The sequence below is a fragment of the Cibotium barometz genome, chromosome 61 (genome assembly GCF_041138505.1).
Source record: "Cibotium barometz isolate CiBa-2024 chromosome 61, ASM4113850v1, whole genome shotgun sequence".
Taxonomy (NCBI): domain Eukaryota; kingdom Viridiplantae; phylum Streptophyta; class Polypodiopsida; order Cyatheales; family Cibotiaceae; genus Cibotium; species Cibotium barometz.
The window spans coordinates 16650123-16722211 of record NC_141106.1 but is presented as its reverse complement, the minus strand read 5'-3'; the positions used below and the strand labels follow the sequence as shown (position 1 = coordinate 16722211).

The 72089-nt window shown below is 44.3% G+C and overlaps 2 protein-coding genes and 1 pseudogene across 6 annotated transcripts; 1 reads left to right on the top strand and 2 right to left on the bottom strand.

The window, feature by feature from the left end:
* Nucleotides 1-19247: 19247 nt before the first annotated feature.
* LOC147604606 (uncharacterized) lies at nt 19248-67721 on the bottom strand. 4 transcript variants are annotated; one of them, XM_086794520.1, is made up of 5 exons: nt 66830-67721; nt 20244-20647; nt 19953-20133; nt 19817-19856; nt 19248-19729 (listed from the first exon to the last, which is right to left on the bottom strand). In XM_086794520.1, the coding sequence occupies exons 1-5, from the start codon at nt 67516-67518 to the stop codon at nt 19709-19711; spliced, it is 1335 nt and encodes a 444-aa protein (XP_086650646.1). In that variant the 5' UTR covers nt 67519-67721; the 3' UTR covers nt 19248-19708. The 4 variants fall into 4 exon arrangements, with proteins under 4 accessions (XP_086650646.1, XP_086650645.1, XP_086650644.1 ...); XM_086794519.1 differs by having other exon boundaries at nt 20241-20647; nt 66830-67708; XM_086794518.1 differs by having other exon boundaries at nt 19507-19856.
* On the top strand, nt 41361-46921 carry LOC147604607 (uncharacterized; annotated as a pseudogene). Its single transcript, XR_015265359.1, has 2 exons — nt 41361-42188; nt 45196-46921. The product of XR_015265359.1 is annotated as an uncharacterized LOC147604607 (transcript).
* On the bottom strand, nt 42244-44569 carry LOC147604608 (uncharacterized). The gene has a single exon (XM_086794711.1). It carries the CDS (start codon nt 44414-44416, stop codon nt 42473-42475), a length of 1944 nt encoding a protein of 647 aa, XP_086650837.1. The 5' UTR covers nt 44417-44569; the 3' UTR covers nt 42244-42472.
* Nucleotides 67722-72089: the final 4368 nt, after the last annotated feature.

The following is a 72089-nucleotide window of genomic DNA, read 5'->3' as shown; positions in this document are numbered from 1 at the left end:
TGACATTTGTGATCTATTGCTCACCCATAACAATCACGCAGCTAGCGGCACACCTCAAAGCAGAGGAGGAGAGAGCAAACCACCTACAACATGAAAGGGAAAACCAACAAGGCTCATGCTAAAAAAGACTAGGGTTTCCTTGAAAGTATATCTAGGGCCATTAGAAGAAGCCATTAGAGATGAACAAAGGTACTTGATGGTCTTGAGGGTTGTAAGGAAGAGAACAACAAAGTGGGAGAGAAATGCAATGAGAGGGCGAGGGAGGCAACAAGAGGGAGAGGAAGGCAACAAGATTTGGAAGTGAGGATTATAGTAAGAGGCAGGGGTCAAATTTATAGATGCACAAAGCAAAAAGCTACTTTGCATGGTACCCACTAAATTCAGAAAAGTAGATGCTTGGCTTTTCCCTAAATTTAGAAAAGTAGATGCTTGGCTTTTCCTTAAATTTAGAAAAGTATATGCATGGCTTTTCCCTAAATTTAGAAAAGTAGATGCATGTCTATCCACTTTTTTTTAAAAAAAGTAGATGAATGGAATGAACATATTCAAGGCATTGACATATAACCATGCTGAAACATAAAAAAGAAGAAGAAAAGTAAATAGTCAGACATTTTATTATTGTAACATATAGGATCTTTTCAAAACTATAGTACAATGTCATGAACAGTACTAGGTCCTTTTCACATTGTTCTCCTACTCTGCTGAACATGCTCATTAGGTCCTTCTTTTTTATAGTGGGTTGATGTATAAACATATTATGGTTCGCATCTAACCCAAAGATACGCAAATATACAAAGTAAAGGTGCTTGCATGCACAATATGGTCGCCCACCAACACCTACCCTGATTTGAAAATTGAGACATGTGCATGATGGGTTCTTTCTCTTTGTCACTTGGTATTTTTCATTGCGCACTAGTGATTCCTTAGTCTCAATTACAAAAACTTCCATGTGCCCAACTTTAATGACCAAATGCTCAAAGACCGTAGCTGTACTTGAGACTGCTGAATCTATTCGCTTGGCTGCCATATCTAATATGCCACTTCTGTACCTTGTTGGCCGTTGGCCCACATCATTTGCTTCCTGATGTTGTCCCTTTTGCAACACAAACCCACCAACCTCCAATTCTTGAATCTCATCCACAGTCAGTTTGTACCTCGTCCCGTTTTGCTGTGGGGGCCAAACAACCCAGGGTCTAGTAGGTAATTGACAAATGGTGTTACATACTCTCCAAGTATGAGATCCATGCTACTGCTACAAAACCACATGAAGAACTGACGCCTTTGCTTCCCAGACCATTCTCTCATACCATAGAAAGAAGTTGTTGGAACACCTTGCTCGCAATTCTTGATGCTCTTTTTGCACTTGCCATCTTGGCCACCTAACCAACCTTGGCAAGTTACCTTGCTGTGTAAAGATGTTAAATGTATAGCCCACATTGAATCGTGTATGTCACTCTCCACAATTTCCTATAGCTCTGCTTCACTTGTCTCTCCCTCTCTGCATTTTTTTGACCACCTGTAGTTAAAGGAATAGGGGGTGGAAAGCTTAATCTCCTACCTTGTCTCTCCCTCTTTGCATTTTTTTGACCACCTGTAGTTAAAGGAATAGGGGGTGGAAAGCTTAATCTCCTACCTTGTTTCTTACGTGGCTGGTTTTCTGTGACATACTCTGGACGATGTGATGAGTTATCTTCCTCAAGATTTATAAATGTGGGTTTTCGACGCCATGGAAGATGACTCAAAAGCACATTGTCTCTTCAATTCTAGAATACTTGACTCTACTTCTTGCACTGAATTGTTGATCCTAGAAGCACGCACCATCCTCCTGAATATACAAGAGAATTGGACCAATTAACAAACTATGTAAATGTTCATTCACAAGAATTACCAAACAATTAAAATCAATATGGAAAGAACATTACCTTTGACATTGAATTAGGGAATGCATGTGTTCTAATAATAGTGACAACTCCATGTTACTAATATTTGATTCATTCTTCGTATGCTTCCTAAAAACTGCATCTAATATGAGTTGTTTGGTGATATCCATTTGTACCTTCCTTGGTAGCAACCTCTGAAACTACCTCTTGCACAAGGTTTCTTATCTTTTGCAATGCCTGCCTTGATGTGCCCCTTTGCACCTCATGCAAATGTTCCCCTTGATGTATCATTAATCTCAACATATGTGGATTAGCAGGCATACAATAGTACACTGTAGCACTACACATTCTTCTATATATAGGTTTTTTCTTGTAGTAGAAACAAGCTAGTGATCCATATTCATTCGTTGTTGTTAAGCTCGAAGAGGGAAGTTTCTGTATGAGCTTTCCTATTATGTGAAAAATTACAAAGTTTTAATAAGTACTCTTATAAATCAAAGTTTAGTGAAATTAAGCCAAGATAATACGCTTACCAATCCATGATGTTGTATTCGGTGTGCCCCGTTCATAGTTCTACTACCACATAAGGCATAAGTGTACTCAAATAAGCCTCACAAGAACTCTTTCATAACCCCATAAAACTTCACATGACTCTCTGTAAGTTTCACCCAATAATGGCCATCATGTGCTTGCTCCATTCCTTGCATTGGAGAGGTTGAAGGATCATGTACATTTGGCAACTCAAAAGCCACATTACCATTATAGATTTGAGGAATCTCTTCTACTTTCTCAATATGTGTGCGTTAATAACAATCTACGAAGAACACCAGCATGATATTCCTCAAACAATAAGTATTTGACCACACTCTTTTGAAGTGGTGTACCTATGGGAGTGTTATGGGCTACCACACACTTCCAAGGAGAGGGAACTCTACACATTCACCTAAAGGATGAGCAATAGATCACAACTATCATAGGGCACTTACTAATGCTTCGAACTTGAGTCCCTTGAGGCCTCCAAGCTTGCTTGCTTGTTAAGCTCCAATCTCCAAGCTCCATCTCCATGCTGTCACCGTAGAGTCACTCGCACCATAGCATAGGCAATCACTCTCTCTCTCTCACTCTCTCATACAAGTAAGAATCACACAAGCATAAAAGAGGAACAATGTTAGAATGCTCTCTCTCCTTTAATCTCTCTCAAGACACAAGGGAGAGTTCTCTATAGCACAAAGGGGATTGTGTCTTTTCATTATATGAGAAAATGCCTTATATACATTTGGTCCTTATTCACACTTGGGTGCCCAAAAACTTACTTACTAGGCCTTGGGTGGCCAATATCTCATAATGTATAACATTTATAGTGCTGTTTCATGACACTTATTAATGTCCTCAATTGGAGGATCATGTTTGTTAATCCAAAATGGGATTAACATCCCCCCCTTCCTAATGTAGGTTCTGTGTCGCAGAGCCTGTTACACCGAGGTCTTAAGACTTGGTCATCGAACTCATGTCGGTAGAAGTTCCTCCTAGATTGGAGCTTCTTGAGTGTGTGTCAGAATGCTGAATGTGATCTCCAGAATCCTGTATCCACCAAGTCTTCAAAAGTGATAGGCATGTAGCCTGGAAGACATCAGAGTTGGTGGTAGTAAAGCATGATTCCCCTATCTGCAGCCTTGGTTCATGTCGAACTTCAGGTTTTCTACTTCTCATAGCCATCATAGGGCTCCTTTGATTGGTCTATCAGCACCACCACCAATTTCAAAAATCTGACGCTAGTTACAATAGCGGGATCTGGAATTCTGTGCCATGCCCGGATCCATGTAAGTATCTGCTGTCTTTGTTTTAAATGGTTGCAAATGTTACTGGTACAAAAATGGGAAAGTTGTAGCACACATGCGAGTCGCACCTCTTGGCTTCCTAAAATTCCAATGGTGTCCATCTTCTTTTAACTAGCATGTATAATGGATCGACCCGCAGTATTGGTGGTGCACTCATATACACCTGGCTGTATTCCAGAATTGCCAAGTACTCCTTCCTCCAGTTTGGTTGTATTTCAAAATCTTGCAGTTGTGGGTGCTCTTCATTGGTGATTATGGTGGCATAGCCACCTCTTGTCTGCACATGATTTGCTTTCCTCCATCTTCTGAAACAGTAAATGATCATGAATGTAACAATCCGTATCTCGAGCAAATCAGCTAAGTGAGGATTTGCCAGCTTCGTATGCTTTACCATATTTGCCCATAATGTACCCTCTCCGGCCCAATGGAAGTAGTTCTTCTAAGTCAAGGCGTGGGCGTGGAGAGGGTATGGAACATTATGCTATTTTGTTGGAGTGATTTTTGAATATGCTTCTAGCATGATTTGGCATGTGGGCTCAAATGGAATGATCTGCATGAGTATCTTGAACATTAACTTTGGCTTCAAAAGAGGATTGCCCGCACGGATGAGCCCCTCATACTCTGCAGCGGACAAAGAATCCAAGATGGTATCATCAGTAAATGCTTCAAGATTATCGTGCAGGATGGTGGATCGTACCTCTTGAGAGTGCCGTGTTGGAGATGGGTGAGGTGCCAGTACCTCCTCGGGGGTGACAATGTTAGTGGGAAAATCTATCTCAGGAGGATAGAAAGATGAGAAAATGCAGTCAGCGCGCCTAAGAGGTGTTAATAGGTGGCTCGTTAGGATATGGGTTAAGTAGCTTACTAGCGACATTAGAATAGACATGGTAGGTTGATTTTGAAAATGAAGAAGAAGATTCTTCTTGGGTGGCTAGGCTTATGAGACTTAATAAAGTCTTGTAAATCTAGAATTTCTTCAGCATTGATAGCGGGATATTCTATGTGGGTAGCATCAAAATTGTATTGCACATTGGTTAGCATGGCTTCTAAATGTCTGTAGTAGATATGACATTCTAAAACTCTACACTAATATCTCTACTAATATTTATGCTTTGGTAATCTATTGGAGTCTTTGAGCTACTAGCCTCTGAGTGTCTTGCAGTTGTTGTGTGTGTAATTTGCGTCACTGTCTCTTGGTGTGCCAACTCTTTTCTGTGTGCTTTTGCCTAGCTTGCACTTATTGTTTCATTAAGACACAAAATGGGCGGAGATGCAAGAGAACATCTCAAAATCACAACAGAGGCCCGCAATATTTGGACAAAGATCCTAGCAGATGAGCCTATTGATTCTGGAGATTTATTCGTGTGGAACATGAAGATTGGAAAAGCACCATTGGTACTTGCAAAGTTTTGGATATATTTCAGAAGAGGTGGAGGAGCCCTTATGGAAGGAGTTAAAGAATAAAGTAGCCCAAAATAGTGTATAGGTGTAGGATCCGTAGGTAGTTATAGTATGTTTTCAATTTTAAACAATGTTAGATTGCAATAGCCCATGTAATAACCTTTTTTTGGAATAAAGCAGCTTCAGCTCTAGTTCGCCGTGTCTTTTGTATTAATTATGGATTTGTTGTTTTTATGGTTAATTATATCAGATTTTAGGTTTATTATATGTTTTGAATAGCAGTGTCATGTTCTTATCTCTCTCACTCTCTCACTCTCTCTCTCTCTCTCTCTCTCTTCCTCACTCCCTCTTCCTCTCAAAGAATTAGGCCATGATCTCTGTCAATAATTAAAAAATTATTGACCCTTAATAAATTTACATTCTTCATTGCTTCTTACACAAGGCATTGTAGATAGCTTGTATGTAATAAGATTTAAAGTATTCACCTTGTTAATTGTACTCACATGCAAAGATATGCTATCACATGTAAAGGCTTTAAATGCTATGAAGTCACTTGTAAAGGGCATGGAGTACCATGCAATCACATGCACATATAATAACATCTAGATGCAATAGCATCCACGTGTAGTAACATCTGGATGAAGAGAATATGTATAGGGAGGGTGGGACAAGGGGAGAGAGAGAGAGAGAGAGAGAGAGAGAGAGAGAGAGAGAGAGAGAGAGAGAGAGAGAGAGAGAAGGAGAGGGAGGGAGGGTGGGAGAGTGAAAGGGAGGGAAGAGGATGGGAGAAAGAGAGAGAGGGTAGTGTGGGACAAGGAGAGAGAGAGAGAGAGAGAGAGAGAGAGAGAGAGAGAGAGAGAGAGGAAAGAGGGTGGGATAAGGAGAGAAGGGAGAGCAAAAGGGAGGGTGGGAGAGATGAGAGAGAGGGAGGGTGGGAGAAGGAGAGAGAGGGAGGGTGGGAGAGAGAAAGGGAGAGAGGGAGAGGAGAGGGTGGGTGCGTGGGTGGGTGGGTGGGTGGGTGAAAGGGAGGGAAGAGGATGGGAGAAGGAGACAAGGGAGGGTGGGAGGGCAAAAGGGAGAGATGAGAGAGAGGGAGGGTGGGTGGGAGAAGGAGAGAGAGAGGGAGGGTGGGTGGGAGAGAGAAAGGGAGAGAGGGAGGGAGAGAGGGAGGGTGGGTGGGAGAGAGAAAGGGAGAGAGGGTGGGAGGGTGGGAGAGTGAAAGGGAGGGAAGAGGATGGGAGAAAGAGAGAGAGGATAGTGTGGGACAAGGCGAGAGGGTAGAGGGTGGGAGAAGGAGAGAAGGGAGGGTGGGAGGGCAAAAGGGAGAGATGAGAGAGAGAAAGGGTGGGAGAGTGAAAGGGAGGGAAGAAGGAGAGAGAGGGAGGATGGGAGAGAGAAAGGGAGAGAGGGAGGATGGGAGGGAAAAAGGGAGAGATGAGAGATGAGAGAGAGGGAGGGTGGGAGAGTGAAAGGGAGGGAAGAAGGAGAGAGAGGGAGGATGGGAGAGAGAAAGGAGAGGGGGAGAGGAGTGTGAGAGAAGGAGAGAGAGGGGAGAGCATCATTGTTGGGGAAAGAGGGTGGAGAGGAGAGGAGGGCGGGACTGTGCTGGGTGGTGGGGAGAGGAGAGATGGCAGCAGCATAGTTCGAGAGAGATAGTTCAAGTAGAGAGAGAGAGAGGACAGCCAAGAAAAGCTCCCTCCACCAAGCTCCCTCAAAAATCACACTCCTTTAGGGCTCTTTGGTCTGGCTCCCTCCTTTCTCTTCTAGCTTCTTTTCCTATTCTTTACAAGGCTTTTTGGCTCCCTCTTACCTTCTGGTTGTTTTTCCTCAGTTGTTTTACCTTGGTTGTAATGCCAATTCTTTTTGGGGCTTTTGTGGCTCCTTCTATCCTAATCATGACATTATCGCCGACAGGTCTCCATTCCTTTATTTGAAACCTTCCTTGTTCATGCTTTTGATCATGTGTATTCATTGCCAAATTTCCTAGGTGGACTTCTCTAAATTCCCTTCTTTTCTTTCCTAGCCTTGTTAGTCTCCGGTCTTAGAGTTTTTCTAGCTTGCACTTTGTTAACCACTTTGTACATGTTTGTTTAAGACTAGAACTAGTGGTCTGCAACTATTTTAAGTTTCAACTGGCCTAATGTTAAAGCTAGTCATTTGTATATAAATAATTCTTGATATTGAGAAATAGAATACTTGTGAGATTTCCTTGGCAATAGAATACTTGTGAGATTTCCTTCTTCTCCCTACCCTCTCTTGCTTGTTTTCTATTGAATCTTTCTTTCTTGATGGATGCTTACTAGGTAGGTTTGATTATAGGATTTCTCTTGCATGAGCTTCTTCTCTCTATCCACCTCTTGTGTTATTGATCCATAGTGTAGGAATCACCTATATATCAAGGTGATTGAAGCTCTACCTTCTCACCCTATAGCCATGGAAGCATTCCGGTGTGTGAAAACGAAAGAAGAAGAACATCTCTTTCCAAGAGGAAGATCCACACCAAGAAGAAAAGCTAGAGGAAGCATTGAAGGAAGACATGGACACGAGAAGAGAAGCTGCCACAAGAAGACTGAAAGAAGAGGAAGACATGGATGCGTGAAGAGAAGCTGCCCCACGACAAGAAGACTGAAGACAAGAGAAGATGTGAGGCTCCAAAGAGTGAGGAGCCATGTGAAAATCTCAGAGAGAGAGAGAGAGAGAGAGAGAGAGAGAGAGAGAGAGAGAGAGAGACCCCACAACCCAATGTAACCTGCCCCAACAAAGTAAAACCACCTCTGAGCCACCGATGATGTAGGCCACGTGGTAGATGTATGTGTGAGCACTTTAGTCAAGGTCGCGGGCACTTGTAGTAGCCTTGGACACATAGAGAGAGAGAGTGTCAAGGACTATGAGTTTAGGGACTTGAGGCACTGGTCGCGGGCTATCAAGTAAGAGAGAAACTTGGTACAGGGTCCAGGTGTGTGCTTAGTTCACTTGAGGGGAGGTGTGCTAGACACTGGTCGCGAACTATCAAGTAAGAGAGGGAAACTTGGTATAGGGTCCAGGTGTGCTAGGAGTATTCACTTGAGGGGAGGTGTTGAAATATACAAGTGAATAGGGTGTGTGCGGGAACAAGCCCTTGGCTAGAGGCTGTAAAAGAGAATGTGTAAATGTGAGAGAACCTGTGAAAAGGTGAGAAGAATCTACTGAGAGAGAATAAAGGGTAGCATGAGAAGATTTAGGAAGTGTGGAGATATTCTAGGAGAGGTGGAGAGAATCAAGCAAAAGAGGTGGAGTGAATCAAGCAAAAGAGGTGGAGTGAATCAAGGAGAAATCAGTGGGATTAGATGCTTGGATGTAAACTCTATAAATTGAGGCATTGGCCTAATGAGAATTTGTTGGTTTTTGATTATCCATGCCTACATTAAGCTATTAGTTAATTACTCAGTAACCACGTCTTAATTATTATCTAATCACTTTGTTAATGATGTTGATTCTAGTATTTGATCCACCATAGCTCATCACATTGCTGTAATTTTAACATGGTATCAGAGCCTAGCCTAGAATCTATCAAGTTTATGAGCCCATTATCTAGTTAATTAGAATTAGTAGATAATTAAGAAATAATCAAATTTTTAGTTATTTTCAAGAAGCTTTCTGTACCCCCAGCCAGTGGAGGAGCTCCCTCTCCTTGCACACTCAAAATCAGCCCAAACCCTTCTAGCCATAGATAGCCAACTCATTTGTGCTCTAGCCAGTCAAATCAGAAGCGCAAACCGCCGGCGCATCTAGGAGAAATCGCGTTTTTTGCAAGCATCGTTTTTCTGCAAAATAGTAATTTCTACTTCATCAAATCAATTTGGTCTAATTCTTCATAGCCCCAGGTGTTTTCAAGCATGCTCTACAGGCTGGTGAAGTCAGAATTTGATTTGATCAAGTCTACAGTGAGATCCAAGCTCTTCATCAAATTTACAGGTGACTTTGGTAAAACAGAGATTAAGCATTCAATGTTTAGTCAAATCTTGTGTTTCTTGGCTTAATCCTCTACTAGACTAATTGATGTTGATGGCCTTGAAAGGATTTGAGCTCATTTGAACTCTAAGGCCTCACATCTGGGCTCCTCGCATACTCTGTTTTCTGCACACAAACCAGAGGATTAATTTGCTAATTAGTACTAATCACTGTATTTTGGTGCAATTGAGGGTTCAAATTAACCATTAGATATCTGATACAGATCCCTATAACTTTAGATTGCAATTCAGAGTTGGTTTGATACTCCAACCATTCCGTACAAATTGGTTACCCTTGATTTAATGTAATTTCTGGTAAAATTATGCTGATAAATTTGTGGTAATCATCATTTTGCATTTGACCCTTGGTTAATGCCTGCAAGTCACACTCAAATTCAAGATTATTCACAAGTTGGGAATGTGCATAAGAATGAATGCTATATGCATTATGTATTGGGCACATTACATTAGTGTAAAAATGGGATCAGATACTGCCCTTGTCCAGAATAAGGCAACAGGTAAGACCTCCCGCATAGATTTGGGTTTGCATTGCATAATGATAAAAGATAAACATCAAAAGCCCAAAAGAACTGTCAACAAAAAATTTAAACATGTTGCTCACATGGAGCAAGAAGAACTGTGAGACGGACAAGCTCATGGCCCCAGCCATGAAAGAAGAAGAACATCTCTTTCCAAGAGGAAGATCCACACCAAGAAGAAAAGCTAGAGGAAGCATTGAAGGAAGACATGGACAAACGAGAAGAGAAGCTGCCACAAGAAGACTGAAAGAAGAGGAAGACATGGATGCGTGAAGAGAAGCTGCCCCACGACAAGAAGACTGAAGACAAGAGAAGATGTGAGGCTCCAAAGAGTGAGGAGCCATGTGAAAATCTTAGAGAGAGAGAGAGAGAGAGAGAGAGAGACCCCACAACCCAATGTAACCTGCCCCAACAAAGTAAAACCACCTCTGAGCCACCGATGATGTAGGCCACGTGGTAGATGTATGTGTGAGCACTTTAGTCAAGGTCGCGGGCACTTGTAGTAGCCTTGGACACATAGAGAGAGAGAGTGTCAAGGACTATGAGTTTAGGGACTTGAGGCACTGGTCGCAGGCTGGTCAAATCTTGTGTTTCTTGGCTTAATCCTCTACTAGACTAATTGATATTGATGGCCTTGAAAGGATTTGAGCTCCTTTGAACTCTAAGGCCTCAGATCTGGGCTCCCCGCATACTCTGTTTTTTGCACACAAACCAGAGGATTAATTTGCTAATCAGTGCTAATCACTGTATTTTGGTACAATTGAAGGTTCAAATTAACCATTAGGTATCTGATACAGATCCCTATAACTTCAGATTGCAATTCAGAGTTGGTTTGATACTCCAACCATTCCGTACAAATTGGTTACCCTTGATTTAATGTAATTTCTGGTAAAATTATGCTGATAAATTTGTGGTAATCATCATTTTGCATTTAACCCTTGGTTAATGCCTGCAAATCACACTCAAATTCAAGATTATTCACAGCCAGAGTTGCATTTGGGAATGTGCATAAGAATGAATGCTATATGCATTATGTATTGGGCACATTACATCAGTGTAAAAATGGGATCAGACACTGCCCTTGTCCAGAATAAGGCAACAGGTAAGACCTCCCGCATAGATTTGGGTTTGCATTGCATAATGATACAAGATAAACATCAAAAGCCCAAAAGAACTGTCAACAAAAAATTTAAACATGTGCACATGAAGCAAGAAGAACTGACGGACAAGCTCATGGCCCCAACCATGAAAGAAGAAGAACATCTCTTTCCAAGAGGAAGATCCACACCAAGAAGAAAAACTAGAGGAAGCATTGAAGGAAGACATGGACACGAGAAGAGAAGCTGCCACAAGAAGACTGAAAGAAGAGGAAGACATGGATGCGTGAAGAGAAGCTGCCCCACGACAAGAAGACTGAAGACAAGAGAAGATGTGAGGCTCCAAAGAGTGAGGAGCCATGTGAAAATCTCAGAGAGAGAGAGAGAGAGAGAGAGAGAGAGAGAGAGAGAGAGACCCCACAACCCAATGTAACCTGCCCCAACAAAGTAAAACCACCTCTGAGCCACCGATGATGTAGGCCACGTGGTAGATGTATGTGTGAGCACTTTAGTCAAGGTCGCGGGCACTTGTAGTAGCCTTGGACACATAGAGAGAGAGAGTGTCAAGGACTATGAGTTTAGGGACTTGAGGCACTGGTCGCGGGCTATCAAGTAAGAGAGAAACTTGGTACAGGGTCCAGGTGTGTGCTTAGTTCACTTGAGGGGAGGTGTGCTAGACACTGGTCGCGAACTATCAAGTAAGAGAGGGAAACTTGGTATAGGGTCCAGGTGTGCTAGGAGTATTCACTTGAGGGGAGGTGTTGAAATATACAAGTGAATAGGGTGTGTGCGGGAACAAGCCCTTGGCTAGAGGCTGTAAAAGAGAATGTGTAAATGTGAGAGAACCTGTGAAAAGGTGAGAAGAATCTACTGAGAGAGAATAAAGGGTAGCATGAGAAGATTTAGGAAGTGTGGAGATATTCTAGGAGAGGTGGAGAGAATCAAGCAAAAGAGGTGGAGTGAATCAAGCAAAAGAGGTGGAGTGAAACAAGGAGAAATCAGTGGGATTATATGCTTGGATGTAAACTCTATAAATTGAGGCATTGGCCTAATGAGAATTTGTTGGTTTTTTATTATCCATGCCTACATTAAGCTATTAGTTAATTACTCACTAATCACATCTTAATGATTATCTAATCACTTTGTTAATGATGTTGATTCTAGTATTTGATCCACCATAGCTCATCACATTGCTGTAATTTTAACAGGTCTCAACCACACCCATGCCTTTCAAAGGTGGTCATGCCCAACGGTTCCAACCACACCCAATGGTCTCACAACAACACGCATGCCTTCCATCGGTCATGCCCAATGGTCTTAACCACACCCATGCCTTCCATTGATCATGCCTATTGATATCAACCACACCCATGACATTCAATAGGCCCAATGGTCTCAACCACACCCATGAGTTTCATCAATCGTGCCCAATGGTCTCAACCAAAAGGAAACCTCCCTAAGAACAAACCCAAATCAGTTTTCACTTACCAGACCCTTGCAAGTTACCGATTTACTTTAAACCACTCTTCACACACATCATATCACCCACTGGTTCCTACATACATAAACTCGATCAATCCATCCAACCTTGTGTTCCATCCGTAGTGCCATTCTATGAACCCATGCCTTTCATCAATCATGCCCAATGGTCTCAACAACACCGTGTTCTAGACCATCTGATATCAGATTCCATTCTTGTAAGCTACATCAATGCACATGCCAATGCTTTGCATACTTGCCTTTAATTCGGTTATCTTGTTTTAGCTTCTTCATTGAGTCTTGTTCTTAATAAGTCTAGCCCTCTTTCTAGCTACCAATCACAATTGTGGCATCTACACACTCGCTAGGGATACTTGCCTTCCATCCGCACAGCGACGCCATGACTTCTTGAAGATGTTCACCAGGGAATCCTTTAAACTTGCCCCAATCAAATGGGCATCCAAATCATGGTCTATGGAGCCTTTAGATCCATGCACCAAAACTAAGATCTTCACACAAAGAGGACATTCAATCAATTAGGCTCCACATCTCCCTTGAAGGCATAAAACTTACCTACAGCTATGCTAATAAAGGGAGGTGGGGATGCCCAAGAGCTCAGACAAGGCCACATGCATGAGGTCAGCATTGTTTGTAAATCTTGAATTTCACCACCCCCAAGCCATGCAAGCTCTTAATTGCTTCACTTCTTTCCACCGACATCTCCATGCTTCAAGCAGAGGGCTGATTAGCCACCGCCTCAACCTTGTTACACATCAATACTCAATCTCTTATCACCATCAACTAGATCCTCCTCAATTTAGTACAAACCTCCTGAGAGCTCTTCTTCAACCACATTTCCTCCATCCAAAGTGCTCTTCTTCAGCAACCTCTTGAGAGATCTTCTTCAACGACATAGCCTCTATCTTAACAGGTGCTCAATAACAACAAATTTGACATTGTGTCTTGCTACAATTCAGAGTCTTGGAACAAGTGTTCCAATAGCATGACTGTGTGCCAAGCCCTAATGCAAGCTAGAAAGGTGTGCTATTAACATCCACCTCTTGTAAGCATAGTGCAGTAGGCCCAAAGAAGAGGGAAACTTGTGCTCCCAATATCTTCTCAATGTATCTATTGTCTTGAGGAAAATGGTGCACAAATTCTTGTTTCTACTCTTGGCTTGGCCATTTGCTTATGGGTAGTGTGGTGTCAACGTTCTATGTGCACCATAGAAATTCCTTGAGCAAGAACTCCACCACTTTGTTTGTCTGGTTGCTCACTATTTCTAGTGGAACACTGAAATGACTAATCACATTCTCATAGAAGAACATGGCAATAGATCCCATGTCATCTTTCTACGTAGCTTTGGCCTTAGCCCACTTGGTGAAGTAATCAACACTATTTTAAAGCACGCTTGAGTTCCCTTTGTGTCTGGACTAATGCCACCCATGAAATCTAAACCCCATGTTTCATATGGTTGTTTGGAAATTATGGGGCTAGGGGCATACGATCCTTCTCTTAGACCATGGAAAACCTTTAGCATTCATCACACAGTGTTTGCTAACAAATTCCAATGTGTCTCCAAGCCATCATAGTTTGGCTTGGAAAATCTTGTGAGCTATCATGTGTTCATAGCAAAATGTCCTCCGCGTATGCTAGAATGGGCTTGCTCAACAAGGACAGACATAAAGTCATCTTCATGAATATATTTCCTTGATGATGTCTCTTGACACTTCTTGTAAACTAGTCCCGCTATCAATTGATAGGGGGCCATATTCTAATGGGGTGTTTGGCTCTCTCCTTTCTTGATGATGGAACGATTGATTGAGAATCCATTGGCCCCAACAAGTGGGTGATGTCTTCACTCCATATTGCAATACATGGCCAATGTGGAACAATGGAGCATCAAGAAGATCATCTTTCACTCCTAGGGTTCTCTTTTTGTATTTTTGGATATGTGATCAACATTGACATACATATATCCCTTTCTTCTCATGGTGTTAGTGAAAGCTAATTCTAGAAGAATTAGCAAAACCATCTAGTGATGTGCTCCATGATGCAAGGATTGTTCACCAAATAAAGCAATGTTTGATGTGCCCCATGGTGCAAGGCTTATTCAAAAAATAAAGCAGTGCTTGATGATCAATAAAGAAAACAAACTTTGTAGCCCCATGAGATAATGTCTATAATTCTTTATAGTATACACCATGGCTAAACCCTGTCTCAAAATGGTTGTATAATGACATTCTCAATGTCATTAAGATGACAGCTAGCAAAGGTCACACACAAGTCCATGTTGTGCTCTCCTAGCTATGCTAACATGCATCTAATAAAAAATGCTGAAGAATCAATATACACATGGAGAATTTCATCCCAATTGGGGGATCTCAAGATGGGTGCGCTTACTAATGCCTTCTTCAAATTTTTATATGTACATTAGCTTTCATCCGTCCACATTTAAAGACAATCAATAGTTTATATGTTTGAATCTCTACACCCCCTTAGATCATGTGGATCTTGTTCTTGTTTGTGGAGATGTCGTTATTGAAGAAATGTGTTCAAGGATGAAACTATGTTTAACCCGCATTTGGCATTTGGGTGGGTTCTACGAGAGTAGAGTCTCCATCTATACTAGGCACAAAAATCAACTTTTTTGAGATAATTCTTCTTCTTACACAGTGGTGAGGTCTTTGGTAATAAATATTGGCTTAGATTCTTTACTCGGGCTTTAGCCTCGATGCGGCCATCATAAGAGACACGAGGATCCCTGCCTAGGCTTCTTTGAGCCTTCTTCTCGTCGTATACCACTTTGTCTCCAATGTTGTAGGACTTAAAGTACTTAGGCAGTTGGCTCAGATCTTCCTCTTGAGGCTCAGTGATCTCTTTGAGTTTGGCTTCCTTCTCTGCCTCAACCTTGACTTTGTTGAGCTAGCAGCTTAGTAGAGCTTGGCTTGATCAGAGCTCGTGGGCTCCTTGTCACCTTTATTAGCCACTATCTTAGCCTAAAGGGTGATCTTGTTTAGGTTAGCTTCCCATTAAGGTCTCATATAATTCCATAGCCTCAACGTAAGTCTGTCTCCATGGGGAGAAGGTACTTCTTAGGCTTTCTATGTGGCTTTTTCCTTCTTAGCCTAGTGAATGTAGGTAATGCAAAAGTTTACCCGTCCATAGAGGAGTCCTCGCTTGATGAATCCGTAGCTTTCTCTAATTCCATGTCACTATTTTCTCACAAAAGGTGTGCTACACTAAGCAAGAGATGTAATTTTCATCCCATCGAGTCTTGTAAACCTTGTTCTAAGCTTTTGTGTAAGATTGTCCATGGTTGTTGCCAAGGCATGAATCTTGTCCCCCTCAGAGTTATCACACTTTGGAAGAGGCTCATAATCATGGTTCTTGTGTTGAAAACACTAAACAAAAACTCAAGTACAGAGGCCAAGGTCCCTACCAACGTAATATAAATTTCTCCTCAATGTGCGGTGGAGATAAAGACCCTAGATGGAGCTAACATGGAAGTGGTAGAGCAAGCTAAAACACTACTATAGACCTCTCACCCAAGCTCCTATTTCCACGTGCAATGGTTACTATACCCTTGGTATAGATAAGGACACCTCGCACCCAAGCATTGTTGTTATCATCACCTTAAATAACTCGTAACACTCTACAATCCTCTCACCTTGATGTAACCACCCCTTTAAACCATTACGGAGATCCAAAACCTCACCAACAAAGATAAAGACCACCACCCAAACATCAACATTGAAGAAACTTTGGCACTAAAGAAGGAGTGGGTACCCAAGAGTACCCTAACTAGCTAGCAATTAGGTAATGATTTTACTTTAATGTCCCAATAATTACAAAGGATAAGATTTTTTCTTGGCAATTGTAGCTAGTTTAAGCAATTTATGATCGGTCTTAAGAGCAAAAGACTTCATGATCATCTCTACAAGTCTAGGCACTATATCTTTGATAAGTGTTGCCCGCCACACGAGAGGCGACAGATCTTGTATAGACAATTTGCAAGAAGACAAGGATGTAGAAGACTTCCACCTAAACCAAGAGATAGAGGATGAATCATCCAAAGCCTCTACGAGCGGCTAGCTAACTAGCACTAGAAAGAGTCCTAGTCAAGGACATGAGCATGGATGAGTTAGCAAAAAATCTACTCAACTAATTAGGCTAGCACTGGCAGGGCCATACCAAAAGTGCAACCTCAAGTCTTGACACCCACACTTATTTCCATGGAGAGATATAGTTTGATGTGTGCAGTTTGTCACCAAACCATACGAGCATGCAGTGTCCATTACTAAGGCCTAGATAACCACCATATTGCTAGCACCACGAGAACCATGATACATCTCATTGTTGGTACAAGGGAAACCCAGTAGGGTGGACTCACCATGATAGATTCTCCCCACACCAAGGCAACCATTAGCCCCACTAGTCATGTCTCACCTAAGGTAAGCTCTAGTGCCTGACTAGCAAAACCCCTTACTAAGAGGTATGTATAAATTGCCACAGTTTCCATATCCACCTCTGGTATTACAACCTCACTCGGTTCCTCCAAGGACCACACCAGTACAACACTACTTGTGGTGACTCTACTTGCAGAGACAAAAACCTAGGAATATGAGAGCTATGAGTCTTATGAACATGAAGACCCATCCGAGTAGCAATATGATCCCTATGGGTATCCCAAACAAGCTCTAGCCATGGTGCAACAAAGAGAGAGACTTAATAATATGGTAGAGAGGCCACCAATGTAATTCTTTTAATGTAAAGGCCCACACCGTATTGTAAAGTCTCCTCACAAGGACCCTATACCAAGTCCCCGAGTGCTCCAAGCACTTCAAATCCTATGCCAAATCCCAATGTTATTCCGTATGGAGACACATGGTGCAACAAAGAGCGAGAGACCTTAATAATATAGTATGGAGTCCATTGATGTAATGCTTTTGATGCAAAGGCCCACACCATACTATAGAGCGTCCCCACAAGGACCTTGCACCAATCCCTCGAGTGCTCAAAGAACTTTGAAACTTGTGCCAAATTCTAATGTTATTCCTTATGGAGGCATATGCTATAAGTGTAGATTTGACCATGCTTATAAGGATTAGCCCATGAGAGTGACAATCGCCCTATTGGCACAAAAATATCAGCAACCACTTCGATGAGCCTTAACTTGTTGAGTATACAAGGAGGACCTATTCATACAATCCCCCTTAGTGCTATCACAAGGTTCCAAGCCAAGATGAGGATAACAAAAGCTAAGGGAACATATAAGGCTACCAATAAGTAGAAAGTTCAAGCTTCAACCTCAAAGTAAGTAGCTAAAGAGCCTAAGAGGTACAAGCTCCAAAGGCTCAGTAGCCCTAAAAAGACTTATGAACTAGAACCAAAGGTCCAAAATAAGAAGAGCTCAACGATCAGGTGTTCACACAATTAGTTATCAAGAACAATGACGTCGTGACATCGAAAGTGGTTCAAACTAGAGCTTTGAAGCTCTCCCCCTTACAAAAACAGTGCGCAATCTCCTGCTCAAACCAACTCTTCCGGAAGAGAAGAAAACCATCGGCTATGCAAACCTTTTGAAGAAACTTAAAGGGTACGCTAGAGAAGGAGTGAATGAAAAAGCTAAGCTTGTAAGGAAGGTGTAGTCTAAATTAGAGCCTTTTCTTGAGCAAGTGGTCAATTATGAACCACTGATTCCACCTGAGCATATCTCTGACCCTATTCCAAAGCCAATCATAGAACTAGTCCTCAACTTAACCACCTCGTCACCCACATCCATGAGCCAACAATCATTAAACCATTCCATGCGAGACCTAACCTTAACGTGGCACACCACCCCCAAACACCCAAGAAGAAGCTGGTGAAAATGATGGAAAGGACCCAAGGGTGTCCTTTTACCTATCCATGAGAAACAACTCACTTATCCACGTAATGTGTGGAACCTCATATTCTAAGGCAACTTCCGAGACAATCTTGATACACCCTTTGATATAGACAAAAGCGGACTAATGAACCAACACATGGACGTGGACGACATGTTTGCCTAGTAGAAGATCACTCACCCACGCACCCTAAAGAAGGCTGGAAATTTATTGATCCAAGGGACTACACAACCACATGTCATCTGAGAGTACAACCCGAGTGCCGCAAGCCTTATCTTCTAAACTATCACCAAATGTGGAGAGAGAACATGGCCGCACCAAGAAAAATCTACATCAACCCAAGGCTCATATTGATCAAAAGGAGGTGGTCTTGTCCACAAGTTCTTGTGCATGGAAGGAAAAGGGCCCAACTTTCTTTACATTAACGGACCCACACCTCACCACCATGGAGATGCAACTCCAAATGAAAATTTTCAATGATCTCTATGAAGATCCTTGACCTAGCCATAGTTGCCACATGCCACTTCTTCCAAGTCATCATCCTCATCCGCAAGGAGGTACCAAAGAACCAATGGACAACAAAAGCCCACTTTTTTACCATCAAATAGACCTCTATCACACAATCAAATACTTCCACGGCCACAAGGTGGTAATCGTTGGCTTTCTCATAAGTCCTTCATCGCTTCATTCTATGAGTTATCTTTGGCACCAAGCGACATCATCGACAACCATCTAGATAAATCTTTGGATGAGAGAGCCATGGTGAGAGATGCTTCCTTATTGAATGGCTAACCAGATAAGTCTTTGGATTGGGGAGGGAGGGGGCATGGTGGGTGAAAGCCTGGTCCATGGTACAACCCATCACCTCAAACTTCTTCAAGCGTGCAAAACCTCCCAACAACATGCTTTCTTACTCCATGGCCAACCAAACACTATCTCCAGTAGGCCCCAAAGCATGTAGACTGATCTCTTTATCAATTATATCCTTCCACCAATAACCTCTCTCACTTCTTTGAGCTCATACCTGATATTAAAATCCAACCTTGCTATATGTTTTAGCACTTCAACTTGCTTGCACAAGTTCCGGTGCCGCCTGAATTCTACCCATCATGAAAGTGGCAAATTTTGAAGAAATGTTTGAAGTAGAATCCATAATCTTTGATTAAAAAGGTAGAATAAAGATAACTAGCCCCTTTATATCCACCAAAGAGATGAAACACAAACTAAAGGGATGGCAAGGCCCATTTTATGAAGTGTTCACTTTTCCAGCACATTTGATGTTTGCTCAGATTTCTCTGAAACAAATTTTGATCCAAAACACAAATGTTAACAAACTAAATACACTTCCTCACAAGGCAAAAACACACATCCTGTTCACACATTTCCATTTAAGCCTTTTTGCACAAGAAATGCACCACTTTTTGATGAGCAGTTACAACAAAATTGTAGCCCCAAGTAGGGAGGTTTCTACAGCAGCCATCAGGCAACCTGCCAAAAAGCAAATTTCTGAGCAAATGTTCCCCATGACATCAAGTGATACTTGAGAAGCAGCAAAAAAGCAGCAGCACTGGATTGAGCAATGTGAAAAAGGCTGTTCTCAGAAATCCCATGCTGCCAACTGCAACACACATAAATTCGTTATGCAACTTAAAACCATAGCAAAGATCTGGGTACATGAAGACATTGGGCACAAAACACTGCAAACCATGCAAGAAGAAAGCCGGACTCCTGGTGTAACAGTGATCCTGCAGAATAGATGGTCTGACCTTTAGCATCTACAGCAGTAAATACTGAGCACCACAAAATATCCCATCAAATGCATGAAGAGATGAGGTGTGAACCTGTGAAGTGTTGGATCCTTTCTTACAGCATCCAACCATACCGCACTTCTTCGTTTCTTCCCACTGGTCTTGCCTTTGGGTGATGAATTCGCCACTACATCGGCTATTGTGTTAATGTCCATGTCACTGTCACCCTTTTCCACTGAAATAGGGGAGCCATCCATGCCTTCATCCCTACAAACTAATCGATCAACCAGAACTACAGGAGTCAGGTAGAAACAGAAAGAAGACCTAAATGCCCATTAAGCCAAAAAAAAACCATGAAGGGGAGTTAAGGGCAGGGCAAACCACCGAGACGAAGGCCAGAACTATCAAGTACTGTATTTGAACATCCTGTTCTCTCCACAACAAAATATTGCTTCAAAACTTCATAAACCCTGACGCTATAATTTCGAGGCAGTCGCTTATCAACTCGCTCTGAAGGACTCAATCTCCAGTACGAAGTATGCTTTGACAGGATTGCACACTCATAGCCATGTATTGTTTTGAAAGGCTTCCACAACCTGTTCCATCTATACACACATTGTTGCCATGTTTTATGCACTCTCAACTTTTCCAGGTATCCTGCTACAAACTCCCAACGCTGTTGCTTGGATTTGAAGGATGTCGACGAAGGGCAAGCCCGCATCTCCTCAGCGAGTTTCCTCTTTCCATCAATCAACGAAAATGTTTCGTGCTCCAACCAATTGCATCCCCTTTCATATCCACAGAGAAGTTTACTATGGTTAAGTGTAAGCTACTCTCATGGCGCTTCATGCATTTGTGTTGTACATGTACATACATGAGACATATGGCCACACAAGAAACACAAAATGAAGACAAACACTTGATAAGCAGAGCACAACTTGAGTCTTGTAGTCAAACAAACAGCTCTCTGGCCAACAACACCATGCCAAAAGAAAACATAATATTGAACAAGAGTCAAACACAAAGTTGTGTACGTGTGTATGCATGAATATAAGACCAGAATTACATGTAACTAGAAAAGAAGTGAGATCTTTCATTCTCTACTCTTTTCCGACTTAATTGAAAAGTACTACCCCTAATTTAAAAACAGTGATGAAAGATTTAAGAAATATATTAAGACCATGCATAACATAACATCTTCTGTGTTTTAAAATCTAGATGATGCTGAAATGCCAAAAATACATATAGCAACAGTCATTCCCTTGTAAAATCCTTCTAAAGTTTCAAAATATTCATTCAGACTACAAGGAAGGTATTGTTGCACCCACCCACACTCTCAACCAAAACAACTGTACGACTTGAAGGAAGGAGGAAAAGGGAAGACGGTTATAGAAGTGCCAATGGGATCAAGTGGAAAAGGTTTAAGAATTGAAGACAAAGATGAGGATCACGATCACAAAAATAAGGAGTGCGTGATGAGTAGGGAGTCATCATTAAACTTACAACTGCGAAAGGCAGCTTTCATCTTTTATCACATCAATCAATACAATAATCATTGAGTCATGCATAGCTAGATCCACACATGCCACATGTCAGTACATGATGCCAAGTGTCCCTAATATATACATCATTACATAATATCCTTAAGAAGCTATTCCCACACAAAAGGACTTACACATTAGCGGTTGTTCACACACACACACATCGGAACCGCTTTATTTATGCTTATTCTAAGTGCTAGATTATTATTGCCACTTAGGGATAGTTCCCGTGCACACATACATGATTCCTTTTACATTGATTTCCACAACAAGCCCTCCCTCAATGGAAAGGAGGCATGAGCTAACAACAAGATCTGATGATGATCAGAGATGGCCGGTATGAGCCCACAAACTTGCTCCAAGGGATGACAAGAAGCCTTCAAGGTATCAAGTCATCCTAATAGGTCTTTGACAAGATCATCCTCTGCTCCAGCCTTTGAATGTGCCATAGGTGAGGATGAGACTACGAACATAATCTTCCCAAGACCAAAACTTCGTAGAAGAGTGGCAAGGGATGGAGAGGATGAAGTGAATGACTTAGTGGCTTTGGGAAATTGGAGTGTCAAAACAAGATGAGTAACCTATTCCCTTTCACGGTATACAAAAAACATAATATACTCCTCTTCCCTGAAATGCATAAAGACCAAGATGTGTGAGATGAACAGGATTTCCTCCCCTCCGATACTTGAAGTAGGACCAACATTAAGAGAACTGGATGTTGATGATATCAGGATTAGAACAGAACAGCAGCAGTAGAACAAGACTTTGACGAAGTACCTTGTGGTACATACTACAGCCCAAGGTAGATGAATGATCTTCGGTTGATGCATGACACCAGTGTACAGGGGTCATTAATATTCACTGATGCCGAAATGCCACAAGAAAAGCTACCCCTGGATTCCTCTGCATATTTTTGACTTATCTCTATTACAAGCAATGGTAAGGTGCTATGCCAAGAACACAAGGCCGACAGGGCACCATGCTAGGACACTCCATACTGGCGCTTTGCCTGTGCCCCTACAGCATCGATGTAGCCGAGCACCTTAGTGCCAATGCCCAAGTGGTGCATGTTGACCTCATCTAGCTATGCAGGGAGGCAAAGGGCAAACTGAAGCACCACAACACCGAGCTGCTAGGCCCTTCCCGCAACCGCCAGCGCAGCTAAACCACAGCAACTAGCGGCGCACTAGAGTTCAGGCAGCTGTGCCAGGTGGCTGCACGTTCAAGAACGTGACGTTTATAGGATCCAGGCCGATGCCACTCATGTCGATCGTCCTAGTTTTGCACCACATGATGTGGGCGACTTTCGACAACTATGACTTGGGCGTTGAGTCCATAGTTGCCAAGCGTTTCATGAAACGTGTTTCATAAACGTTCCATTCATTTTCCAGAAGTTTCAAAAACGTTTCATACAAAAAGGGGGGGTACAAGCCTCAAAATTTATATACAGGTTTATAATGTCAAAAATATGTTGCCTTCCCTACAAAACAATATTAAACATGCATCATTTACACATTAAAACATGTTTACAAGCTAAAACTAAAGAATCTGGGTGACCCAATTACAGTGTGTAACTATTTGGTCCTCCTAGCTCTATTTCACATAATGAAATCCATGTCCGGACACCAGCTGTTTGGAAGAAGACATGGGGACAGAGTCCATAAGGATTGATTAAGAAAAAGCACCATTCTTGGTCAAAAAGCAAGAAAAAGTAAAAAGTCAAACAAGGTTAACCACGAGCCAAGGGCACCATTGGAAAGAGGAGACTAAGCTGGACCAAAAAGCTAAAAGCCGCTTTCTCAAAAAGCAAGGCCCTGTAGTTGTAAAAGCACAAAGCAAGAAGTTTGACTATTATTAATAATATTTAATAAAAAGACAAAAGCAAAGCAAAAGCATTACTTTTTGGCAAAAAGCAAGGCTTCCCCAAGTATAAAAGATGCATGAGCCTCTCTTGAGAATCAAGCTGAAGAAGAACCTCTTCATCGCGTTGCCATCTTCATTCACGCGTGGAGATTATCTTCTTCATCATCATCTATGAACCAAATCATGGAGTTTTTCATCGCTACCCGCTGATTTCAGAGTGCCTCCAACAACTGCAATGCCACGTCACCATCTTTCCGTGCGACTATACGGATCCATACATCTACACGGACTGTACGGACAGAATTTCAAAAACCCTAAAAATTTCAAAAACCCTAAAAACTGCTTTTTGCAGGTTTTCATCGCCCGAAAACCATTAAAACAGGTTGTATATCAATTTTCTTGCCAGAAAGACCTTCTCTAGGGTTTTCATCATTGACAAGGCTATAGGAATTGTGGAGATTATTCATGGTATGAGCGAGTGGATTTAGAGCTTGGACAAGAAACATGAAGCTTGGACATGGAAGCTTGAACTTGAGCATAGACATGAAGAACTTGGACATGAACCTGGAACATAGGGCTTAGACATGGAGATTATTCATGGGATGAGCGAGTGGATTTAGAGCTTGGACATGGAACTTGGACATAGAGCTTAGACATGGAACATGAAGCTTGGACATGGAAGCTTGAACTTGAGCATAGACATGAAGAACTTGGACATGAACCTGGAACATAGAGCTTAGACATGGAGCTTGGATTTTGGACTTGGATTTGGATTCATTGGACTTGGGATCCATTGGATTTGGATATTGGATCTGGTACTAGCCCGGTGAGAGATACTTGTGGGTCATCCCCGTGGTATGCTCGACATCAGAGATCTTGTGCGTCGACATCAACATTGACTTGGATATCCTACATCGGCATATTTGTTTGTTTTGTATTCATTGATTGTATTGATCCAGGCCAGCGTGCCCGTGGATTGTTCCTGAATAAATTCCTGAAAGGGGGCGGGGCCTGTTCCCCGCTCAATGTGGTGTGCCCCATTCCCTTTTCTCTCCCCCTCTCTTTATATTGGACACGTGGTTGAGTCTGTCACTGCACGCCCCACTGGGCTTACACAGTGGGCACCCAACTGAGTCACTGACCAATTGGCATAAATAAACTCGCAACATCAAGAATCAAGATCTGGATTTCATCATCAATAATGGCAACTACTCAATAATGGCACTCAAAGTGATCACAAAAAGTTTGAATCCTGAGCTAATACAAAGAAAGTAAACTAAAGTCTGAAATACACAAAGTAAAGCATGCTGAAGCTTGATAGATGCAATCATGCATGAATGATGACAAATAGTAAACTAGAGGAGCTGATTTGTGCAAGGCAAGAGCTCCTTCAATCAGTTTCCCAATCGCCTGTAGACGTTTTTTTTTTTTTACGTGCTCTTTGGATAGAAAACGTTGAAAAACATAGGTTTTCCCAGGCAGCATGAAAGAAATGTGTTTCATTGAAATGAAACGTTTATGAAACGTGTTTCATTGCAACTATGGCGTTGACACCAACGTGCTGGAACACGGACTGGTGCACACCACCCGGGTCTATCGCTCGCATCGCCTTCCACACGCGTAACGTGAAGAAGGTGAAGGAGAGGCCGGCACATTATGTCACTAGTCTAGACATTTCCCAGTATGAAAGGTGCCTGGTGGTCGTAGAAGCTCTTATAGCTGTGGCTACATGCTACAGATTCAAAGTGGATCTCCTGGACTTGAAGAGCAGTGCTCTTATGGCTGTGGTTGTGTGACTACTGCAGATTGAGTTGTTACTCAATGGCTTCATGCTTGAGCATCACGGAGATGAAGCTTGATTATGCATACTGCATCATATGGTGGTACCATATGTAGTCCCAAAGCATGACAAGTGAAATTAAACAACACACTCGAAGTTACAATTTGATGGGGAGAAACAGTTAGGGTTAGGTCATGTGGGAGACATACACAGAGAAACAAGGGAGAGAGAGAGAGAGAGAGAGTTGTGGGGATAAGTCAACTCATGAGGCATGAGTGTGTGACTCCCCTATCACACATGTATATTGCACTAGTACACATAGTGCACTTAGTACATTAAAAGTACTAAGTGTACTATGTACTATAACTTACGGGCTTGTACACACTATAAGGGTGGGCATAACGCCTTTACCCCAACAACCTCCCACTTAAAGGCAAAGTGCCCTTAAGTAAAGGAAAAGAAAAAATCAGCATGTACATGATAATATACAAGGCCATATCAAGGCTGTCCATTTGGACCATTTTCAGCACCATTTAAGGGCTGGTTTTCCTGCTGTAATGGCTGATTTACAGCCCTTTGTTGTTGTCCATGATGTCCATCATCATCAAAGATGACTCTGCCAGGCTCCTGTTGCCTTGCAGGCTCCTTATACATGCATGTTTCATCAAAAATGACATCATTGCTGCGTATGATCTTTCTATTCATGGGATCCCAAAGTCTATACCCCATTTCACCTCTGTCACCATATCCTAGGAATATGCATTTGTGAGACTTAGGATCAAGTTTGGTGCGCATTTCCCTGCGTATGTGCACGTACGCAACGCATTCAAACACTCTCAAGTGCTTGTATGACGGAGGCTTCCCTGTCCATACTTCTTCTGGCACTTTCCCACCAAGCCTCGTGTTAGGTGACCTGTTTATAAGGTGAACGGCTGTCATAACAGCTTCAGCCCAAAAACCATGAGGTAATGCAGCATGTGACAACATAGAACGGACCTTCTCCTGAATGGTCCTGTTCATCCTCTCTGCTGTCCCGTTTTGTGGAGGATCATAAGGAGTAGAGAGCTCCCTCTTGATGCCTTTAGCATCACAAAAGTCTTGAAACTGTTTGGACATGTACTCTCCACCATTGTCGGAACGCAAAGCCTTAAGTGTTATGCCAGTTTGATTCTCAACAAGAGCAACAAACTTCTCAAACACTGAGAATGTATCACTCTTCAAACGAAGAGGATAAACCCACACCTTGCGTGTGGCATCATCTATAAATGACACAAAATATTTTGCCCCTCCCAAAGAAAGCTGAGGCATCTCACATACATCTGTATGCACAAGCTCTAACTGAGCATCTTTCTGTCCAAGAGCTTTCTTGTGGGGGCACTGTAGTTGCCTACCATATATACAATGCTCACAAAACTGAAAACTTGAAAACTTTAGAGAAGGCAAGTAACCCAAACGAGACAATTGCTCCATTCCCTTGACACTCATGTGTCCCAACCGGCTATGCCACATAGAGATTTCCGGCAGCTCGGTTGCATTTACATTAGCATGGTGACAAACACCTGCATGCATGAAGTAAAGAGTGTCCACCTTAGAGCCTCTGGCAACAACCAGTGAGCCCTTACTAATTTTCCACTTTCCACTACCAAATGTGGTAACATAATCAGCATCATCAAGCTGTCCAGTAGAAAGCAGATTCTTCTTGATCTCAGGCACATGCCTGACATCATGGAGCATAAGCTGTGAACCATCTGAAAATACAAGCCTCACATCACCTCTGCCAAGAATTTTGCATGCATGGTTATCACCCAAATAAAGCACTCCTTCATTGCCAGTAGTATATCTGACAAACAAGTCTCTGCAACCTGTGACATGAAAGGAGGCACCTGAATCAATGATCCATGAGTGCATACCATGACCACCTGTAAGAAGTGAATGGGCATCAAGTGAAGAAGTAAATAGGACCTCATCCTCACTGCCACCTGCATGTGACACATTGATTTCTTCAATCTTGACTCCACTTTTGCCCTTTGGCTTTACATCTTTGGCTTCATCTTTCTCTTTGTCTTTGCCTTTTCCCTTTTCCTTTTGATCATTTTTCCATTTGTAGCATTGCTTTTTAATGTGTCCCTTCTTGCCACAATAATGGCATTCCAAATCCTTTTTGGAGCGAGACTTGCTCCTTCCCCTTTCTTGGCTTTTTCCCCTTTGCTGGGATCTCCCACGTGCATTCATTGCATTTGACTTTCCAACAGAGTTGTTTTTCCTGTTCATCTCTTCTTGAAGAAGAGCACCCTCAACATCTGCATATGACAGCATAGCATTCGAATTGCTAGTGGCTGTCCTAAATGTGTCCCAACTCTCTGGCAAAGTGCATAACAGAAAAGTGGCTTTGAACTCATCGTCCATTGCCAACTTTTGATTAATGACCTGGCTGACAATACCATTAAACTCATTTAGATGGGCTGTCATAGAAGCCCCTTCCTTCATCTGAAGACCTATGAGTTTCTTCAACCAATACACTTTGCTTGAGGCACTTTGTTGGGCATACAAGTCCTGCAATCTCTGCCACATTCCCCAAGCTGTCTTCTCTTCACGAATGCTGAAAAGTAATGAGTCTGACACAGACAACATGATAGTAGATCTTGCCAGCTCATCCATATCTTCCCACTCTTCAGCAGTAAGAGAAGCGGGCATCACACCCCTTTCTTTGATAGGCTTGTGCTACTTTTTCTGGAGCAACACATTGTAGCACTGGGTTTGCCAAATATCATAATTATGCGAGCCGTCAAGCTTCTTGATGTGAAGCAATGAAGAGCTCTCACCTGTGGTTGCCATAGCAATATGCAACCTTTAATGCCTGACTCCCTGCAAATGTGCAAACACTGCACCCCCAAAGCACACAAAGTGCTCACAAATGTTCTCCCAAGCTTTATCTCCCACTGCGGAAGCAAGAATGCAACTTTTCTCCCACTGTATGTGATGAAAACACCAAAATCTGGTTGCTGCAGATTTTGGACAGCACCTTAAATGTGCTCTTTTGCCCTTCCAAAGTACTGTACAGCAGTACCAAGTGCTCACCAATGAAGTACCAAACCTGTACCGGCAAGTACAGCAGCTGAATTTGAACCTTTTGATCACTCAAAACAGTGTACAGCCATGCCAAAACATGCACAAAGCTGTGCCAAATCTGTACCAGCAGGTACAATAGCAATAAATGCTCTCTTGGCTGTCCAAATGAGTGAAAATCAGACTTTTACAGTCCTGTACACTGCATACAACAGTTCCAAACAGAAATTGGGCAAAAGCCCCTTGACTGCAAGCTGATTTTTGAGGATTCAAGGCATAAATGTCTTGCCTGCTGCTTTGCCAAGCTCAACAAGCATAAAAACTTGAAAAGCCCCTTGATTTGAGATCAATTTCTGATCATGCATGGTACATTGACGCACATGAAGGCATCCAGAGTGTTCACGATGCTTCCCCCTGGCCACATATACATCAAATACATGAAAGCCCCTTGATTTACAGACACATTGAGTGCTTGTAAGGCATCAACACATTTTCCACAGCATCAAATGCGATTGCCTGCATGCAAATCAACCAAATCGGCACAAGAGCCCCTTGATTTGCACTGCAATTTGCTGCAATTTTGCCCAAATGTGCGATTTTTCACATCATACAGCATGTATGAGTGCTTAATTGCACAATTACATCAAAAGCCCCAAATTTCGACATCCAATTTCCTGCAAATTGAACCTGATTGTGACCAATTTCTTGCAAATTGATCCTGATTGTGACCAATGTCACCCAATTTTGCCAATTTTGCTCAAAAATTGAGCAATTGGGCACCTGTACCTGCTCAATTGATTACTGTACTTGCTCAATTGCAAATCCCAAAAAAAAAATTGAAGCAGAATACCTTGTAATTTTCTGATTTACTCTGATTTGCAGGCGGGTTGATGAATTTGGTGCTGCTGCAGAAAGATTGATGCTATTGGAGGGCTCTTCAGGCGTGCTGCAGAATTCGTGTGCTGCTTTGTTGAGAGAGACCAGCTGCTGGGCAGGGTGGCTGCACCTGGCTGACTCCCACGACCAGCCCTCCACGCTCAACACCCGGCGGCTGTAGGCACGTTGCTTTGCAGGCGCTGGCTGCTGCTGCTGCTGCTGCTGCTGTGGGCGCTGCTGCTCTGGCTGTGCTGGCTGCATGGCAGCCTAGTTGTGGCAGTGAAGCAGGTGCGCTGCCCGTGAATGTGCTGTTGACGGGCGCCCCCTTCGCTAATGGCCAGGCGCTGTTCACGATGTCACGGTTGCGTGATGATTGAAGCCGACTGCAATAGCCAGCGTCTTCGCCCAACGCTCACGCCTGCGTGTACCAGCCGACGACTAACGCCCAGTTGCCTACGCGCTTGATTGTTTTACGCCGTCAAACGCCTGTAGCCGTCTTCGCCTGATAGCTCTACGCTATCTTCTCCACCTTCGCCTGGGAGAACTGAGGGCAGCTATGGTACCCGCAATGGTACCTCTGGCTTGGGCTATGGCACAGCTGCTGCTGCTCTCTCAACCCACCTGCCTGCGACTGGTCACACAGTCGACCAGTAACCAGCACTGCACAAAGGCGACCAGAGACAAATTCTGATGCAGCACGCAGATCCGTACAGCAGCACACGCCTGTTCTCTGCAGCGACAAAACCCTAGAAAAATTTGCCAAGCTCTGATACCAGTTGATGGGAAGAAACAGTTAGGGTTAGGTCATGTGGGAGACATACACAGAGAAACAAGGGAGAGAGAGAGAGAGAGAGTTGTGGGGATAAGTCAACTCATGAGGCATGAGTGTGTGACTCCCCTATCACACATGTATATTGCACTAGTACACATAGTGCACTTAGTACATTAAAAGTACTAAGTGTACTATGTACTATAACTTATGGGCTTGTACACACTATAAGGGTGGGCATAACGCCTTTACCCCAACACAATTCACTACCACCTTCATCCCCAAACAAACGGCCAAATCGAGAGCATGAACGAGACTAAGATCACAATGTTGCGGTGTTATTGTCAAGAGCATCAAACTCTTTGGGAGTTCTTGCCATTGGTGGAGCATGCCATCAATGATGCAATGCAAGCATCAACCAAGAAGACTCCCTTTGAGGTGGTATATGGTCGTCTAGTTACTAACCCGATCACCTGAGCTCTCAAAACTCCACAAGAAACTATGGTGCAAACTAGGTGGTTCGGAATTTGGACCAACTATTGCAACAAGTTTTGGAAGAAATATGGAAGGCGTCGACAAAGTAAGTCCACAAGGCTGACAAACATCGTCTCGAGATAGTACCTTGAGAGAAGGAGATTGGGTTTATTTGAAGATCATGAAGCACATACTCAAATGATTCGAAGAAGTTGCTTCCAAACTAGCTCCGAAAAAGAAAGGCCCATTCAAGATTATTAAGAAGCTCTGTGTTTTAGTCTTCAAGATGGAGTTACCGAGCCATTGGAGAATGCTTCCAGTGCTTTATTCGAGCAACCTTGTAGAGTATCATGGGCCAGAGCTGAGCGCTCCGCCAGACAAGGATGAACCCAAGTTGGTGGATGACACAGGATTACAAAAGATCTTAGTACCCGAGCACGTTGTTTTGCACCAATACGAGAGGGGTTCTCGTCGAAAGCAGCTCTAGTGTCTCCTCAAATTCAAGAGATACGAAATCTAGTAGGCAATCTAGTTTGATGAGGATCAGTTCACCGATGAGTCTCGCCTGTTGTTGAGAGCTTATCAAGAGGCCATGAATTTAAGGTCTGATCATTGAGGACTTCTAAAAATATGGGGCGGTATGAGAATTGTAATACGTCCTACGTACTTGTGACAGATTGAGAGGCTTGACGATTTATTTTTTTTTGAAGGGGGGGATTCTATACCACGTTTGGTGATTCATGAGCTTATTCTTTAAAGGGACAAACACCTACTATGGAAACTTTTGGGTCTTATATTGGATATTAGCAATAGTAAACGAGTCAATAATATTCTTATAACGAGATCCGTGATAATATGGGAGGTTTATCTTGCTGGTATATTAGGTTTAACTGTGATGGCTAAAACAATGGAGCAGCCATGGTTGAGTGAAAGAGAGTACAAGACAATGATTGCACAAAACTCAAGTACTATATTGATGTGTCAGCAGCATTTAAACAGCATATATCGCATAATTAGCAAGTCGTGTAGCATTAAGAGACCAGCCAACCGGTTCCCTTCATGCGTATAAATACCCAGCGTTTTCCTCATTCATTTATTCATCAAGCATTCAGGTATTCTGAAACCGGCCTCTGATAGAAAACCAGAGTGCGGTAAGAGCTAACACCCGTCCACTTGTAGTCTAGATGAAAAACCAAACACAGATTGGGGCTAGGGTGCCCAAATCTGAATACACAGCGACACCTGTTGGCCCCAAAGCTTGGCGCCCCTTGCGGTATTTCTTTATTCCATTAAAATAATATGTATGGCTGAGTACAAAACAAAAACCAGCCAAGAGTTTACACCTGTAGTCCAATCTGACTGCCCACAAATCCTTCTCAGCACAGAGGATCCATGCACACAGATCTGTGTCCTCAAGCAACACACTGTGCCTCCCTCTGATCAGCCAAGTTCACAAAGCAGGCCAGCCATGGGCATACATCTGGCATAACTCATAAGCATGATACATCTTCTCAGCTCAACATACATGTGCTGTTCAATCCCTGTCTTAATCCCTTGTCAATCTGCTATACTCCTCCTCTCACAAGGAGCCAGATAACACATACCTGTAGCAGACATCAAGCAATAGAAAGAGAGATGGATGAACAGAGTCAAGGCTTACCAAGTTCAGCTCGTGAAACAACTCTGGAGGAAGCAACAGCACCAATCTGTGCCTGCAGGCACTTGAACCCACAATCCTGCTTCACACGTGTGCTTGCACTTGCCTGTATCTTCCTCCTGATGCTCACTCCTATGCTGTCCTTGAAAGTACAGATCTGAAAATCAGCACTGTACTTGATTGTACCGCCTCGGGATGCGTGCCAGGCGTTGTACTTGCAAAAACAGCCTGCTGTCCACTTCTGTACCAGCCTGAATCAGCCTGCACAGGTCTGTCCAGCACTCAGAAAAGCACCGTCTGCACCTGTATGCACTGTATCTGACTGTCCGTACACTGTACGGCAGTCGTACAGTATGGTTTGGGCTGGAAAACAGGTTGTACAGCCTGTTTGGAGCTTCTGCGCAGCAAAAACAGCAACTGTCCTGTGCGCCGCCAGCAGCAGATGAAAGAGAGAGAGAGAAAGCTTGCGTAGTCCTGGCCGTACAGTGCTGTACGGCTGGTTTGCCTCAGAAAAACAGCAGCACAACTTCTCTTCAGCAGTCGCCTCCCCTTCCTGTGCTTTTCCACGATTGTACCCCATGCGCATGAGAGAGGCTCCACTTTTGCTACACGACTCCCCCAAAAAGAGAGGAGAGAGAGTGTAGAGAGAGAAAACCTCCTTCCCAAGTTAATCCCTAGGGCCCCAACTTAATAAGTTCCCTAGGGCCACTAAGGCCTAGGGGCAACTTTTATAAACATTAAAAGTTAATGTTTTAATGTTCCCCCTTCACACCTAGGGTTGTCCACACATCTTTAAACACTGTCCGGGCACCCCCCATGTGAATCATAAAATATTCTGACCCTGCAACCACCATGCCCACACTTGTCCTGCTCCATTTTCACAGGGCCATGACATACCCCCCTCTTGAAAGATGGCAAGCGTCCTCGATTGCATTCTGGTGATGCATCAAAATATCCAAAGTGAAATATACAATATGGCAAGATCAGCGTCCCAATCTCTCTGAGCCATACACATGTATCAATATTCACTGCAAACCAATGGCATAGTAATAGTCCAAGTTGTATACCACTGTGAACCATACATATCCACAAAAATTTCCATGTGACTAGTACACATATATCATAGAAGTCCCATAAACAGATGTACTGTCAGCCTCAGTACCTTCGGATGAGATAAAATCTGCACCAAGCGACCTCTAGATGTCATCTGAGCCTGTCTGTATCAAGGGAGTGGAGGTGCTACCCCCCTCTTGAGCATCAGGTAATGCTCCAGACCCATGCTCTGCTGAACCTGAATGAGCCACAATAAGAGTCGGCTCTAACTCAAAGGCATCGAGATAAAGCTGCAAAACCTGAGGTGAATCTGTTAAGTCACCTTCCTCCATCCACTTCGCATCCATCGGTGAATAGTTCTTGAACTTCACAAGATAGCGACGGGAAACTTTACCTCGTACCTTCCTTTCTTTATGTGCCAGTATCTGCTCTGGAATCAGAACCTCATCAAGTTCCTCAACTTCCGGCTGAGCCTCATCTGATACATCCTCAGGCACATCCCCACGGAAAGGTCTAAGAAGACTCACGTGAAAAGCATTGTGAATTCCTCCAGTGATCTGGTAACTTCAAACGATAGGTTACCTCACCAATCTTTTCCAAAACCTAAAAAGGCCCATAATATCGCATACTCAACTTAGGGAATAAGCGCTCTTTACCCTTCATCTTCTTGAGTCTAGCCTTTTCAAAACGCAAAAGAACCCAATCACCCAATGCAAACTGTAAATCACGTCTGTGACGGTCTGCGGCTTTCTTTTGCTTCTGCTGAGTTTTCTGGAGGGCCAACTTAACTCTCCGATAAGCTTCATCCAAGCTCTCCACATACTGATCAGCCTCAAAAATCTTATCCTTTGTATGCAAAATGGGTGGTATCTTCTTCCCTCCTTCTACAATCTCAAAAGGCGCCTTGCCTGTCGAGCTATGTACAGTGTTGTTATATGCAAACTCCACCAAAGGAAGATACTTTTCCCATTGTTGCTTGTGCTCTGACACATAACACTTTAGAAGATCCAACACTGTAGAGTTAGCCTCTTCTGACTGACCATCTGTCTGTGGATGAAATGACGATGAAAACTTGAGAGTTGTACCCATGTTGTCAAACAACCCTCTCCAAAACAAACTCGTCATCCGTGGATCACGGTCACTAATGATAGACGTAGGCAAGCCATGATACTTGAAGATGTTCGCCATGAACAACTTCACCATATGATCCACTTTAATTGTCTTCCTCACGGGAATGAAATGAGCCTGCTTACTGAACCTGCATATGATTGTCCAGATACCATCATTTCCCGTTTGTGTCCGTGGAAGATCAAATATAAAATCCATGGCAATGCTCTCCCAAGGTCTATCCGGAATAGGTAAAGGCTGTAATAACCCTGGTGTCTTCTGACGGTCAAACTTTACCTTCTGACATACGATGCATTGCCTCACAAAGGCGTCAACATCTCTCCTCAAGGTTGGCCAATAAAAGAAAGTCTCCACTGCTTTGACCGTGGCGTCAATACCTCTATGACCTGCATACGGTGGAGCATGACTTTCAATCATAACCTTGAGTCGCAATGGCCTGGTAACACACAGTCTGCCATGCATCAATAAAAACCCATCTCTGAGAGTGTAATGCTCATGCCGCTGACCCTCAGACATCTGATCATACAACCTTTCAAAATCCTCATCATGGGCATACTGCTCTTTCATTTCATCAAGCTCATGATGATAAGCAAGTGAAACAGCAGAAACCTGTGGCTTGCGTGACAAAGCATCTGCCACTACATTCTTTTTGCCTTCCACATGCACAATCTGGAAGTGAAACATTGACAAAAAGTTTGCCCAACGCATATGCTTCTCTGAAAGCTTAGTCTGCGTGAGGAAATATCGCAAGGTCTGATGATCTGTCTGTACAGTGAAATCAGCCCCAAGCAAGTAGTGTTTCCATGTAGAAAGAGCATGAATTACAGCCAACATCTCTTTCTCATACACCTGCAAATGCTTCTCGGCATCTTGCAAAACTCTACTCTCATAGGCTATCACATGTCCCTCTTGCATGAGAACTGCACCAATGCTACTTCCACATGCATCACACTGGACAACAAAAGCCTTTCGGAGGTCCGGTAACACCAATACTGGGTCCGAAGTAAGCTTTTCTTTGAGCTTTTTGAATGCTGTAATTTCCCGATCAGCCCATCTAAACGGAGTTGCTTTCTTCGTCAAAGCATGAAGAGGCGAAGCAATTTCAGCAAAGTGCCGTATGTAACGCCTGTAATAGGAACACAATCCTAGAAAGCTGCGTACATCATGCACAGTCCTCAAAGCTGGCCAATTAAGTATTGCTTCCACCTTTGCTGGATCCATACGGACTCCATGACCAGACACTATATGCCCCAAGAAATGTATATCCTGCAAGAAAAACTCACTCTTCTTGCCATTAACCACCAATCTATGGTTTCTGAGTTCTGCAAACACAATGGCCAAATGCCTTCTATGCTCTTCCTCAGTTTGTGAATGCACAATCATATCATCAAAGAATGTGCCCACAAACTCTCTATGAGGCCTGAAAATCCTGTCCATCATTCTGTTAAATGTGGCAGGCGCATTCGTTAAACCAAAGGGCATAACCAAGAACTCATACAACCCAAACGTGGTTCGGAATGCTGTCTTATGCACATCCTCGGGTCTAATGCGTATCTGATGATACCCGCTTTTCAAGTCAATACGACTAAAAACTGTGGAGCCCTGTAAGCGGTCCAAGATGTCATCGATCCTTGGTATGGGGAATCGATTCTTGATGGTATTCTTATTCAGCGCCCTGTAATCAATACACATGCGCCAAGAACCATCCTTCTTCTGCACTAAAAGCACAGGTGAGCAAAAGGGTGATGAGCTAGGCTGTATCAACCCCTTATTCAATAGCTCCTGTACCTGACTCATAATCTCTTCCTGTTGGGCTGCACTAACACGATACGGCGGTCTATTCGGTGGAGTACTACCAGGAATCAGATCTATGGCATGATCTTCTGGCCTCTCAGGAGGTAATTCTCCTGGCAATGACTCGGAAAAACAGTCTTGAAACTCACTTAAGAAATCAGCCCTGTCTTTATCTAACATTGACAAATTAGACTTAGACTCATCATCCTGTGCATCCTTTACATAAATCAAGTACGCGGAAAGATGCTTTTTCATTACTGATGAAATCGCCGAAGCGGATACAATAGGAACAGATTCCCCTTTGAGTTTTACATCCAATACATGCTCTTTCCCTCTATGAGTCAGAGTAATTTTCCTATTGTAAGTATCCACCACCGCATGTACCCTGTGGCACCATGGCATCCCCAACAAAACATCACAGCCATCCAAAGGCATGATGAAGAACTCTTCGCTGTCCACATAACCCTGCAAATGAAGCCGAAGCTTCCCAATGATAGGAGTAACAGGTTCTGCATACCCTGGACAAGCCATATTTGCCTCATGTAACGGCCCCATCTCCTCTGCGCGAATCCCCAATCGGCCAGCCAAATCTGGTGAAATGAAGTTGGCTCTAGCACCTGTGTCAAAGAAGATCAAAGCATTCTGATCTCTCACTTTGCCCCATGCCCTGCACAACTCTGTAGCTTCACCACTTAGCTGCTCACCCACAAGATCAGGAACTAAACCTGCAGAAGGCTTTGGTTTCTTTGGCTTGGGCTCTCCTTTATTGTCAGGATCCTTCTTGGACGTTCTCTTGGGACAATTGAATGACATATGCCCCTCTTCAGTACAGTAAAAACACTTTTGAGCATCTCTCAAAGCCTGTCTTTCCTCAGAAGTCCTTTTGGGCATTGGCAACTTCTTATACTTTGTCTCTGTAGACCCTTTAGCATCACGAGAAGCATGCCCAAATTTTTCAGCTTTCTTGCCCAATTTCTTACTGCCTTTAAATCCAGATGAACCACCTGTGAGTAACGCATTGGCTGTCATAGCATTTTCAATCATCTGTGACATGTTCGTTACTCTTGTCTTTATACAGTAATCGCGTACCTCCTTGGGCAGCCCACAACAATACTTCTCTACCTGCTCAGATAATGGCACGGCACGATAAGAAGTCACTGGGAGTAGAGCTTCCCAAAACTTCTTGTTATAGTCTTCCAAACTATCACACTTTGAAGCATCCAGCTTGTGCCATGCTGTCATAACATCCACCTCAAATGTAGATGTGAGCCATACGGAAGAGAAAACCTGTTTGAATTGGACCCATGTGGTGGGTGCTATGCCCTGCAAAAGAAGAGTAGACCACCACTGCAAAGCATTGCCCTTGAGAAAAGTGGCAGCTTTCCTCACCTTCGAGGACTCTGTGTAATTCCCACCAGAAAAAGCAGCATCAAACTGCTGTAAAAAGGTAAGTGCCTTCAATTTATCCTTGGCCCCACTGAAAGTGTCAAACTTCACTGCAGCTCCCCCTTCCTTGTAATCCTTTGCCTTTCCCATAGGCGTTAGATTATCATATGGAAGTGGTTTCGTGAGATTGCTGCCCCCAACATTCATACCCATCATTGGGTCAACATTTCCCATTCCAACACCAGGCATACCATACATCCCAGCCATGTTTCCATACATTCCATGCTGCATACCTGGCTGCATGCCACCAAACATATTGCCTTGCATTCCAGGTTGCATGCTTCCAAACACATTTCCTTGCATACCGGACTGCATACCACCATACATATTCCCTTGCATGCCAGGCTGAAAATTGGCTCCAAAAGGCCCATACATACCCATGCCTCCCTGAGGATAACCCCCAGTCATGGATTGAAACACTGAGCCACCACCAAAGTACCCTGGATGCATGTTCTGCTGAGGAATAGGTGGCTGTCCATAGAAGGAACTCTGTGGGTTTGCACCAAAAGCATGCTGCATGTTCGGAAACTGTGCAGGAGATGGATCCTGTGGAGTGGTACCACTATGACCATGAGAAAGATTCTTCGAACGAACCTTCTTCTTCTTTTTCTGGGGCTCTGTGCGGGGCTCTGAGCGAGATCTCATAAATTCAGCAAATCTCTCGCTCTGTGTGAGCTGCATAAAAGTATCCATAACACCAGCCAAGCGATCTTTGAACCGAGCATCATCATCCTCTCTACTATGCACATCTTCTGGCTGTGTTACATCCTCATAAGGCTCAACATCTGCAGCCTGCTCTCCTGCAAAAATATCCTCAGATACATCTCTTTCAGGAGAAGTCTCTTGCTCTTCTTCTTCTTGATAGAAGTACTCTTCCTCTGTATCAGACATGGTTGCTGAATTTTCAGCGATGGCTTTCTCCAAAACAACCACGAGCTCACCCCCTTCAGAAAGTTGATGATTGGTCCCGGCAACGGAACCTTGAAACCGGCCTCTGATAGAAAACCAGAGTGCGGTAAGAGCTAACACCCGTCCACTTGTAGTCTAGATGAAAAACCAAACACAGATTGGGGCTAGGGTGCCCAAATCTGAATACACAGCGACACCTGTTGGCCCCAAAGCTTGGCGCCCCTTGCGGTATTTCTTTATTCCATTAAAATAATATGTATGGCTGAGTACAAAACAAAAACCAGCCAAGAGTTTACACCTGTAGTCCAATCTGACTGCCCACAAATCCTTCTCAGCACAGAGGATCCATGCACACAGATCTGTGTCCTCAAGCAACACACTGTGCCTCCCTCTGATCAGCCAAGTTCACAAAGCAGGCCAGCCATGGGCATACATCTGGCATAACTCATAAGCATGATACATCTTCTCAGCTCAACATACATGTGCTGTTCAATCCCTGTCTTAATCCCTTGTCAATCTGCTATACTCCTCCTCTCACAAGGAGCCAGATAACACATACCTGTAGCAGACATCAAGCAATAGAAAGAGAGATGGATGAACAGAGTCAAGGCTTACCAAGTTCAGCTCGTGAAACAACTCTGGAGGAAGCAACAGCACCAATCTGTGCCTGCAGGCACTTGAACCCACAATCCTGCTTCACACGTGTGCTTGCACTTGCCTGTATCTTCCTCCTGATGCTCACTCCTATGCTGTCCTTGAAAGTACAGATCTGAAAATCAGCACTGTACTTGATTGTACCGCCTCGGGATGCGTGCCAGGCGTTGTACTTGCAAAAACAGCCTGCTGTCCACTTCTGTACCAGCCTGAATCAGCCTGCACAGGTCTGTCCAGCACTCAGAAAAGCACCGTCTGCACCTGTATGCACTGTATCTGACTGTCCGTACACTGTACGGCAGTCGTACAGTATGGTTTGGGCTGGAAAACAGGTTGTACAGCCTGTTTGGAGCTTCTGCGCAGCAAAAACAGCAACTGTCCTGTGCGCCGCCAGCAGCAGATGAAAGAGAGAGAGAGAAAGCTTGCGTAGTCCTGGCCGTACAGTGCTGTACGGCTGGTTTGCCTCAGAAAAACAGCAGCACAACTTCTCTTCAGCAGTCGCCTCCCCTTCCTGTGCTTTTCCACGATTGTACCCCATGCGCATGAGAGAGGCTCCACTTTTGCTACACGACTCCCCCAAAAAGAGAGGAGAGAGAGTGTAGAGAGAGAAAACCTCCTTCCCAAGTTAATCCCTAGGGCCCCAACTTAATAAGTTCCCTAGGGCCACTAAGGCCTAGGGGCAACTTTTATAAACATTAAAAGTTAATGTTTTAATGTTCCCCCTTCACACCTAGGGTTGTCCACACATCTTTAAACACTGTCCGGGCACCCCCCATGTGAATCATAAAATATTCTGACCCTGCAACCACCATGCCCACACTTGTCCTGCTCCATTTTCACAGGGCCATGACATATTCAGCAAGCAATCACCCAAGTGATCATCTCCCCAAGGCTGAAGCGAATACTTATCAGCTCCTCTATTGCAAAAACGCAGCTTCCCTTTGCTTGCAAAAACACATCATCTCGACCTGCATATTCAGCCAATCATCACTTGGATATTCAGCATCTCACGCCCTAGAAACTGTCACGATTGTGACTTAGTTCATTATACACAGTCTCCTCATGATTACAGATACTGAAGTGACATGATTACAGAGGACCCCTACACTTGGATGGTCACGACTATTCGCTCTAGAGACATGCCTCTTCATCAAGAGCCACACTCCTTCGACGACTGGTCACACCCCTTCGCTCTAGGGTTGCAACTCTTCATCCAATGGTTGCAGCTATTCGTCCAAAGGATGTGTCTCTTCGCCTAGAGTCATGACTATTGGTCATGGGATGTGTCTTTTCATTCGTGTCTCTTGAACTCCTATATAAGGAGCCTGTTGTATCACAATTTCAATCAATCAATCAAACATCTGTGTTCAAGTCTACTTTCAGTTTCAGTCTTAAATACACAGATAGTGGATGAAATACTAAGTAATAACAGTAATCCTCACAATGGTATCAGAGCAAAAAATTTTCCCGGGCCTACGGTTGTGAGCCTCTCACCCTCTCCGCTCTACTCCCCTACCCGGCGTTGTATGGAAGCAGAAGAAAGATGGAACCTACACTTACGAGTATGAGGTAACCCTAAAACTTCTTTATTAATTACACAAGACAAATGCACAGATGTGTGTGTGGCGTACCCGGTGAGTGTGCAGAGATTTCCTGCTGGTAGCCCTTCGTGAGCCTCTTCATCGGGTTGTGCCCTTTCGTGCATGGGTTCGCATCCCTTCACACGAACGATGGCACCAAGAGATGGCACCTCTTCGCATGGCACCCCTTCGCTGCTGAATTTGGAGCCCCCCCCCCCCCCCCCCCCTTCGCCTTGTTTGCTGCCAGCGTGCCTCTTGATTGCTAAGAGTGGCTGCCGGTTGTGAGCCTCCTTAATACATGCAGCGACTGCCGGTGGCACACTGTTCGAAGAGGCGCACCCTCCAGTCGGCGATGTGATCCAGCCTTCGAAGCGGCACATCCTTCTAGTCGGCGAAGCGTCAGCTTTTCAACCCAAAAAAAAAAACGTAACGTTTCACATTAACAAAAAGCCTTATGATTTAAGGCTTATACACTTAAGCCTTTTTTTTTTATACACGTGGCTTCCACCAGCCACGTAAGCAATCGGGCGCCAGCACCCCACGGCCGCCAGCGCAAGGACACCCGCCAGCGACCAGCGCAAGGAAACCAGCCGACCAACGCATTTAAAAATATATATATATATATAAAAGAGCGAATGGGGCCAGCGCAACGAATTCATCCGCCGACCAGCCCATTCGCTTCTCTCGCACGCTGTTCCACACAAGGTGCGCTCCTCTCCCACGTTGCCACGCCAGGGACTTCTCTCCACTCTGGCACACACTCCCCTTCTCAACCAGGTGTCCAATGGAACCCAACAGCAATCAGCCCGCGCCTTACATCTCATACATAGACGAGGTCCCGGAGGCCATATTGCCCGAAAATCCTCGCGAGACACCCCCACCGGAGCCCGCCCCATTACTCGAACCTGTTGCAGAACCTGTTCCGGCTCCAGTTCATGTACCAGGTCCCCTGGACTTTTTATTATACGTCAGTCACCGCCACGCCACTCAGTTCCAGGCGTGGGTGATCTGGCATATTTACTTGACGTGTCCAGCACACCATCTTGCTCATTACGAGTTTATTTTGGGACGGTACCCACATCTTGCATATTTCCTGGACGAGTGCCGTGTGGATGCAGTGAACCGGATCATCTCGCTCCAGCCCTTGGTTCGAGTATACAGCGAGCTCATTGTGCCGGATTACGCTCCCTTAACCCCTACAGAGACACCTCCTCTCGACGAGGTGGAAGACTTCGAGCCTTCGGAGTTAGGCTCCGATTTCTTAGCAGAATTGGGAGACGATTCACTGTCACTCTCTCCTCCAGCAGTACCACATATTTCACCAGCTTCTCCGCGCTACTCCCTCTAGCAGATCCAACATGCCATCTATCTCAGAGGAAGAGGGCCAGCAACAAGACGAGCAAATGCAGGCCATTACATTATTACGCGAGCAGATGGAGACACTTCAGCAGACTTTTTCAACAAGTCTCTCTACCATCAGCAGACGGCTCGACCAGTTGCAGCGGCCCCATCCAGCGCGCACACCAGCCAGTGATCCACAACCATCTTCTTCAGAGACTTCGGTAGCAGAAAATGAAGATGAACCAGATCCAACTGCCGAGGTAAACAATGCAGAACTCCAACTTCTTTATAAAATATTTAATGCTGCACAAAAAAAGAAACTCGATGTCAAACTGCCTGCCCCTTATAATGGTCGCCGCAACAAGCGCGTGCTTGACCAATGGATATTCAAAATGGAGGTATATTTCTGGGTTGCAGGAAACGTTTCCTGGTAGGAAATGGCAAGACCCAGGAAACGTTTGGAAACGCCAAACTCAATTACTAGGAAACGTCGGGGGTAGGCTCAAGTTTAAGGTTAAAAAACAGAAGTACAAATATATCTTTTTACAAAAAAATTAAAGTACATGTACAAATTCAATTATTGATCGGTAAGCACCATTAAAAGATGAAAAACAAAGCAAAACAATGGAAGACCATCATGGCTGAATTTCATTAATCAATCATTCTACAAGATAGAACTTGTTTACATGGGAAGTACACCTTCATCTTCAAACTGATCCTCAAAACACTCATATATAGAATCCTCCTCTAATACATCCCATGCCTGGCATGGACCTGAAGAATACGAGGGCTCTTTCCGTGATATAAGCCTAAGATTACTGTGCACAAAGACCAAGTCATCTGCCTTCGTATGACCCAGCCAGTTCCGCTTCATGGAATGTATGAAGCCATAGGTGGACCAATTTCTCTCACATGCTGAAGCGCTAGATACTTGAGATAAGACACGAATAGCCAATCTCTGTAACATAGGAGTACCTGTACCATAGTTCTGCCACCATGCAATAGGAGAAAGCTTTTGCATGTCCGCTAAAGCTGAAGACTCTGCAAAATCCCCCTGTAGTCCAATGTACTGTGACAATTGTGCTTTGTACTCTGTCTTCTCATCTTCATCTTTGCCCACCCTATCCAACGTCTTTCTCCACCCTTTCATCACATCCTTGTCCTTGTATGGTCGCTTCATAAACCACATTGGGTTGAGGACATAAGCTGTTGCATGAAGAGGAGAATGAAGCATTTCCCAACGCTCTTGTGCAAGTACCCGAATCTCCTCGTACTCGTCGTTGCCATCTATGTATTCTTTCAATATCTCCTTGATTTTCTCTAGCATCTGATCAATGCCCTCATAAACCGTACCCATGACCGGTTCATCTCTATCCACCATACGAAGCATTGCCATGACCGGCCACAAGACCTTGACATACTTCTCTATGTCCTCCCAAAAAGGAGTAGACAAGAGTTGCATCTCTATGTGCAAAGCATACTCGTTGTTTCTCTTCCATGCATCCCACTCCTCGCTTGTGACCAGCTGCTTCAAGGGACTCTTCACCTTCACCAATCTCTGCAACATCATGAAGTTTGAAGCAAATCGAGTATCACCTGGCCTAATGAGCTTGAGCTTGGAGTGTTTGCTGAACATGGCCCTTGTTGCATCATGATTCGAAATGAACTGCTGGACTTCTTTGCCTTGGGTGATAGCTCGATCCATCCACTCGATTAGGACCAAGTCCTTCAGTAGAAGATTCAAGCAATGAGTTGCACATGGTGTCCAAAAAATATGGGGATATGCTTGCTCCACCAAGTGACCTGCAAGCTTGCAATTGGCAGCACTATCCGTAATTACTTGCACCACATTGTCCACACCGACCTCCCTAATGATGTCCAAAAGAGCTTCTGCAATAAACTCCCCTGTTTTTTGGCTCCCGGATGTATCAATGGATCTCTTGAATACCACACCTCGAGCACTGGAGACAATAAAATTAATCAAGGGCCTCTTTGCGGTGTCTGTCCATCCATCAGACACAATGGAGCACCCAAAGTGTGGCCATGAAGCCTCTACCCCCGAGAGACGACTGCAAACCCTGTCTTTTTCCTTGTCCAAGAGTGTGGTACGAAGCTTCTCATAGTTTGGGGCTTTGTAACCCTTACCAAAAGACGCTATTGCACCCACCATGTCATGAAAATAAGGAGACCGTGCATAATAAAACGGCATACCACATGCATAAAAGCATCGAGCAACAGCCTCATCTACTTCCTCTCGAGATGCATTCTTGAATATACCTTCCACGGACGGTTGCATTGTAGGCTTCTTGTTGACTAGATTGTTGCCAGTCTTTTGCTTCTTGATAGCGCTCTCATGGTCTTCTCGAGTCATGTTTGCTCGATTTTCAGTCGACACCTTGCAGCACACTTGGATGTCTTGGTTCTTGATGCCGAGTAAATGGGCCCGTACTCGTGGATAGGAGCCTGCAAAATTTGTTTTGCAAAAAGAACATTCCCATTTCTTGCTGCCCCCCTTTCCGAATGCTGCATTCTCAGTCACATACTTCCACAATGGCTCGGGAGCATGAGGTGCTTTAGGCTTGAAGGGCGTGATTAGGGGGACCACAGAAGAAGAAGAAGAGAACATGGTTGAAATTGGAAGTTAGCAAAAAAGAGGGGCTCTTCTCCTTCTAAGCCTGCAAGTTTGCTCCAATTGAAGCTGTTTCGAACAAAGCCACTCAGGGACAGAAACTGAATTGATGCATTTGCATTTTAAGGCTCTATGGCGAATAGCATCTGCGAGAGTAAGGTGGTATTTAGGATCAAGGGGACATTTGCAAGGCTCGAAAATGATCCTTCTTGGCGCACAGTTAAAGCAAATGCAAGGAGGTTGGGGTGCACAGTTTAAGCAAAGGCAAGGGGGCTCCTCCTGTGCTTGCATGAAAAGGGGTGGGAAGGGGGGAAAGAGAGAGAGAGAGAGGGGAAAGGAGAGAGAGCTGTGTGCGCCTAAGTTTCTCACAGAGAGCTAACTACGTTGCAGGCTGAGCTAACTTTTTTTTTTCTAATTTTATTAAAACGGTGCTTTTTAAAAAAAACCCACAAACGGGCTTTTTAGAAAAACGGGCTCCTCGTTTTCATTAACTCTAGCGTGGAATGCTCTGGCGCACTGTGGGCTTGTGGGTTCATTAACGCTGCGCAGAGTCTATGCAGGGAGGCGAATCGATTTTTATTAATATTGGGCCCCGTTCGTTTTTTTTTTTTAGTTCGCAGCAGTTCTTTTCGCTTTTTGGCCTGCCACGTGTCTTATAAATAGAACACTAAAATCAAACGTTTCCCAGCCGTTTCCCCCTATAGGAAACGGCTGGCAGGTGGGGAAACGTGGAAACGACGTTTCCACCCCTTCATCCCACGTTTCCTGCAACGAAGGTATATTTGACCAATACCGATTTGGTCGAAAGCAAGAAGGTGGCTTTAGCCAGTTCCCTACTCAAGGATACAGCACTTCTATGGTGGCAATGACGTGTTGCAAATGGTAAACACACTCCTACTTGGGATAAATTCCGGCGCGCCCTCCGCAAGGCCTTTGAACCTGCCAGTGCGGACTACCATGCCCGGTCTGCTCTCTGCTGCCTGAGGCAAACAGGATCCTCAGCCGCATATATCACAGAGTTCCAACGTTTAACTCTGGAAATTGAGAGCCTCAGCCCCGCTGACAAGCTACACAGCTTCATCGATGGGCTTGAACCCAACTTACAGGAAGATGTGCAGAAGTTTAACCCTCTCACCATAGATGCTGCCATTGCCTACGTAGAGCGCCTTGGAGATCTACGACGACAACCCAGGACATCCTTCTTTGGCAATCGGTCCTCAAACAGTGCTCGTTTCTCCCAGCCCAATCGCAGAGGAAATTTATCTCAACCTGAGTCTCAATATTCCCAATCCTCTGGTCAGCAATCTACTCGGCAACAGCCCTTTCGGCCTAGATTTTCAGGTCAGGCAGCAGCCTCACAAACAGGATCCTCTTCCAACAACAACAATCGGAATCGAGGACGCAACTGGCAAGGTCGCCGACCCAACAATCGCCGCAATTTTCGCCGCAATACCTCAGCAGGTCAGCAAGCCTCTACATCGGCACCTTCAACCTCTCAAGCCAACCCTTTAGGTCTTTGCACAATTTGCAATGGACCACACAGGTGGTATGAGTGCCCAAAGCGTAATTCTCGCCAGAATTCCAACATGGAATGTTTTCCAGAAGGTGAACATGGACATCATCATCCTTCTACGCCAGAAAAAGGCAAGCAGGTGGTTCATGCAGTGCGAGTTTCTAAAGTTGTCAGTGCTTTAATGTTAAATGCCTACAACCATACTTCAGTGCCTGTTAACCTTTCCAATCAAGTTTTGAGCTTATTGGGATTTATTGGCCAGCATCCTATCAATGTTCTTGTTGATAGTGGATGCTCGACTAATTTTGTGGGAACTACTCTCGTCAGCAAGTTGCAATTACCTACTCAGCAGAGTGCGGAAGTTTTCCAAGTGGAACTTGCATTGCAGTAAACGGATTCAGCAGTTGCATTTTCAGATTCAAGACTATCAAGATCAGCTGAATTTCTCTATTATGCCTTTGTCACACTATGACATGATCCTTGGACAGTCTTGGTTATATGAGTATGATCCTTTGATCAGCTTTCGAGATCATTCCATTCGACTTTATCATAATCATCGAGAAATGGAATTACGAGGTCTGTTTAATTCTAAGCCGATTACTGTGGTTTCTGCTATGCAAGTCAAACGCTTAGTGCGTAAACGCGACAGCACTTCTGCCTTAGTTATGTTGCGAGAAGCAGAAGACAATACAGTTGACCAATCGGAATCCTCGCCATCGGATATTTCTTATTTACAACAGCCCTTCTTTCAACCTTATAAGGATTTATTTCCTGACGAGCTGCCAACGACATTGCCTCCTCGACGTTCTATAGATCGTATGATTGATCTAATCCCTGGACAACCACCGCCAGTTCGAGCTCCTTATCGAGTTTCTTATTCAGAATCTCAAGAAATTCAGAGACAATTGGCAGAGTTGTTGGATAAAGGTCATATACGTCCAAGCAAAAGTCCTTTTGGTGCTCCAGTTTTATTGGTCAAGAAGAAGGATGGATCTATGCGACTTTGCATTGATTATCGTGCCCTTAATAAGCAGACAATCAAGAATAAGTTTCCATTGCCTCGCATCGATGAGCTCTTTGATCAGTTGCTTGGTGCGAAGGTATTTTCGAAGATTGATCTGAAGTCAGGCTATCATCAAATCAGGATTCGAATTGGAGATGAGTATAAGACAGCTTTCAGAACAAAGTATGGACATTATGAATTTTTGGTCATTCCTTTTGGGTTAACCAATGCCCCAGCTACTTTCATGACTTTGATGAATGACATCTTTGGTCCTTACTTGGATAAGTTTGTCATCGTTTATCTGGATGACATTTTGGTCTTCAGTAAGACTTTAGCAGATCACAAGCAGCATTTGCAGATTGTCTTCGACGTACTCCGTACGAATGTCTTGTACATCAACAAGAAGAAGAGTCAGTTTTTCAAAAATCATGTGGAATATCTTGGACACATCATCTCTGGACATAGTATTGCAGTTGATCCTAAGAAGATAAAGGTCATTGTTGATTGGCCTTTGCCACTTACAATTTCAGATGTGCGATCTTTCTTGGGATTAGCAAATTTTTACCACACCAAGGTTCACAAGTTCTCAGATATTGCTACTCCTTTGACGGCCCTTACAAAGTTAGATAAATTACAATGGTCACTTGAAGCTGAAAAGTCCTTTAATGATCTTAAGCATGCGTTGACAACTACGCCTGTTTTGGCTATTGTGGATCCAACTCAGCCGTTTGACGTCATGACCGATGCTTCGGATAGAGCATCTGGAGGCGTTCTTCTGCAGAATGATCGTGTTATTGCTTTTGATAGTCATAAATTTTCGGCTATTCAAATGCGATATCCCGTTTATGACAAGGAATTTTTGGCAATTGTTCATGCTTATAGAACGTGGAAGCTGAAACTGATCCCGTCAAGTGGGAAAGACTCAATTGGACACCTACACGTTTAATAGCACAACTTTAAAACCACAAATATGAAATGGACAACTTAAAACAACTTGAAATTTAAATGAACAGAAATGGAAAGATGGACACCAGCACTGGGGCCGGAACGGGCCGACCCCCCCCTCAATATATGATATATTTATTGGGAGTATTTAAAGAATACAATGCTCCACGGGTTCTGAGAACCAGATAATGTCCATGTACATATGAAAACAGTACTAAACAAATAGGCTCGGATTTCGATGAAGAATACTCGGAGCAGAACGACCACTGGTGTGGTCCAATCGCTACGGTCCTGTGCTTTCACTGGACTCCGCGGAGAGCACCACACTGGTGTTCCGAGACCACGCACAGACAGGCGCTCTCGTACTAACGCCTGGCTCTCCCGATCTCAGCACCTTTGGACCGAGGTTCGCCCATATAGCTTGGACAACCCGGCACCGAACGGGTGTAGGCCGAGCGGGACGAATCTTTTACCAGATTTAAACATTAAATGCTTTACTCAAATCTGAAAATCACTTACTTGTAATTGGTTGATAAAAGACCAAAACTTGTGGTTTGCTGAGGATGAAACCACCCTTGATGAAGAAGGAGTAGTCTCGTGTACGAGAGACACACAGCCTGTATGGTTGCCTGGCTACATGGAGAAGAGAAAACAGTTTGCAGCCACCGGCCTGTAGCGCATCATTTGCGGGAGAGCACACACACTCTGTGTATAGCTGCCTGTTGCTGCTTGCATAAGTGGGGCAGCAGCCTGTGAGGCGGAAGAGCAGGGTGCAGGGAGAACATGCGCAGCCACCAATACAGCCGCCTGAACTGTTGAGGTACAGTTACTGGTGATGATCGTACAGCTACCTGCTGTGGTAAGCAGCGTAGCTAGATGAGATAGCCGCCTGGTTATTCAGAAAAACGCAGCCAGCATGCACAGGTGCAGTCGCCTGGTTGCTGTAGGAGCAGCCGAGTAGGAGGTGGTCGCCAGCAGAGATGCACTCAGCCGCCTGTGAGGAGCAGCAGCGTAGAGGAAGCAGTTTGCTGGTGTAAACACGCAGCCTGCAAGACCAGGGGATTCGCCTGTAGAGGGAGCAGCGTATGCTGTATGGAGATGGCCGCCTGCAGCAAAGCTTATGTATGAAGCGCACCTCAAGTCAACACTAGCCGCCTGTAGAAGTGGAGGCGCAGCCAACAGCAAACGATGCAAAAACCGTAGGGTGATGAACCAACGCAAAAGAAAATAGAAGCGATGGATTCCACCCAGAATAATACGATGGATGCCCACGCTTGAAGGAGGAAGTCCTTTTTAATAATATTCATGTGGAGTTTCCACTATAGTTTTCCCACGCATGCATGAAGGGGACTAGTGGGGGTTGGTGACCATGCCCACCCCCACACTCACTTAAAAGTGAGGCTCCCCACCTTGGCCCCTAAGTGGGTGCCCAAAGGGGTGCCCACTTTTAAATAAGTGTGAACCCCTAACCTTATAAATCAAAGGGTTAGAATTTAAAACATTAAAACAACAAGTACCATATACTTACCACCTGTTCACATGCACTGAAACTCGTCAGAATACAGAGCACACTTCACGACTCACTGGCAGGCGTCCCCGCTCAGTAAGTAACACGTCAAGCAGGCAAACACACGAATACATGTCATGCGAAAACAGTTTCAAACATGCAAAATATGTGTGCATGTGCAAATAGTAACATGGACATATCTCCCGTTCATGGAACATGTACAAAATATCTGTCGGCACAAAACTGGCTCGACATAAAACATAAAAATCCTGGTCTTCCTATGGAGTGACAGTCCCATAGGTAAGACGCAGTTCCAGGCACGAGTTTCCCTAGGTGTGACAGTCCCATAGGTAAAACACGGCACGAATACTGGCTCTTCCATGGCGTGACAGTCCCATGGATCGAACACAGTCCAGGTCATACACGGGTGGCACTGATCTGGCTCCCGTCCATACGACACCATCCTGCTAACACACGGGTGGCACCAGTCTGGCTCCCGTCCATGTCAGCAAAATACTGGCCTCTTCACACGAGACACTGGCCTGGCCTCAAGTGAACGAGACGCAAAAACTAGGAATGGACCAAATGGTCGGCCAATTGGTGACATCCCCCCGGGCTTCTAAAGAGTTGACCTCAACTTAAAAGCCTCAAGATATGCCTGCAACAATTGCGGATAATCTGCAAAATAATCCTCATTTACCCACTTGGCATCAATAGGCAAATAATTTTTAAACTTCACAAGGTATCTCCTGGAAAGCTTTCCTGCAGGTAGCTTTCTCTCCTTGTGAAAAACAATCTGTTCTGGCTGGAGGATCTCCTCAAGCTCTTCAATCTCTGGCGGATCTTCTGTGACAGGCTCATCAGGATCTGGCCCCACATATTTCCGAAATAGACTCACATGAAAAGCATTGTGAATCTTCCAATGACTAGGTAAAGCAAGCCTGTAGGACACTTCATTGATCTTGTGAATCACCTTGAAGGGTCCATAATAGGCGAGGAGAAAGCTTAGGATATGATCCTTCTCGTCCTGGCCTCTTCCGAAGCCTAGCCTTCTCAAATTTCAGCAATACCCAATCACCTTCTTTGACTTCCATGTCCCTTCTATGCTTGTCAGCAGCCTTTTTATGCTTATCCTGAGATCTTGCAATGGCTGTCCGCACCTGACCAAAGGCAACATCCAAGTCACGAACATATTCATCAGCTGCAAAAATCTCATCCTTGGTACGAAGGATGGGTGGCAAGACCACTCTGCCATAAATAATCTCAAACGGAGCCTTTCCTGAAGAAGCATGGATTGTATTGTTGTAGGCAAACTCAACAAGTGGAAGATACTTCTCCCATGCACTCTTTTGATCTGCCACATAACACTTCAATAAATCCAACACAGCTGAATTTGCAGCTTCACTTTGGCCATCCGTTTGGGGATGATAAGCTGATGAAAACTCAAGCTTAGTACCCATATTATCAAACAAAGCCCTCCAAAATAGGCTTGTAGTCCTGGGATCTCTATCCCCAACAATGGATTTAGGCATACCAAGATGCTTGAAAATATTAGCAAGAAAAAGCTTTACCATATGATCAGCTTTTATGGTTTTCTTGACGGGCAAGAAGTGAGCTTGCTTGCTAAACCTGTCCACAATAGTCCAAATAGCATCATTCCCATGCTGGGATCTAGGCAAATCCATAATAAAATCCATCGTGATACTTTCCCAAGGTTGCGAGGGAATAGGCAATGGCTGAAGCAAACCTGGAGGCTTTTGCCTATCAAATTTCACCTTTTGGCAAATAATACATGCACGCACATAAGCCTCAATGTCTTTACGCATGCTTGGCCAAAAGAAGTACCTCTGAATCATGCGAGTAGTAGGCATAATACCTCTATGACCAGCGTATGGTGGAGCGTGACATTCGTCCATAACCTTTGGACGCAAATCCTTCACCACACATAGGCAATTATCCTTCATGAGATAACCCTCGTTGATAACATAAGAGGCATGTGAATGACCAGCCATCAAATCAGTCCATATATGGCAAAAATCAGCATCCAAATGATACAAATCTCTCATAGCAGATAGATCTCCATGAGAGGCCACTGAGACTGCAGCAACATAAGGCCTCCTAGATAGTGCATCGGCCACCACATTTTTCTTTCCTGGAGTATGCACAATCTGAAAATGAAACATGGAAAGAAAATTCGCCATTCTCATTTGCTTCTCTGAAAGCTTGGTTTGAGATAGAAAGTATCTCAAGCTTTGATGATCTGTCTTGACCACAAATTCAGCCCCAAGAAGGTAGTGTTTCCAAATCTTTAAGGCGTGAATTACAGCCAAGAGCTCTTTCTCATAGATATCCATATGAAGCTCAGCATCATGCAAACGACGGCTCTCGTATGCAACTGCATGCCCTTCTTGATTTAGGACAGCTCCTATGCAATCACCACAAGCATCACATTCAACCACGAATGACTTGTGCAAGTCAGGAACAATCAATACTGGACCACATATGATCGCATGCTTGAGCTGCAAGAAAGCATCCTGTTCCTTTGAAGTCCATTTGAAAACAGTTTTCTTCTTCGTGAGATCATGTAGAGGAGTGGCAATCATAGCAAAATGCCTTATGAAACGCCTGTAATACGAACATAATCCCAGAAAACTACGTACTTGATGTACGTTTTGCAATTCGGGCCAATTCCGAATAGTCTCTATCTTTGCAGGATCCATTGTAACTCCATCTTTGGATACAATATGTCCCAGATAATGAATCTCTGAAAGGAAAAACTCACTTTTCTTGGCATTGACGAAAAGTTTATGCTTCCGCAACTCTTCGAACACTGTGACCAAATGAGTTCTGTGTTCCTGCTCATTCTTGGAGAAAACCAAGATATCATCAAAGAAGACTCCTGTAAACTTGCGATGGGGTCGGAATATCCTATCCATCATACGATTAAAAGTAGCAGGAGCATTGGTGAGACCAAAAGGCATTACCAAGAATTCATATAATCCGAAGGCTGTCCTGAATGCAGTCTTATGGACATCTTGTGGCACCACGCGTATCTGGTGATAACCACTCTTCAAATCAAGTCTGCTAAAACAAGCTGAGCCATCAAGCTTATCCAAAATATCATCAATACGTGGAATAGGGAATCTGTTCTTGATGGTAAGCTTGTTCAAAGCTCTATAGTCCACACACATACGGAAAGATCCGTCCTTCTTTTGAACTAGAAGTACAGGAGAGCAGTAAGGTGAGGAACTGGGCTGAACCAAACCTTTCTCTAAAAGCTCGTTTACCTGCTTCATAATTTCTTCTTGTTGTGCAGCACTCACTCGGTATGCGGGTTTGTTAGGTGGAGAACTACCTGGCACAAGATCTATGCGGTGATCTTCGGGCCTTTGGGGAGGTAATTCACCTGGCAATGAGTCAGCAAAACAGTCTTTGAATGCATTAAGAAAATTCAGCCTATCATTAGTCATGGCATCCACATTTTGATGATTTGGCACAAGACTATCACGCACAAAAACCAAGTACGCTGAAAGACTCTTTTTCATTGCTTTATTAATTTGGATGTGTGATACAACTGGGATAGAATCCCCTTCTTTGCCAGCATCAATAAAGTGCATGCGGCCTTTATGCATAAAAGAAATCATATTAGACTTGTAGTCTTTGCGGGGTTCAAGCCTATGGTGCCACGGCTTGCCCAACAATACATCACATCCATTCAGAGGAGCAACTAGGAAATGCTCATTATCAAGATAGCCCTGTATATGGATACGCAACTTCCCAATCAAAGGGGTAACCTGCACCTCTTTGCCAATAAATGCAGCTTCGGCTTCAATCTGAGGTCCCATGCTTTCAACCTCAATTCCCAATGCAGCTGCCATTTGCATAGAGATGAAATTGTCAGTTGCACAGTCATCAAACATGAAGAGTGCGGGCTGATCCTTAATTTGCCCCCAAGCCTTGCAAACCATACGCTCTTTTGCATCATGTCCTGTATTACCTTGCACATCAGGAACTGCATGAACATTTGCTTTGGTGTGCTTGTCCTCGTGCTTTGGTTTGCGATCTGGGCATTGCCGAAACATGTGGTCTTTGCTACCACAAGAAAAGCATTTTCCATCCTTAGCATATTGCTCTCTTTGCTCCGGGGTTAATCCAAATTTGTTCTTCCTTGGGCCCTGTTCTTTATTTTCAGCTTTACCACCCTTGTAAGGCTCCCGGAAGTTCTTTTTAGATGGCTGTCCGCTCTTTTGCTGATTTGGGACAGCCTTGTCCTTTGCTTTGGAACCTCCTTGATCCTGCTTGATCTTGAGCACCAATTGCTCCGTAGCAAGGGCAGAAGCTATGAGTTGCTGCAACGTATGTTTTGGGTGCAATTCAATACCCGATCTATAAGCAGGTTGCAATCCAGAACGAAACTTCCTCTTTCTTTCCTCCTCAGAGATTAGCATGAAGGGAGTCACTTCCAGCAACACTTTCCAAAATTTGTTCACATACTGTTGCACACTCTCATTATCTTTTTGTTCCAGCCTGTCCCACTTTTGAGTGAGAGTTTGCTCTGCATTGGGTGGCAAGAACTGAGCATAAAATCTATCTTTGAATTCCTTCCAAGTAGAGATGGGATCCTTGGTGATCTTTTCGGTGATCCACCAATGAGCAGCAGTGCCTTTCAGAAACATGCTAGCATGGCGCACCTTTGACTTTTCTGTAAAGTCCTCATCGCTAAAAGCAATGTCGAACTGTGCCACAAACGCTAACACCTTAGAAGCATCGTGTTCACCATGAAAGACATCAAATTTGACAGATTTATCACCTGCTTTGAACTCCTTGAGCTTCCTGGCATGAGGCTCATGGTCCTCTCTTTTTCTTTTCCCCTTATCCAACGGGGTAGCCCTATCTGCATGGGCTCCATGGGCCGTCATAGAAGCTTCATGGGGCACGGTGGTATGTGCTCCACGAACTCGAAGCTCAGATGCATGTGACTTACCTGCATATGGCATGGTCTCTCCATGAGACAACTCAGAAGGCAAAATTTTTCTGGAAGTAGTCCTGTCACCATGAGATACATATCTTGCATGCATGTGACTTTCGTGCCCTCCATGAGCACTGGCATACATAAATCTGTCAGGCTTAGTGCCTTGGGGAGAGGATGCATGACGAGAAGTGACAGTCACCTCTTCCTTTTGCATATAAGATTTCAGCCTCTGGGATGCGGGATCTCCATGCTTTAAACGAGGTGGATTTCTGAATTTTAGCTCTCCGTCATCCCCCTCTTTGATATCACCTTTGCGAAGGAGATAGGCAAGTGCCAACTCCCTTGGTTTCTTGCCCACTTCACGAGCCATTGATTCAAAGGTTACATCAACCATAGCATCAGCCTTCCTGGCTTCAATAGCACTTTGTAGATGAGGATCTTCATGCAAAAACTTCAATTCTTGCTCTTGAGCCTGCAAAAGTTTTCTCATATGTTCCATTTCAGCCCTCATAGCATCAGGGTCTTGTTCAAGCATAACTGTCTTCCCTGGAGACAGTTGACCTTTGGATTCACTATCCATAACCCTTTCAAGGGGCTTGTGCCTACCACGCAGGGCATCAGACCCACGAGAAGCACTAGATGGACCCCTCGAGTTTGGCACTTCCAAAGGGTTGCCTTGGCTGTCCATTGTGTTCAAAGTTTGCTAAAAGCGGGATGTCCAGTACACAAGTTCGTTTCCCCACTAGGAAGAGGGAAACAACCGTGCTCTGATACCAATGAAACCGATCCCGTCAAGTGGGAAAGACTCAATTGGACACCTACACGTTTAATAGCACAACTTTAAAACCACAAATATGAAATGGACAACTTAAAACAACTTGAAATTTAAATGAACAGAAATGGAAAGATGGACACCAGCACTGGGGCCGGAACGGGCCGACCCCCCCCTCAATATATGATATATTTATTGGGAGTATTTAAAGAATACAATGCTCCACGGGTTCTGAGAACCAGATAATGTCCATGTACATATGAAAACAGTACTAAACAAATAGGCTCGGATTTCGATGAAGAATACTCGGAGCAGAACGACCACTGGTGTGGTCCAATCGCTACGGTCCTGTGCTTTCACTGGACTCCGCGGAGAGCACCACACTGGTGTTCTGAGACCACGCACAGACAGGCGCTCTCGTACTAACGCCTGGCTCTCCCGATCTCAGCACCTTTGGACCGAGGTTCGCCCATATAGCTTGGACAACCCGGCACCGAACGGGTGTAGGCCGAGCGGGACGAATCTTTTACCAGATTTAAACATTAAATGCTTTACTCAAATCTGAAAATCACTTACTTGTAATTGGTTGATAAAAGACCAAAACTTGTGGTTTGCTGAGGATGAAACCACCCTTGATGAAGAAGGAGTAGTCTCGTGTACGAGAGACACACAGCCTGTATGGTTGCCTGGCTACATGGAGAAGAGAAAACAGTTTGCAGCCACCGGCCTGTAGCGCATCATTTGCGGGAGAGCACACACACTCTGTGTATAGCTGCCTGTTGCTGCTTGCATAAGTGGGGCAGCAGCCTGTGAGGCGGAAGAGCAGGGTGCAGGGAGAACATGCGCAGCCACCAATACAGCCGCCTGAACTGTTGAGGTACAGTTACTGGTGATGATCGTACAGCTACCTGCTGTGGTAAGCAGCGTAGCTAGATGAGATAGCCGCCTGGTTATTCAGAAAAACGCAGCCAGCATGCACAGGTGCAGTCGCCTGGTTGCTGTAGGAGCAGCCGAGTAGGAGGTGGTCGCCAGCAGAGATGCACTCAGCCGCCTGTGAGGAGCAGCAGCGTAGAGGAAGCAGTTTGCTGGTGTAAACACGCAGCCTGCAAGACCAGGGGATTCGCCTGTAGAGGGAGCAGCGTATGCTGTATGGAGATGGCCGCCTGCAGCAAAGCTTATGTATGAAGCGCACCTCAAGTCAACACTAGCCGCCTGTAGAAGTGGAGGCGCAGCCAACAGCAAACGATGCAAAAACCGTAGGGTGATGAACCAACGCAAAAGAAAATAGAAGCGATGGATTCCGCCCAGAATAATACGATGGATGCCCACGCTTGAAGGAGGAAGTCCTTTTTAATAATATTCATGTGGAGTTTCCACTATAGTTTTCCCACGCATGCATGAAGGGGACTAGTGGGGGTTGGTGACCATGCCCACCCCCACACTCACTTAAAAGTGAGGCTCCCCACCTTGGCCCCTAAGTGGGTGCCCAAAGGGGTGCCCACTTTTAAATAAGTGTGAACCCCTAACCTTATAAATCAAAGGGTTAGAATTTAAAACATTAAAACAACAAGTACCATATACTTACCACCTGTTCACATGCACTGAAACTCGTCAGAATACAGAGCACACTTCACGACTCACTGGCAGGCGTCCCCGCTCAGTAAGTAACACGTCAAGCAGGCAAACACACGAATACATGTCATGCGAAAACAGTTTCAAACATGCAAAATATGTGTGCATGTGCAAATAGTAACATGGACATATCTCCCGTTCATGGAACATGTACAAAATATCTGTCGGCACAAAACTGGCTCGACATAAAACATAAAAATCCTGGTCTTCCTATGGAGTGACAGTCCCATAGGTAAGACGCAGTTCCAGGCACGAGTTTCCCTAGGTGTGACAGTCCCATAGGTAAAACACGGCACGAATACTGGCTCTTCCATGGCGTGACAGTCCCATGGATCGAACACAGTCCAGGTCATACACGGGTGGCACTGATCTGGCTCCCGTCCATACGACACCATCCTGCTAACACACGGGTGGCACCAGTCTGGCTCCCGTCCATGTCAGCAAAATACTGGCCTCTTCACACGAGACACTGGCCTGGCCTCAAGTGAACGAGACGCAAAAACTAGGAATGGACCAAATGGTCGGCCAATTGGTGACAGAAGCATTATCTTCTTGGTGCAGATTCAGTGGTTAAGACAGATCATCAGTCTTTGACCTACATCTTTACTCAGCCAGTGATGAATCCTCGTCAAGGACGATGGGTTGAATTTTTGGCGAATTTTCACATGGCGATACTCTATGTTCCTGGATTACAGAATGTGGTAGCAGATGCTTTGAGCCGCATGCCTCGAGCTACGAACTTTGCTATCTCAAATGTGCAGATGGAGATTCCTGCATGTTTTAAGCATGAGTATTTGACAGATAGAGACTTTGGAGATGTCTTTCGAGCTCTCAAATCTCTTCATCCTACTGTTGCAGAAATGAATATGTTTGCCGCATATACAATTGCACATGATTTACTTTATTACTTAGATCGCATTTGTGTTCCTCACAATGCATCTTTGCGGAAACTCCTTATTCAAGAGCATCATGAAGTACCCTTTGCAGCTCATCCTGGAATTAACAAGACATATCGTCTGTTATCAGCAACATACTTTTGGCCTCAGATGCAACAGGATGTTATTAAGTTTGTTAAAGCTTGTCACTCTTGTCAAATTATGAAAGCTTCACGACAACTTCCTCAAGGATTGCTTCAGCCTTTGCCAGTTCCTCAAGAAAGATGGGAAAGCATAAGCATGGATTTCATCACTACTTTGCCGCGTTCGCAGAAAGGCAATGCTCAAATTTTAGTAGTGGTTGATCGGTTTTCCAAAATGGCACATTTTATTCCTTGCAAGAAGACAGTTTCTGCTCCAGATCTTGCAGCGTTGTTCGTACAACATATTTTCAGAATTCATGGATTGCCAAGATCTATTGTTTCTGACAGAGATCCAAAGTTTACTGGACATTTTTGGACTTCCTTATTCAAATCTCTTGGTACGAATCTCTTGTTCAATTCTGCTTATCATCCTCAGACAGACGGACAGACAGAAAGGGTAAATCAAATTTTGGAAGAAATGCTTAGACATTATATTCAGACAAGATTAGCTTCTTGGGAAGAATATTTGCCTCTTGTGGAGTTTGCTTACAATAATTCTCCGCATTCAGTCACTGGAATGACTCCTTTTCAAGCCGCATATGGTCGCACTCCGCTTGTGCCCACAAACTTTGTTCTTCAACACAAGGTGGCATTAGCAGATCAGTTGATTCAAGAAATGCAAGATATTCTTGTGCAAGTTCGAGACAGATTGGTTCATGTTCAGCAGAAATATCAGAAGTATGCGAATAAGCACAGAAGGCATACTGAGTTTCAAGAAGGTGACTTGGTTTTGCTTTATGTTGCACCGCATCGATATAAGACAGTAAAGTCAGTCTTTTCGAAGTTGCGACCGCGTTTCTATGGTCCATTTAGAGTTATAAAGAAGATTTCAGTTGTCAGTTATAAGTTGGATCTTCCACCATCTTGGGGAAAAATTCATCCGACATTTCACATCTCTTGGCTCAAGGAATACATACAAGGAGATTCATCTATTCCGGAGTTATCTTCTTATGTTCCTAAGATTGAAGATGATCACATTATTCTTGTTCCTGAGAAGATTCTTGACGTTCGTCAGAAAGAAACAAGACGGAAGATTACTACAGAATTTCTTGTTAAGTGGATGGACTTGGATGAGTCAGATTCTACTTGGCAGACAGATGAAGAAATGCAACAATATCCTCAACTCCTCCAAGAATTCTTTGGCAGACGACCGACTCTCATTTAATCACATGGGTTTTATTTTAAATGGGAGGGAATGTCACGATTGTGACTTAGTTCATTATACACAGTCTCCTCATGATTACAGATACTGAAGTGACATGATTACAGAGGACCCCTACACTTGGATGGTCACGACTATTCGCTCTAGAGACATGCCTCTTCATCAAGAGCCACACTCCTTCGACGACTGGTCACACCCCTTCGCTCTAGGGTTGCAACTCTTCATCCAATGGTTGCAACTATTCGTCCAAAGGATGTGTCTCTTCGCCTAGAGTCATGACTATTGGTCATGGGATGTGTCTTTTCATTCGTGTCTCTTGAACTCCTATATAAAGAGCCTGTTGTATCACAATTTCAATCAATCAATCAAACATCTGTGTTCAAGTCTACTTTCAGTTTCAGTCTTAAATACACAGATAGTGGATGAAATACTAAGTAATAACAGTAATCCTCACAGAAACAATCTCCAGTCAACCCCTTCTCTTAGCCTTGGTGTGCAGTCCTCCTCCAGCCCTTTGGAAGAGTGCATTCGCATTGAGATTGGTCATCATTGGTGCTTCTACAGCAATGTGCAATCAGCCTGTAAACCGGCCTCGGTCTAGTGCTCTTGCAAGCAGTACATGGACACTGATTGGCCCCAAAACGAAGTGGCGCCCCTTGCGGTATTTCTTTAATTGATTATAAGAGAGCTTTGATTACAATAAGGCTAGAAACTCAACCGTCACAGTAGAACTCCTGAAGCCTGCAAAGACCCTGCATCATGGCTTCTTGTCCACTCCGCATCCACAAACAAGTCTAGCCATTGTTCACATCAAAAGACTCTTTCACATGAGTCTTGTATACAGAAGCTTTCTCCCATGATCAGGGCTGCCACAACCATCCATAGCCTCTCACCCTATAAACAGCATCACACCTTGACACATCCAGTGCTCTGTCAGAATATGCAACGGAGATGAAGACAAAATCTGAGAACACGAGCAAGTGCACTGCAGAAAAATACAGCAATAGAGAAGGAGAGAGAGAGAGGCGTGTAACTCTGCTATATATACACAAGAAAATCCCGAATACTGAATACAAAGTGTGGGGGGCCATGGGGCCATTTTATATGGCCCCATCAGCCAGTCGGCATGCTCAAAAGAAAGCCGACAGGACCAAAATGTCCACGACAAGCACGTGTCTCCAATCGGCCAGCTTCTCAGAGTCGGCCAACATTCAGGACACGTCAGGGACCAGTTGGGTTAGTCGGCCAGCATCCAGGACACCCAGACCAGCAGTCGGCCAGTGTCTAGATCAGCCAGGAGCCACGGAACATCCTCCCACACTTGGTAAAAATAGGAAAAAATAGGAAAAAAATATGGAGAGTGGGGAAAAATGAGAGAACACCTAAATCGGGCGGGCACACCCACAACAGAGGCCCTGGTGTAAATATACAGACAGGAGATGACTACTGACACCCCCTCTCAGCTGTTGTATGTGGAACCAACTCCGGGAAGCTGGACTGCCGCCGGAGCAAAGCCTGAGATAGAGCCGTCGTGAAGAGGTCCATCGCACTGTCCTCCGTCGAGCAGAACTCTAGCAAGATGTCATCAGCAACGATCTTTTCACGAACAAAATGCCTCTGGATGACCGTGGGTTCCACCAGTGGAAACGCAATCCTTCCAAGCAATCTCTGCAACCTCACCACCTCGCAAGCAACACCACAAGCAACCCGGTACTCTGTCTCTGTCGGCGACAAGGCAATAGATGGCTGCCTCTTACTGCTCCATAGCCAAGGGAAAAACTGTAGCGTGATGTCAAGGTCCTCGTGTCTGGCTCTCCTCCCCAATCTGAGCCACACCGACCGTGGAATCTGACTCCATCCATCAATTCCCCTCCTGTGTAAAAGAGTCCAAGATCCTTCGCATGTTGCAGAAACCACAAGATACGCAATCCTGCCTCCCAAAGAGTCCTCTGCAAACATGAGCTCAGTAGCCTCATCAGGAAGCTCCCGTCCAATCTGGTTATCAGCAACCAAATCAATGAACCATTCTGCTTCCGAGTCAAGGAGGCATCATACTGCTCACAAGGATCAACACCTATTACGGTGGGATGCCAAGTCCTAGAAACCTGTTGAAGACTACTCAAGGCCTTCGTAAAAATGTAAACTACCCCCTCTGAATCCGGAACCACCAAGCCCGGAGAAGGTGCAACATCCACCTCCTTCTGCAAGTAATCAACTACCACCTGGCTGGCTTTCCAATAGGTCCCCGTGGAAAGAACTTCCTAACTACAGGAATTTCTTTGTCCCGAATGCTACGAGACTTCAGAGCATAGGTTACCTGTAAAGTTTCCTATGACTAACGAACACACGAACTATCAACATCTGTACTGGAAAGTTCCTACCAACTGTTGCCATCATTTGGCAAGCCATCCACCATCTGGTCTCAGAAAGCTCGCCGCAACACATCCACATTTAAGTGGCCAAACCGAAAGTACCACAAGTCACCAACCTGAGAACCTGGGAGAGAGAGTGCTGAAAGTTTGTAAACTCCATTCCCCACTCCGCCTTCCCAAACTACCTGGCATGTTGCCTTGTCCTAGAGAGCAACAAAATGCTCATCAAACTCCACCCATACGCCAGTCTTGCAAACCTGATGCACTGACAACAGATGAAAACCAAGTGATGGAACATACAACACCGGGAGGAATGCTTCCCTCCTCTGTCATCGGGAACTATCTCCAACCTGCCCTCACTCTGAACTGGGATAGTGGATGTATCCCCAGTAAGAATGTGACCAGAATACCTGCAGAGGTCCTGTAAAGCTGAACGAGAAGGAGTCATGTGCCTAGAAGCACCACAGTCTAGAATCCACTCCCGAGTATCCGTAGCGGAGAGTCCTTCAACCACCTCCCTGTACGAGGAAAATGAAACACCGGTGTCCATAACCTCCATGTGCACAAAAGTTGGAGTCTTCACGGTTGCTGCTGAGGATACGGCACCCTTCTCGGTGCTCCGCTTGGGATGCTGCCTCCAATAGTGGCCTTTCTCGCCACAATCATTACAGGTCCTCTTTGCCTTGAGTTTCTTGCGGTCTGAGTCGGACATCTTCTCAAAAGACTTCTCCGATGAAGCCTTCCCTTTGCCCTTGTTACGGCCTTTCGATTGTTGGCCAGTTAAGACCTCCGAACCTCCGCCCTATGGAGGGTTCGAGAATCTTTCCTCCTAGTCCAAGACCATGGGCACAAGCTCCTCCCATGTGATGGTGCTGAGCCTGCCACCACTGGTAATCAAAGAAGAGTAGAAAGTTGAGTATTGAGAGAGCAAATGTGACAGCAACGTTATGGCCATATCCTCCGATGATATCTCTTTCCCAGCCTGGAGAACTTCCTACTGAAGAGCCTGCAGCTTGTTGATGTGCTCCCGCATCGTCGACGACTTTGCAGGATTCATCACCCGCATCTATACTTCCAAGGAGATCCTCTTCATGGGCGATACCCTGTTATAGAGAGAAGCCAAATGCTGCCATATACCTTTGGCCAACGTCATATGCTTGATATGATTGATTACCTGCGGTGTGCAGTTGAGGAAAATGAAAGAAAGAAACCTGGCATTGACACGATCCCATAACTATGCATGTGCCTCGCGTTCCTTCTGAATCGAGGGTAACTCCCCTTCCTCTAACTCCGGCCGTGACACCCCAACAACAATGAAATCAGCAAGGTTGTAAGACTCCAACACAAATTCCATCATGACCTTGCATACAAGACAAGTCGGGGACCAGTTGGGGCAGTCGGCCAGCATCCAAGACACCCAGAACAGCAGTCGACCAGCATCCAAGACACCCAGACCAGCAATCGGCCAGTGCCTGGATCAGCCAGGAGCCACGGAACATCCTCCCACACCTGGTAAAAATAGGAAAAAATAGGGAAAAAAAAATAGGGAGTGGGGAAAAATGAGAAAACACCTAAATCGAGCGGGCACACCCACAACAGAGACCCTGGTGTAAATATACACACAGGAGATGACTGCTAACATGCTTCTGCATCACAACAAAGACTCCAAACTATTTTCCAAAAGAGAACTCGCATCACAACAGAGCATACCATACAGTTAGCACACCTATACCAACCCTCTCTGCCTTCCAAGGGTACTATCCATCTCAGTCATGGATTCCCGAACCCCTGTCCAATCAGCAACAAGGCTGTACCAAACATATGTTCATTCTTGTACCTTCTGCCTGCATGTGACCTATCTCTTAGAGAACTATAAACATGTTCCCTCGAGAAACCTACGACCTATTTCCACATGAAACCCTTAGGCCTATTTCCCTTTGAAACCTTTGTCCTGTTTCCATACAGAACCATTCACAGCACCATTCAACAACAGTGCCAACAACGGCACACATCTAGTTACCTGTTCCCTCGTGAAACATCTAGAAACATAGAGATACCCATAACTATAGGTCCCTTTGTTCCTTTCCAACAGGAAGAAAACAATCTGCTCCATGAGCATGCAGCCATGCGAGCTTGCATCATTCCCATGCCAAGAAACACATTCAAGTGACCTGTACTTGCAGCCGGAAACCCAAGCACATAGCTGAATTTGCTGCCAACCAAAAACAGCCCATAAACAGTCTCAAAACAGCCTCGAAATTGCTCATGTTCGTAGCCACATGCACTGCCACGAAACAGTCCATAAACCCTTTCCAAAACAGTCCTGAACCAAAGCAAAGAAAAGCTGAAAGTTCCGTCCGTTGAACGCCATCGACATGATGTCTGTGTTCATGTGTTCGGAACCACCAAACACCAAGTTGATGCCCCACAAGTATGTAGGGGAGAGAGAAACCCACACGGCTGTGCACTTCCTGCAGCCGCCTACAGCCCTGTGCCTCCTTCCAAGAGAGGGAGAGAGAGAGAGAGAGAGCAAGCGCAGTCCAGCCCCTCCAAAAGCATGTGAGCCCCTCCAACACGCAGCCCAACTTGTCGCAGGTAAGGGAGAGCCCCCACGTGCTGTTCAGCCTCTGTGCGCCACCTGCAAACAGCCCGACAACCTGCTGTTCAACCCTCTGTTCAGCCCACGTGCAGTCCAGTCACATGCAGTCCAGGCTGACAGTCGCCACAGAGAGAGAGAAATTCAGTTGGCCCTGTATGTACTGCAGCGCAGCCTTTTTTCCATAGAGAGAAAGCATACACACCCTCCTCTACTACTGCAGCCCTCCACTCTTTCACCAATAGGGAAGCGCCCCTCTGCAGCCCGCCAGCCCCTCTTTTTAAAAAAGCACACGTGTGGCCCCCCCATAATAGCTTATGGGCCACATCCCTTTAAAAATAAGGGTGTTCTTTTATTTATAAGGCTTTTAACCCTTTGTCCCCTCCAACCCTTTGTCCCCTTGGGTTATATGAAGGGGCTTTAATCGCTTGGCCCCAAACTAGTGCCATTCACACGGTCCACCATGTCCCCGTGCACACCTGCATACTGTCCAGAGAAAAACACAAGGTCGTGACACAGCCCTACTTTTGGTCTTTGAAGGTCTTGCATCTACAGTCTCAAAGTCAATCTTGCAATCATTCTCTTCAAAGAAATAAAGCAAATACTCCTAGCAAAGAGAGGGGGCCCTTAAATGGGTAATTTGGGACCCAATAAGGTGTTTAGATCTCTCTCTCTCTCTCTCTCTCTCTCTCTCTCTCTCTCTTAAAGTTTGAAGTGATAAAGTGGATTGCTAAAGACTCACGAAACTCAGAATACAGAAGGCGGTGTGAGACTTTATGTGACAGGATCCTTCATCTACACATAATTCCGCTACATGTTACAGTGTCGATCCTCATAATTAAACAAACCCCGCATCGAACATGAGCGTTTCTCTCACCCATTGGCCTAGCAAGAAAAAGATTGGAATAGGTCGAATGAATACCCCTCCCCCCCACTGGAAACCAGTGTTTCTCTCATCCAGCTCAAATAACTATATCTAAGTGTGAAGTTTCGACAATATGATGACATTTTTGGGGGGCGATAATTTCAATTCGATTTGGTGAAATATTGAAATTACAAAAACTTTCTGATTTTTAAATTTCTCGTTAATTTTAATCAAATAGATATGACTTTGCAAAAATCCCCAAATCCAATTTAGAGACTTTTGAAATGTCATTTCAATTTGTAAAAGCTCTTAATGTTTTTAAAAATTAAATATATAATTTGATTTTTCGAAATAGATTGGTTTTTTTTTAGTGAAATATAAAAAACCTCGAAACAAAACAAGTGTTCCTTATGGCTATGTGTGGTACCTCTTCCGCCTTGAGGTAGTGCTACCCCAAAAGGGTTACGACTTTGATCCCTTAGAGACACTCTTCACGTCCTTCTTTCAATATCATGATTCGAGGTGGTGATGACACCATTTTGGTGCATGTTCCAACCAATCAAAACCAAAATTTTGTGAGATACCTTCCGAATACACCCATAAGAAACACCTTCGAGGCTACCTATTGGATTATGGATAGTTGATGCACCTTAATTTATAGTTCTCAAAGGTCCTGCACCCAAAAGCATCCACCAACTACCTAGCATAGAGAAGCAACCTAATACAAAGTCGACGTGCTATTGTTCCACAACCTATCCTCAAATTTGGAAGAACTTATGAATGTGCCTCGTGAGAACAAAGGATGTATGGTTGTATCTAGGGAATAGTTTCATATGCACACTCTAGATCTCTAGTGGCTCTGTGTATGTCTAGTGGCTCTATGTATGTCTATAATCATGTTATCACTCCCCCCTCCTTGCCACAAAAGACTAGGCCTTAAATTCGGCCTTCTCATCACATGGCACTAAGCATGATGAATGTACCTTGATAAACTACCGATGTATCATAAGCACAACTAGCGTTAGCAAATCTCTCTCTCTCTCATTTACATAGTACTTGGTAATTATGCAGACAAACATGCATAACCTTCATGCCGCTGATTATGCTGTTGCTTTGCCACATGAACCTCTCTTTGGATCACCCCTCTCCATCCACCTCCCATGTTGTGAATAGTCCACCAATCATCCAGCAGGTCTATATATCTACTTCATCACCAAAATCTAACATCTATATATCGCGTCTGCAGGGATTCCTTACCGCCAAGGATCAAATTCTCCTCCTCTAAAAGTAACTAAGAGAACCATGTTCCCTCTATGCATTGCAAGAAGGGACTAAGTGCCATCAAAGCACCACATCCCACCTCCACGATGCTCTGAATATTTGTGGGTCCTGGCCAATAAAAGTATTGCTTGATATGAAATTGTAGAAGAACCAAGAGGCTGTCTGGGAGAGGACAGATCCACGAGAGTTAACATACAAACGCCTACAATGAGTGGGTCATCTGAAGCTCTTTCATCAGCTTAGGGGGTTTACATACATGGCTGTAAACTAGAAAGTAAACTAGGAAGCAAACTAGGATCGATTAGTAAACTAGGAAATAAACTATGCCCGTTTAGTAAACTAGAAAATAAACTATGATCGCTTAGTAACCTAGTTTACTGGCCCTAGTTTACTTTATCCGACGGCCCAAAAAAAGCGTCGCAGTTTTTGATCAATGTCATCCATTGATATCATCCAACAAGGGTCTTTAAGACCCCGCGGCACTTAGTCCTGAGGATCTCCCTGCCCACGTAGTTCTAGGCGAAAAGAGCGCTTCCAAATGCTTCAGATGTGTAAAGCCCCTTAGTTTGACAACTTAAACAAGCAACGGTAGGGGAGACATACAAGCTTGAAAATTAGATTATCCACTACACGCAAGCTAAACAGGAATAACATCGATGGCATGCATTTTAAGTGGGGGAACAGGGAGCCGAAATAGGTGCAGAGCAGTGACCTGCGATCAGAAGAGCACAGTTTTGGCTCTCCTTCGGGTGAAGGTCTCGGTGGCAAGTCCACTCTTCCGTCCGCGGAAGATTTGGGTAAACGGAGGGGCGTGTCGCCGTGTTCATCTGCTGTTGTTGCTGCTGCTGCGGCGGCCGAGGAGAGCTGAGTGGCCGATGTGGTGGAGCCCTCGGAAGGGAAGAGATCCCGTTTGATGTCAGATGCAGATTTCGCAGCACCTCCTCCTGCAGTTGCTGTTTCTGTTGCTATTGCCAGTGCTGCTGCTGGAAGTGGTGGTGGTACTTGTACGGGGGGAGGCTTGCAGGGGGGCGGAGCCTGAGCAGGAGGAGAGGAAGAGGTGGTTGTGGTGAGCGAGAGCGAGGAGGAGAGAGCGTCGTACGCAAGCTGGATCCACGCGTCGTAGAGACGGTGGCGCTGCTCGAGGCGCGAGACGGCTTCTGCCTGGCAACGTTGCTGCAGGGCTTCCTCTTCCAGAGCCTCCTTGCGCATCTCCTGCAGGGCCTCGAAGACGCTGGCGGGGACGCCGGCAGGGCGGGGCTGGCGGGCTAGCTCTTCGCGCTTGGCGGCGAGGGTGCTGTTCACCTTGCCAATGGTGGACAGCGCCCACTCCAGTTCTGAGAAGGTTGGGCGAGGAGGCAAGGCCTTCTGCAGCCTCCGCATCTCCACGATGTCAGGACCCATTTTTTCACAGAACTCTGCGAGCACTTCGTCGTCGTCTGCAGCAGCAGGTCTCGGCTACCTGCTGCCATCGCCTTCCCTCCTCAGAAGGATGCAAATGGGCGCCATTACGAGAAGAGAGCAAAGGAGCCAGAGATCTCAGGCAGGCCTTGCAACATAGGTAAGATGGGCTTTTCAACAAAAGAGGCACCACGGTGGCGGCAGGCATTTGCGACATAGGTAAGAAAGGGCTTTCCCCCAAAAAAAAAAAAAAAAAAAGGGGCAGCACCGAAATCATTTAAATTTTAAGCTTCCCTCATTAATTAATTAATTGCGCACCTTTTCTTTTGCACCTTTCCAAGGTTTTGTGTCGTGAAGGCGGAATAATCCATCGGCTCGCATACGCAGCCCCCGCGGGCTGTGTAGCTTACAGGCAATAGGTGATGTAGAAGTTCTTTATGCAGGTCGATGCTAGGTTAAGTCGTATAGCTCAAGACCGATCAGGGCATATTAGTGAAAAGCTTTGGATAGCCTTGGTGCTAGGCAGCTTGTTGAGGCGGCATGAAAGGCATAGGTGATGTAGAAGTTCTTTATGCCATGAGGCCTCCTTATGTTAAGGAAATGGCTTGGACCCTTCAAAATTAGGTAGTTTGGTTGGTCCACACCCTATGATTGGTGGAATGAGTGACGGGAGAACCATGGAATGATTTCCATGGGTAGATGGTGGTCTGGGTTTTCTTGCAATAATATGTTATTATGTATGGATCTCACAATGTGATGCTTATAGATTGGGCTTGCTTGTGGCAAATACATCGACAAAGCAGTATGACGATGCTGGGTGTGTGGGAATGAAGTCAAACTAGAGGTTATATGCATAGAAGCTCTTTGGAGGTACCTGCAAATCAAGGGTTTCCAGGCGATGGGTTGTACCATGGGCTTTGCTTGTGCCCACGCCATAGTCCCCCCCATCAAGAAATGTACCTAGAGGGTTGGCGTTGATGAGGATCGTTGCATTTGTTCCAACTAACAAGCTATATGAATTCCCTATTAATAAAAGCCTTTTGCATGAATGCCCTCTATGGGTAGAGATGGTAGGGTTACTTCCTTGGTTGTGGCCTACTATAGGAGGGAGGTGATATTACAAGTCAAATTGGCCATGTTCTATATGTTCCAACTGACCTTTCTTTAGGAAGGACGTCCAATGATGTGTGCGTCATCTGGGATACTTTTGTTGAAACCCCTAAGGTGGTTAAGTGGATATAGGAGGGATAGGTATTATGAAAATTAGGCTTAATTTTAGCACCTTTCTTGGAGCATGCTTTGTATGTGGAAGGTTTGTCATATGGCCAAACAGTGTGGAGTAGGTAAAAATGAAGGATTTCCTAAGAAAGAGAAAAGGGAGGAGACAGATGAAGAGGAAAAAGTGAAATGGGAAGGTACGATGGTGGAGCTAAAATAGCAGGGGAAAAGAACAAGATGAATGATAAGTCTAAGAAGGAGGAATCTCGAAAATCTTTGAGTGGTATTGGTTGAAAGGATGGGTTTAGAAAATGGAAAAGGAAGGGGGAGAGTAGGAGGCCTCCTTTTGATAGATGGAAACATAGGGACTGGAGAGATGAGAGAGGCTATGCTTATTTTAGACTTTAGTATAAGGAGACCCCAGCTAGGCTTGATAGAGTGTATTTTGGTGACCATGCTTCCAACATTCCTCACACTCTTAAAGTCTGGTTGGATACCTTCTTTTGTTTTTTTATCATTTCCCTCTTAGATGACAATGCAAAGCCATTAGTCTGGGATAGAAAGGCATTCCCCAAAGGTGGATGATGGCTAACAACTCTTTGCTAAAGGATCAGCTTTTAATTGATCTTACAGATAAAGCCATTCATAAACTAAAAAGAAGAGGAGGATGGCAAGAGCAATGGTCTATTTTTTCTTGGGATATGCATGATGTGATAAGACATGTTGGAAAAAAAGGGTTGAGGAGAAGAAGGAAGAATCAATAAGAAGTGCGAGAGAGAGATGGAAATTGTTAATGAAAAAAGGATAGGATGGAGTCTTGAATAAGAAAGATTGGCTTAAGTTAGAGGAATGTGAAAGGAAGATGCAAATTTGGGATTCTAATGAAGCTCAGAGGGGAAGGATTCTTTCAAAATTTCTGATTTTTTCTGCTCCACACTACCCTTGTAAATTCTTCTTTAGATCCCCAAAGGATGAGCAAGCGAGGGACTCTATTGGTGTTGTGAAAGAGCAAGATGGGGTCATACATATAAATCCTAGGGATGTGGCTTAGAAATGGGTAAGATATTTGGGCAACTCTTTGAGTATACAGGTCACACAGGCTAGGTTTGAGGCTGAAAATATAATGAAAGAAGGGGTAAGCTAAAGGGTGTCCTCTGACCAAGCTAGGTGGGTTGAAAAACCTATTAGTGCCTTGAAATTAATGGGAAAAGATAAAACTCCAAGGTGAGATGGACTATCAATGGAATTCTTCATTGAGTTATGAGAGAAACAAGTTCCTAGGATTGTTACCAAGGCTTTTACAGAACGGGAGCTGGAGAAAAGAATTAAAGATGGGATTATCAAGCTGATCCCTACACAACTAGCTTGTAACTCTTTTGACCATTGGAGACCCATTATCTTGCTGAATGTTATCTATAAAATCCTAGCCAAGGTTATTGCTATTAGAATCTCCCCTCTTAGGAGTTCTTCAGGACTATGTGAGTAAGAGAGAGTTTGGTTTCATAAAGGGTAGCTCTATATATAACAATTTCATGGATGTTCTAATTGGGAAGGAATGGGCTATTATTTCTGAGTAGAAATGTAACATGATATAACTATACCTTAAAAAGGCCTATGATAGAGTTCACTAGTCATTTGTCAGCAAAGGCGATACAAAAATTGGGATTTGGGATGCTGATTTCTCAATGTGCATGTTTCAATGGTTCCCTAGGTGGTTTAGTTCCCATTGATGAGATCTATGAGCTAAGGTTTCCCACGTACTCCTTTGATGTTTGTTATGGCCACTCATCCTCTGATTCTTGCTTTAGAAAAGCAAGAATCAAAGTTCTTTGGTAACCCTAAACCCTTAAAAAGGCCTCTGACAGAGTTCACTGGTCATTTGTCAGCAAAGGTGATACAAAAATTGGGATTTGGGAGGTTGATTTCTCAATGTGCATGTTTTCAATGCTTCCCTGGTTGGTTTTGTTCCCACTAATGAGATGGGATTTCCCACTTACTCCTTTGATGTTTGTTGTGGCCACTCATCCTCTAATTCTTGCTTTAGAAAAGGTAGCTTAAGGTGAAGTTGTTTCTAGTCTAAAAGTGGGAGAGCATGGTTAGTTGGTTATTCAATGTTTAACAAATGACTCACTGCTTTTCCTTAAGGGGCTAACAATAACAATGCAAGAAGAGCTCTAAATATTAGTCAATGTTTTGCCAATGCCTCTAACTCTAATTGCAATATCACTAAATCTAGGATCATCATTCTAACAAAGAATGATCCATTTGAATTACACAGCTTGTAAGCCTTTTGGCAGTTTTTTATCAACCTTAGCTAGGGAGGGTTTGAACAAATGAGACACCAAACAGGGTATTCAACAAGGAGCTACCAAGGACACTTCAAAAACAGTTCCATTCATTTTGTCCATTCCTATCCTTCCATACACCAAAATCATAAAGGAAATATATGGTGAGCCCTCAATCTTCAAAGGGGCATGTGAAAAAATTATGTCCTTCTAGTCCAAAAATATCCACAAGCCCCTATCTCTAACGAGGGACACCTTAACAATCTCTTGTAGCATTATAGTCCACCACCAATCTCAACAGTCAAGAAAAGAGCATCCCCCAACTTTGTAATAATCCTTTCTTTGGTATGTTCGTGCATGTTTAAGATCCCTAGCGCCCCCCTCCCCCCCATCATTTTAGGCATGACAACTTTGTCCAAGTAATCCAGTGTTGTGGTTTTTTGGTAGTTTTATTTCTATAGAGAAAAGCTTTAATAGCTCTTAGAAGCTTTAACTAGTGATTTTTTAAAAAAAATTCACATTCACAATAGGTGTCTAGTGTTGAAATATACAAGTGAATAGGGTGTGTGTGGGAACAAGCTCTTGGATAGAGGCTGTAAAAGAGGAGATGTAATTGTGAAAGAACCTGTGAAAAGGTGAGAAGAATCTACTTGGGAGAGAATAAAGGGTAGCATGAGAGAATTTAGGAGTGTGGAGTTATTCTGGGAGATAATCAGGAAAAGAGAAGAGGTGGAGAGAATCAGGCAAGAGGTGGAGATATTCTGGGAGTGAATCATGGAGAAATCAATGGGATTTGATGCTTGATGTAAACTCTATAAATTGAGGCATAGCCCTAATGAGAATTTGCTGGTTTTTGAGTATCCATGCCTACATTAATCTATTTGCTAATTATTCACTAATTACGTCTTAATCATTTGCTAATCACTTTGTTAATGATGATGATTCTAGTGTTTGATCCACCATAGCTCATCATTATGCTCAAATTTCAACATGGTATCAGAGCCATGCCTAGAATCAACCAGGTTTATGAGCCCATTAGTTAATTAATTAAGATTAGTAGGTAATTAGCAA

What these genes read in the sequence shown, in the direction of transcription:
- LOC147604608 (XM_086794711.1), bottom strand. Translation starts at nt 44,416, where the DNA reads ATGTTCTCTTCTTCTTCTTCTGTGGTCCCCCTAATCACGCCCTTCAAG.
- LOC147604606 (XM_086794516.1), bottom strand. Translation starts at nt 67,518, where the DNA reads ATGGGTCCTGACATCGTGGAGATGCGGAGGCTGCAGAAGGCCTTGCCT. An exon ending in CTGTGCTCTTCTGATCGCAG is followed by an intron (nt 20,648 to 66,829) that starts GTCACTGCTCTG and finishes TGGATATGAAAG; the next exon opens with GGGATGCAATTGGTTGGAGC. An exon ending in AAGGATCCAACACTTCACAG is followed by an intron (nt 19,857 to 19,952) that starts GTTCACACCTCA and finishes TCTATTCTGCAG; the next exon opens with GATCACTGTTACACCAGGAG.